The following is a 72,089-nucleotide window of genomic DNA, read 5'->3' as shown; positions in this document are numbered from 1 at the left end:
ATATATATATATATATATATATATACATATATATATATATATATATATATATATATATATATATATATATATACATATACATATATATATATATATATATATATATATATATATATATATATATAATTATTTACTATGAACTTTTCCACTAGGCTTTTTTATAAAAAAAAAGAAATTTAAATATATATATATATAAAATAAACAAAGTAATTTTAATAATAGTAAAATTATTTTAAATAATTGTATTAACTCTTTAATGTGAACAAAATAATTGTTATATATGCGGATAAGGATTGAAAATAATAATTATATATATATGGCGGAGAAATCATCTTTATTATTTTATTATTTCACACGTTCTTCTTCCTCGTGTTAACATACGTTTTTGTAAATCTTGTTTACAACCTCTCTCAGTCAACAGAAGGCCGACTGAAGACACACACACACACACTCTATTCACACACACACGTGTTAGTGTGTGTGTGAATAGAGAGTGTGTGTGTGTGTGTGTGCGTGTGTGTGTGTGTGTGTGTGTGTGTGTGTGTGTGCTCTGGTTCACACTGTTGGCACTAAGCTGCTCCACTTGAGCTGTTGGCAGTCGAGCTGATTAAAGCCCGGAGAAAAGGATCTGTTGAGAGAGGAGGACGAGGAAGAAGAGGAAGAGGAGGAGGAGGAAGAGGAGGTGTTACCCATTAACTCACTACACTTACCATTTACCAGCTGGTCCCTTGCAGCCTGCTCCTCAGGGGTCTTCATGTTCATGGCTGGAAGCTCCTGAAGAGAGAGAGGGTTGAGGTTCTAACCCGGGCTTGAGAGAGAGAGACAGAGAGAGAGAGAGAGAGAGAGAGAGAGAGAGAGAGAGACAGAGAGAGAGAGAGAGACAGAGAGAGAGAGAGAGAGAGAGAGAGAGAGAGAGAGAGAGAGAGAGAGAGAGAGAGGGTTGTAGTTCTAATCCGGCCTCAAAATAGAGAGAGAGAGAGAGAGAGAGAGAGAGAGAGAGAGAGAGAGAGAGAGAGAGAGAGAGAGAGAGAGAGAGAGAGAGAGAGAGACAGAGAGAGAGAGAGAGAGAGAGAGAGACAGAGACAGAGAGAGAGAGAGGGTTGTAGTTCTAATCCGGCCTCAAGAGGTCTCAAACAAATCAGCATTCAGAAATAAGACAGCAGCAAAGGTCAGAGGTCAAAGTGCAACGAGATGCACTGAAACAGCTGAAGAGGGAACAAATATAACAAATATGAACCCTCCAGATGGACGAATGCAGCCTGTGAGACTGAAGGGATGTGTAGTGTAGTGTAGTGCAGTGTAGTGTAGTGCAGTGTAGTGCAGTGTCGTGCAGTGTCGTGTAGTGCAGTGTAGTGTAGTGCAGTGCAGTGTAGTGCAGTGTAGTGCAGTGTCGTGCAGTGTAGTGCAGTGCAGTGCAGTATCGTGCAGTGTCGTGCAGTGTAGTGTAGTGCAGTGTAGTGTAGTGCAGTGCAGTGTAGTGCAGTGTAGTGTAGTGTAGTGCAGTATCGTGCAGTGTCGTGCAGTGTCGTGTAGTGCAGTGTAGTGTAGTGTAGTGCAGTGTAGTGCAGTGTAGTGCAGTGTCGTGCAGTGTAGTGCAGTGCAGTGCAGTATCGTGCAGTGTCGTGCAGTGTAGTGTAGTGCAGTGTAGTGTAGTGCAGTGCAGTGTAGTGCAGTGTCGTGCAGTGTAGTGCAGTGTAGTGCAGTGCAGTGTAGTGCAGTGCAGTGTAGTGCAGTGCAGTGCAGTGTAGTGCAGTGTAGTGCAGTGAGTGTGTAGTGCAGTGGGTGTGTAGTGCAGTGTAGTGCAGTGTAGTGTAGTGCAGTGAGTGTGTAGTGCAGTGTAGTGCAGTGCGTGTGTAGTGCAGTGAGTGTGTAGTGCAGTGTAGTGCAGTGTAGTGTAGTGCAGTGAGTGTGTAGTGTAGTGCAGTGAGTGTGTAGTGCAGTGTAGTGCAGTGTAGTGTAGTGCAGTGAGCGTGTAGTGCAGTGTAGTGCAGTGAGTGTGTAGTGCAGTGTAGTGTAGTGCAGTGTAGTGCAGTGTAGTGCAGTGGGGATTAAACTGATGTGAGGTGGAGGAAGAGAAAGAGTCCCATCCATCAATCCAGTTTACACCACTTATCTGATGCTGGGTGGTGGTGCAGGAGGCGAGCAAGGCAGCCAGACACATTGATCACACCCTGCCTGCTCTTCCCTCCTACACACACTATATATATATATATTACATCGATGTACTTTTGAGGAAGGTCAGCAGCCATCTTCTCTCTGTCCACTCGCTGCCTCTTTACGCTGCTCCTCCTCTGGGCTCGAGGAGCGCTGAACAAAGAAAGTGTTTAACTGGAGGAAGAGGAATCAAAGGGAATGAAGTCACGCAGTCGTATCAGAATCACACGCGGCTGCTGGAGCCTTTACGCGAGGACAGTTAGCACAGCGTTAGCATCAATCAGCAGGAGTTTATAAAGTCACATCAAGGAAGTTGGTTTTCAACTCGATTTGTCCGAAATGACTTTTGCTCTTTGAGGATTTGAACTGCAACAACGTTCCCCATCGTATGAAATCATGTCGCATCACAATCAGCACATTTACTTCAGTGATATTTAAATTCAGGGATGGATGAACAATTGATTTTAGCGTGTGCTAAAAGAAATAGCAAAGGCTCAGCTGAGCAGCAGCCACAGACGCATCAGCAGAAAAACTAACTTTACACTCTGGGGTTTAACAAATGAAAATGATTTTTTTGGTCATGACTGTTTTTTTTTCTTGTCATAATTTTTTTTTTTTGGCGACTTTTTTTTCTTGACCTATTTTTTTGTCAATGACTTTAAAAAAATGTTGTCATACATTTTTTTTGTTGACTTTTTTTTCGTAATTTTTTTTTTGTCGACTTTTTTTTCTTGTCCAATTTTTTTGTCATGACTAAAAAAAATTGTGATACATTTTTTTGTCATGACATTTTTTCCATGACTTTTAAAAAAAAAAAAATGTCGACTTTTTTTTCTTGTCATATTTTTTTGTCATGACTTTAAAAAAAAGTTGTCATACATTTTTTTGTAATTTTTTTGTCGACTTTTTTTGTCAACTTTTTTTTTCTTGTCATAAGTTTTTTTTCTCAATTTTTTAAAATTGTTATAATTTCTTTTGTCATGACTTCAAAAAAAAATTGCCATAAATTTTTTTGTCATGACTTTTTTCTACTGCTGTTTTTTTGCTGGTGTCTGTTCTGCTTCAGGCTGTAAGATGGAAACAAACTATTTCCTGGACAAATGCTATTTGAATAAAACAACAGTGATATTGAGACGACTTCCTCTCCGTCTGTCTCTCTGCCTCCTCCCATTCGGTTTTCCATCATTAATTATATCTCTCCTCCCTTCTGCCACTAATTATTGTTCATTAGTTGTAGCCGCTTCTATTTTTAGATCTGATAATTACACGGTTACTAATGAGGTCCTAAAACATATGCAGATGTTTTTAACTGCATGTGAGTCAGATGTTTGCATCAGCTGCAGCCATGCAAACCTCTGCTAATGATGGTTGAATATAAAGGTTTGTGTGTGTTCATAATGACGACGATAGTGTGTGTGTGTGTGTGTGTGTGTGTGTGCAGGGTCAGATGAATGAGTGCCCCTCCCCCCTCCGTTGCCTGGAAATGATTTTAGTGTAATTGTATTGCTGTAATTGTGTCATGGCGTCAACTCGGCTTTATCATTACCGTTCTCAAACAGAGCCGAGGTCACGTGACGTGGGCGGCGACGCGTGTGCACCGCTGCTGTGTTTGCTGTGTGGACGCCAACATGCACGGAGACAGTGAACGCACCCGTCCTGCAGAGGATGAACAGTTCCTGTGGTGCCAACACGAAGGTTTACGGACGCGTCGCTGTCTCGTCACGAAGACACAACGGCAACTGTTCCCTGATATAACGCTGTCACACCGTGGCTGTGAACACATGTCCTGCTGTGTGATTAAATAATATCATGAAGAGGACCCGATGTCATTCATAGGTGGACAAAATTTGAAACTTAATACTCGGCACGCAAGAACATTATCTATGTTTTTCAAAAGGTGGAGATGGATATATTTATGAGGTTAAAGCAGAGTTGTGAGGCTTAAAAAAAAATAAAAATAAAATCGGGGAAAACTTAGCGAATCGTCAATAAAAAAGATTAAACATATAAATAAAGAAGCTATGAGCGTGTTATTTGGTCCACACGTTCCTCGGACATGTGAGTCTTGATCAATGAAGGAAAAGTCTCGGGTGAAAATCACTCAGAAGGAAGACACGCCCACCGTCAATAAGACACGCCCACCGTCAATAAGACACGCCCACCTTCAATAAGACACGCCCACCTCAGATAAGACACGCCCACCTTCAAGACCGCCTGCCAGCAGCATGAAGCTACAGAAGGACCCGCACAACTGCAACACAATGAACATAGCGTAACAATTAGGGTTAAGTGTGTTTGTTGCTTCATTCAAGCGACAACATTCTGTGGGTTTCTATACACAACATGTATAGAAACCCACAGCGGACCGGAGATAACAACAAAACAACACAGGTTTTCTTTCATCCAGTAGGTTCTGTGTAGAAGTGAGAGCGATGACACTCGACCAGCTGAAACCTTCCTTTGTGCGGCTTCGCTGAAGAGGATGCTGCTCTTCATCCTCCAGCTCTTTGTTACGCCGCCTGAAGCCGATGAGGAAGATAATCAATTAGAGAGCACGAAGTCTCATTTAGCTCTCAGGTTGAAAAACATGAACCGTCTGCAGTGAACCGGCCGGGACTCTTTTCTCAAAATGTCCCTGGATGTGCTCGACATGACTGAGCAGCGTTTGAGGATAACAAAGTGTTTGTATAGCGTAGAGTCAGAAGAATCCAATATTCATAAAGCATAACCTGAAAATAAACCCTTTTGATGAGATTGGATGCTGAATGCAGGCACAAGGAGATGAAACGCAGAGTGGGAAGTTAAAAACGGGCTTGAGAGTCAAAAGTGCACACAAATGTTGTCATTTAATGAAAAGAGTAAAAAAAAACAAGGAGTCAAAATCACTAACAGGTAAGAGGAGCAGATGAAAAACCCAAAGACAAGATAAAGAAATGCAAAGAGAAGAAGTTGGTGGTCGTTTGCATGGCGCTGGGTTTAGAGACGTTAAAACGCAGTTTATTATGTAATAAATCGAAGGAGAGGACACAGAATAAGAGACAGATGCTGAAGAAAAGGGGAGATTAATGAATGCAAAACCTTTTCCTGGTGAATTGAGGAAGCAGGACACTCCAACGAGCCAGTTTTAGCTTATTTGTCGCCCAAAATGAATTTCCATTTCCTAATAATGACGTCAGATATCAGAGGAAACGTTAGGATCTAAACGTAGGACAAATCTGACCGTCAGCGTATTGTAAAGCACCAAAGTGTTTGTCAAGATGAGGATATAGCGCCGTGCCGAAGGACAGGCGCTCACCGTCATAATTAGGATTCGTCCTTTCGGAAACCATAAATATCTATAACAAATCTCGTGTTGATCTTGTACGTCTTTGACCCGTGTTCGTTGGAGCGACAAAGCGACCACGATGACGATGACCTTTTTAGAAATGCGAGTCAAAAATATGAGACACTGGAAACTCATTACAGTGTCCACGGTGCCACACACACACACACACACACACACACACACACACACACACACGGAGCTAAAGGCTGAGAACAGACGACCCTCAGGGCTGGAAGGGCGGCGTTGGGAAATTGCTTTAACCTTTTTCCTCTCAGGAGTACTTTGAAACCCGCGATCAGGAGCTCTGGAAAACTATTTCAAAAGGTCAACTGGTTGTTCATGAAAAACTCTGTTGGTAATTGTTCATATTCTCCTCCTGGAGATGCTTCTCCGCCTTCAGTGGCCGAAGATTGTGTCTTTAATGTGTTCATGTATGTCCTCCATCGAGTGCGCCTGGTCAGTTTACATTAAAACTTCCTGTAATGGCGGCTCAGCATCCGTCGCCCTGCGTGCTGCTCACTGTGAAACGTCACAAAATGCAAATTACAAAAATCAAGATATCTGTTGTTTGCAGGAATATACGAGGCCACATCTTGGAAAGTTCTGACTCTAGAGAACCAGGGGTGTGAAGCTGGACTTTGAAAAATTGAGTTTGAAGCTTTAAGATCTGGTTTTAGAATACCAGGGGCGCGAGGCTCCGGGGCGGGCGGACAAGGGTTTTAACCCAGAGATGAGGGCTTAAGTGTGGGTGCACGAGGTCGGAGGGTGGGCCGGGTCCAGAGGTGGGCTGGAGGAAGGAGGAAGGGTCGAGTCGGACTTTGTCCTACCCGGGTTCGGGTGCTCGAAAGCCGGGTAAAGTTGGCCGTAGTGGCGGTCTGCCTTTGCCCGTTAGCTGTACTGGCTTTATTTAGTGAAATATAGAAGAATAAATCCTCCATTTTCTTTTGTTTGCACTCAGTAGACAATGTGCGACACTAAAGGTCCTGACTGGACTTCAGTGTGTGACGTGTTGAGTACACAACTCGACTACTTAGAGAGGGAGGAAGCAAACTAGCTTAGCTTTAGGTTTGTGGCTAAATAAAATGGAGACTTTTGTCAAATAAGCTCTTTACGCATTTGCTCTCCGATGAATTTGTACACTTTTTCTTCTTTAAAATACTTTTTAAAAACGTCAGCTTGTTGATTAGGGGAGGTGTTTCTCACAAAAACTATACAAAATATATGTCATGATTGGGTGCATTGGGATCTGACCCCATTTGGAGTCATTCAGGCGAACAGTTAAAATAATGAGTCACGCGTGGCCATCATTTATTTATTCATTTCATATGCAGAGAAAAATATACAATTCAAAATTCAAGCTTCAGCAAAAAGTCTACGCTTCAACGACAAGCCAGCGAGCGCGTTCAGTCTGCCGTCCGCAGAACAGGAACGTTGCGTTTATGTCGCCACAGCCGGAGTGATGCCATGTAAACAGCTCTGTCACCTGAATCCAACCAATCACAGCGCTCGAATCCCACTATTAGCCAATTGTGGACGGAGAGCGCGAGCCAATATTTAAACCAATATAATGATATCGCATGTTAACGTTTGGCCGATGCTCTGACCGAACAGGAGATAAGAACCTTAAAAACAACTTTACTGATTAAAGTGAAATTGTGTGAGCAGATTAGAGGTTGAAAAAAGGTGAAGAGTGGGGCCTCGACAGCAAAAATGTCTCATTTTTGAGCCCTAAGAACTGTTTTAATTTCATAACTCAGGCAGTGAGCAAAATGCAGTCCACAAGTAATACACAGAGACATACTGGACAGTCTCCCGCACAGCAAAATAACACTAAGGCGACACTGTTTTTCTCTTTTGATAGCAATAATAGTAATAACAACAACATCAACATTGTATGTTTTTGTCTTCCTCCATTTGGATTTTCAACAGTTTTTTTTTTCATTTGACATTCATGTGGTCTGTAAGATGTAAACGAATGAAAGGAAACTCCCTGCGTTCGGATGCACGGAGGTAACAATACGTACCATTACAGTCAGCAAGAAATAGTTTGTATTTATACACCAAGAATAACGAGGGAAAGAGGTCAGACGTCAAACCATTTTCATATTTTTACACAAGTGTAATATTAAAACAGGATGTTTATACAGAGCTAACAGACAGTATAAGTAGGCTCACTCTGCATTGCTAAACAGAAGGATTTTTGCCCTATTTCAGGCCTTTTTATGTCATTTTGTGCTACAAAAAACACCAAACAGTAATACAAAATATTGTAGCGCCTTCAGTTTGAACATAAACGGTTAAGCACAAAGAGCCTAACAGCTAGCTTACAGCTTCGCCTCGATAAAGGTGGATCGTGTCGAAGCGAGAGTCCTTGGTGCTCTGGACTTTTTTTACTACACAAAGTCTGCTAGGTTGTACAAAAGACGACCGGTATTCATACAACGATCTCAAGAAAAGACTTGATCATCCAGGATACCAGGGGTGTGGAAATACTGAAGAGAATTTATGAAACTTTACGTGTCAAAGATGAGCCTCACAAAGCCAGACTATCTAGAAATGACTCTTTGAAACGAAGCTTCAGAGCTGGGTGCATTATTTTCTATATCCGAACCCCTTGCAGTGTATTATCGTGCTCATGGCAGGGCAACTTAAATACAGTAAAAAGGAACTGTTATAGAAATAAATATAATACTTTTCACTGTGATTACACTCTGAGCACAGACAGAGAACGATGCTTAAGCGCTTGACTCCAACTCCTTTTGAAGTTTCACATGAACCACATTTCGAAATAGCCAAATGTTTTGCTATTTCGAAGACAGGAATATAATAATGAAGCAAATTTGTCTTTTTCTAAAGCCTATTTTAGATTTTTCTTTTAAGAAATGCATTCAGATGGTTATTTTTGGAGGTTTGACAACCAACAACAGTAAGTGGTGTGTTGATAGATTATACCAGTGTGTAATTAAATGCATCTAATGGGGAATCTATTTAAAATAATGGCATATAATAAATATTTGACTAGTTTTGTGCCACGAGAAAAAGATTGCGTTTAATATGTATGTAACCTTTACATGATGAAGTGAGACTAATACCATAAAATTCAGTGGGAAGCAATTCGTGGTATAATTAAATATATGCAGCAATATATTCAGTTTCTGTAATACTCTGAGCGGGAGCTGAACCGCATCAACATATTCAACGACAGCCAATGTGAGGGGCACGTCAGAAAATGACATAATCGCGACCTCGTGGCGTGATCTTGACTTGGTCATGCGACCTCGAAATCTTTGCTGACAGAACAGAAAGCATTTTGTTTGTGCGCCCTCTGGAGTTTGACAGAATACTGCAACAGACGACGCAGTGAGCATGAATAAAAACACGTTTAACTTGTTGTAGGTGTGCGCTGCTTCACACACAGGAACCAAAAGTGACAGCATGCAGTTTTATTTTAATACGTTTGAGGAAAAAGAATTAACTTTCCTCAAATTCCAAGAGGGTTATTTACCACTGACATTTTAGCAGTGGGTATAGTTAGGTTTAGGGTGTACATGTATGGATACCCAGAGTACGGGTAAAAACAGCTATTTTAAGAAATACAAATGGAATTGTTCCCCGGCTTGATGGCTCTTGTCTTCAGAGGCTTTATGAATACAGGTCCTGACTAGTATAAACTAACAGCGAAGCACCAGTAAAAACTAGAACACGTCATCCAGCCAGAGAGCGAGCTTCAGTTTGCAGACTTCACTTGATATTTAAGGCAATGTACGTTCATAGAATGGTTCCTCTCAAACAAAATACTACTAAGATTTATATATGCTGCAAAGAGTAACTGCAGAACATACATTGGTTTGCACAGACATAACTTAAACAATACAATTGACAGCAAATCCACAATCCTTCATGACAGCAAAGTGTCAACTTGCTGTATTGAAATTCATTAGAATATTTAAAACGTTTAGAAAAAAATCATGTTTTGAAATCAAAGTGAACACATCTTAACCAATCAAAAATACCAAATTATATGAAGACATACACATTTAAAGTTAAAGGGGACACCAACACTAAAACAGAATCCACATGTCAGTTCTTTAGGCCGGAGCACTTCAACCATCTGGTTTTGAGAAAGAAAACTGCAGCCAGAAATTTGAATATCCAAAGTGTGTAACTCTTCAAATGAATACCAACATTGGCCAGTTTTAAATATACAGCAGATTCTGATATTGAAAAATAACCCGTTTGTGGATTTGAACTAATGACTTTGATTTTATTTAAGGCCCGATAAGAAAAACTGAATTTTAAACGTTGAGATTAAGCTATGAGTAAAAACATGCAACAGCATTTTAAATCAGTTTTCATCTCAATGTAAAAGTCTAACAGTGAGATCATTCTACCATCAACAGCAACATGTGAAAAGACTTTGTCCGAACGTTTTGAAAACATTTAGTACAAAATTTAAGGTAGGAAGGTTTTTGTTCGTCACAATAGAAAAACTGCTACAAATAGAACTACGAAAAAGATTTGAAATTGTCACAAACTTATGTGAGAGACACATTTCCAGAGAAGAACAGAAGTTTATCTTTTTAATTTTTTTTTTCAGAATGGTTAATATTTTTTATAATTGTCTATTTCTGTCAGTAAGTAACCGGTCAGTGTCCCAGAAGATGTCCAACAGTTTGAATACTGTATCTCGTCTACTGCAGTCACTATTGTTTCCAAATCTGCACATGATAATAAAGTAATTACATAACTTGTGTTACAGCTTTTTCACACAGTTATGAACTTCTGGCTCAATTCATGATGCATTTAAAGACACCCGGACATCTGAACGTTGATGTATAAAAAGGTAGGGAATCATCAGGAGTCCAACGATACAATATCATCACATACTTAAGTCCCAATACGATATTATCGCGATACAATGAGTATCGCGATGTAATGCTATTTATTACATTTTTTTCAACTTCAAATATCCCCAAAGAAAAACTTTGTCAACAAAAAATAACTTGATTTTATTATTCTAGGATCAAAACGTTTAGAATTGATTAAATAAAAGATTGATACTCGGCTTCTGTGTATCGATACAATATCGCGATACTGCGCTGTATCGCGATATTTTTTCCCCCACCCCTAGGAAACAATAATAAGACCTTATGTGGTTTCTGTTTCAGAGTGGATTTCCACTTTAAGACACGCAGAAGAGAGAGCCCCTTTGTCCCTGGAGGTCAAAGCGATGTGACCTTGATAGTCTGCTTTGCCACGGTGGTGCCGGGAGTCAACATGACGAAATCATAGCACTCCGTCCCAACGCCCAATGTAATCGCCCCCACCTCAAAACATCTCAAAGAGTTCAACACCAACGCTCCCGATCCCACCAGTTTCACCTCTTATTCCCCAAAACCTCACAGCAGCTACAGACCTGGGAAAAAAAACAGCATACACACATTTATGATTTTCTAAAGAAAGATGATCATATCGCCTTTGTATGTTCAGTTTGCTGAAATAACATCGTCGGCGTTATGGGAAATTAAAACGTGAGCTGCAAGCATTGTTGTAGTAATTAAACAGGATGTTAAAATTGTACCATAAGAGTTTTACAGAAATAAAGACATGTTCTTTCTACAGTGGGTCTGGTTACCAACTATGGAATTTTAACTATACACACATTTAAAAGAACTAGCTCTTCCATAAAGCAATATCCCAACAATTCCTCTTTCCTAAAAGCAAACTTTGGTTTCTTTATGCTAATAAACTTCTATATATCTCGTCAGTTTTGAATGCATCAATGCTTATGTATAGTTATTACAGTATGGCAGGTCAGAGGTAGTGCTAAAAAGTGTGACTGAGCTTTGCAGAAGACAGTTATGATACAGACACATGTAATCAATGCAGGGGAGAAGGAAAGTGGTATTTTTCTGCAGCAGATAGAAGAAGACAATGTTTTTCCATGAACACATCCACAGTCATAACGTTTCAGAATCAGCTAACGTTACAGTTGCAAGTTCCAGCTCTGAATTTTTTATTTTATTTCAGCTATTAATCAGAAAGAAATATATATAAATTCTCAAAAACAACCTCATAATGAATGAAAACACACTCTTTGAAGCCAATATTGTGAAAAAGTGGCAATTTTTCATCTTTAGCGATATATATATATTAATATTTGAAGATGAAGAGCTGTAGGCGATAGCTTGCAGAGTGAGGTAACTACTTTCACTTTTGCTGTCAGAATCATGCCTGTGCAGCATAAAAAATCGGATCATGGTTGCTCACAGAACAATGGAAAAGACCAATTATTGCCTGACTTCTATTTTTAAAACAGAGAAGGTTTGTTTTGGAGCCCGTGATCTTCTGGGATTGTTGTATTGAACAGCGTTTGCTGTTACCTCCAGTACGCAGCGGGTGGCCAAAGCATCAGGCAATTAAATGTTAAAGTTGGTTTCTGTTTGTGCTCAAACTAAATACAGTAATAAAGATTCAAAATTAGGAGCTAGAATCAGAAAGCAGAATCCAAGCATATGAAGTATGAATGACAGGCAGACCTACTCATCATTATTACTATCAAACGTTCATGTTTTCTTTTTTAAACTGACTGTTGTCTCAACTGGCCGACTGCAGTGCAGTGTGTGACTCCGGTCATGTGCTTTCAGCTAAAGTTGATTTCCTTGTATTCATTTTTTAATGTTACTACCTTGAAAAGCGTGTGTTTAAAAATATGAGGATTGTTTTTTCAATTTTCATTGCAATTAAGAAAAACTAATTCAGGACCACAAATCTCTTCATAGTTGTTCGACAATTTCTGCATTTCACATGTGATTCAAACTAATATTTAAAACAGCTTTTGAATATTATAATAGCTATAATAGACTTAAAACACATTTTTTTTGCCCAGGTCATGTAGATAAAACAATGAAGGTGATGTTTGTGGTGAGAAATTCTCAAGTTCTTGATGCTAAATTGATCGACAGGCGAATTGACCTTTAAAGTGTGGACACGCCACAAAGAGGATGTGTCAATCATCTCGTGGAGCAAGAACAACAAAATAACACCCAGATATAGATTCTGTCATTCACCTTTTGCTGTTCTTTTCAGACTCTTACATACCTCTCCTCCCCCAAGTTCATCATAGAATTTTTCATAAAACACAACTCTCAAACACTTGTTTGACAGCGTTTCTCAGGCTTCATTTTCTCTAGAACACATTGAGAAATGTTGCCCTGATAAGAAATAACATTCATGTGACCCATTCAGGGTCCAGAGACACAGTTTCGGAAATATTGTTCAAGAGCAGCTTGCAGCACATTGTTCTTTTCCTTATGCCAGCTATTGTTTTACATCCAACTTCATGTCTAAAGGCTGAAATATCACATTATACTTTGATTGCCCAGTCCTCACAAGGGCTCATGTTACAGCAGCATAATACCATCATGTCCCCCTTTAGAGACACTGATATAGACCCCATACCGGGATGAGTGTGGCACAGGAAGTTGTTAATTCGTAAACATCAACTGATAAAGATACAATAAAAGGTAATGAAAGTGTGTATTCTCCATTTCACACTTCCAGAAAGCTTAACTATTTATTGGCAGGTCTTCAGTCTGTGGTCCGTCCTGCCAGAAAGCCACCATCCATGCTACCGATATTGTTTGTATTATTTCTACAAGCACCAAGTAGTGCATGGTATTTTTTGATTTTGGTATATGTGCCCACTCTATTAAATCTATTATATGGTCTGTACAAATGTCTCTCCCCAACCCCCGCCTTCTCATGCTCAAGTATACCGAGCTAGGCGTCTTTCTGGAGATGCAGCAACTGATAGCAGGTTCAGTTGATGCATGCCGTTTCTGTTACTGAGGCTTTTGTTTTGGGAGCTCAAGTGTCAAATAATGCCGTTACCTCTTTTGTGTTTACGCCCACCAAGATGGTCGGATGAAAGTTTTGCATTCCGAAATATCTGAGTTAGGAACAAAGTCATTCCTTGATCCAGGATCCAGAATGGTTTCCGCTGCTCCCACATCTGGCGCCATCTTCTCCCTCGCTGTCCACACCACATCCCATTCAAGCTTTCAACACATTCCATTTCCCTCCACCCGCACACTTTACGTACCCTTTCGTTTGTCATCCTTCTCCGTTTTCCTAAATTCTTTTTTTCTCAACCCCCTCCTCCTCATCTCCCTCCCCCCCACCCCAAGCCAGTCTTCTCGTTGGGGGGCGGGGGGGCTCGTGCCGCTAGAGCGCCGTAATCTGAGTCAATTCTGTATTGGAGGTCCCCGTCCCCTGGTTCTCCTCCCTCTGTTTGGGGTCTACCCCCACCAAGGGGAGCTCCACGCCTAGTCATGCCGGATTAGGCGTCCCTCCACCCGACCCCCTGCCGTCGGCCTTGTAGCTGTAAGCGGCCGCCACCTCCCTCGCGATGCTCCTCATCCTGCCCGACTGCTGGGTGTCGAGGCGGAACGGCGAGGGTTTGCAGAACTCCCGGAAGCAGCGCTTGAAGTTCTCGTCCAGGAAGGCGTAGAGCACCGGATTCAAGCTGCTGTTGACGTAGCCCAGCGCGATGCAGAAGTGCATCAGGACCAGCGTGAAGAAACTGGTCATGATGAAGCCCAGAAACTGAGCCAGGACCATTATCTGGATGGGCGTCCAACAGACGACAAACGCCGCCACCACCACCAGGACCATCCTGGTGATGCGCCGCAGGTTGCGGTCTTTTTCCTTGGAGCCGGATAAGATGCGAACGTTGCGCAGGCGCTTGACCATCAGGCTGTAGCAGATGCTGATGATGGCGACGGGGATGAGAAAGGAGAAGAGGAAGATACAGGTGCCGAAGACAGAATCCCAGCGACTCTTTTGTCCAGGTAAAACCATCATGCACTCAACGGCTAGGTGGATTGGAGAAAAGGAAGAGAAGAAAAGAGATTAAAGACAGAGTAAGTCCAGGATGTCTTTACTCTTAAGACGGCATGAAGAGTGGAAGAAGGGAAACACCGATTATATTGATCTACTGAAAGTTAAACAAATACTATCAATCATATAATCCTTTCTGATGTAGCCATTTCTTGGTGGGAATCACCACAAGTCCCACGATACAATATCGTCCCGATACGATATTATCGCGATACATTGAGTATCGCGATATAATGCGATTTATCAATTTTCTTTTAACTGCAAATTGTTCTCAAAGGAAAACTTTGTCAACAAAAAATAAATACATTTTAGTATTTTAGGACCAAAACTGATTAAAAATGTATTAAATAAAATATTGATACTTGGCTTCAGTGTATCGATACAATATCGCCACGCAAAATATCGCGATACTGTGCTGTATTGATTTTTCCCCTGACCCCTACTATTCAATAAAGCTGTGGTGACTTCCTGGATCGTCTGGTGAGTTGCTAGTTATTAAACAGCTGTAACAAATGTGTTCCCTTCTTGTCTTTGTGCTAAACTAGACAAAGTCCTAAATGCAGACAGACACGATTAATATCTGTTTACTAATATGATTGACGTGTATTTCCAAAATTAATCAATTATTCACACACTATGCAATTAAACCAGGATTAAAGCCTGCTTTGTTTACTGCAAGGAACAATGTGGATGACGTCTGAATAATAATTGTTTATTTAAATACAAATTGCTAATGTAGATTAGGCAGTGGTACTAATAATAGAAGACAGGCACCCATAATCGAGGAAAGAACAAAAACACATTTGCATCTTTCGTAGGTTATGATTATACAGGTACATGGAAGCAAATGTGTGGCAGGAGGAATTAACTGAGATAGGAGTCAGTTTAATCACCATCATCATCATCAATTCAGTTCATGATGATGGGAGAATACATTTTACATCATTTGTAGAAAAATCCATCTGTGCTTTCAGCCTAAATCACAACAGAGAACAGCGACCCAGTCGTCCTGATAAGACTGAATACATTTACCTTGTTTACTCGGATTAAACTCAGCTGTTGTGTTTGGACACTGGATGCAGGAAGCAACGGATCACACAAACAGAGAATAGAAAAGTTGACTCTGCAGCGAGCGAAAGCTAAAACATTAGCAGTAAGCCCTTTTCACCTCCAACTAATAACAAGAGATTTGCTGCAGATCCGAAGGGAGGTAGTGTTTACCGATTAGCTCATTAGCTCTCAGGGACACATGAACCTGAAAAATACACTTATGCTCACGACTGGAAAGTCTGTCAGATGTATTTCATTTAGCTCACTGGCCCATGTCCATGTGTCCTTGAGCAAGACACTTAACCCTAAATGCTCCCGTAGCTGCGCCTACGGAGTGTTAATGGTTGATGACACCGATGTGGCTCCTTTATGGTGTGAACGGGTGAATGATGTCATGTAGTTAAGGCGCTTTGAGTGGTCAGAAGACTAGAAAAGCGCTAAACAAGTGAAGGTCCATTTACAACACACCGAGGGAAATGGACTTCATTCTCTGCTCAAGATGCAATGATTAAATATGCATTTGCTGCTTTATTAATGCTCTGAATTTAGCGTATTTCATAAACCAATGAATCAATACGTTAAGTGGTATTTTGGTATTTTTCGTCTCCACCAAACCGTGTTAGCACCGTTAACACCGACACACTCACACTGCAGGACAGACTGCATGAATACTTGATGCCGCTCGATTAAACAAATAGGAACTGTGGAAATAAAAAGCTGATATATTATTCCAATTGGTGGATGCTTTTATCCACGGCGCCTCACGGGGCCATGAGTGTGCATGATTTACAGTGTGTGGGTGTTCCTACCCTGCGCTCCATTACCGCCACGCTCCAGCCATTGATCAACAGCACAGTAAAAGTCGGTGTGAAAGGACAGGAATAGTAATAACTTGCTTGGCGGGAGAGTTTATGTGTTTTCAAAAAAAAAAAAAAAAATGCTGTAAATGGTTATCTCATCTTAAAACGTAAAAGAAAGCAGCGCCGACAAATGTAATAAAAGGTATTGATCCCTGTGGGTCAATAATTCTTCCTCCTGGAGGTCAGAGGGCACGTCGACATGTTATGAATAGAATATAATAAGAAAAGTTGCCGTATTGCTGCATTTTCAATCCCTTTATCTGTTTTCTTTTCCTGGAGAGTATTGAACTTGGGTCTGCTATCGTGACCAGAGCATCTTCTTATTTCTACCTTCATTTAATTTCCTCCTCTCACCTGTCTTCATCTTCAGGAAGCTGCTTCCTCTCTGCCTCCATCCTTCAGACTCGGGCGGCCTTTTTGACAGCGAACCTTTGCGGATATTTTTTGATTTATTCTCTATAATTTCATTCTCATTCTGCTGGAGAGACAGGCTGACAGCTTGTCAGTACACTGATACACACAATAACATGAAGACCTTCATAACTACAGATTCAGTGGTAAGTGTGTTACCACACTTCAAACCACACAGAAACATGCTATTCATGAACATATGTTGATAAATCCACACCACATACATGCACTTTGCAGTAGTTTGACAGGAGACATCCAATATCTCAGCCCTCATCTCTCTCGGGAGCTGCTACAGTGAAAATAAATCTCATGGATTTATTGCTGTCCCATTAAAGCTTCTCTGTAGCGCTGATGGTTAATGGTTAGTAGTCACATGACTGCAGCGACTTACACCTCATGTGACTCACCTGCGTTTTCATTTAATAACAATACAATTTTATATGAAATTTGTTCCATGTATTCTCTTTCTTAAATATTTTCCCTTCATCTTTTGGACTTTTTTTCTTGCTTTCTCTTCTTTTCTTTATCATTTTTCTTTCTTTCCTTACCTTTATTCTCTGTAGAAAACATCTTTATCCAATTTTCTGATCTCTCGCTTTTTCTTATCTCTCTTTTTTTGCAAAATCCACTTTTCCCTCTTTCATTTTTAATCACAGTTTAGAAACATTATCTGATCTTTTTTCTCACTCTCTCCCTCATGTCTTCCTTTCCTCTACATCTCCTTTATCTTCCATGTTTTATCTGAGGACAACAGCTTTTGGATCCTGCTGCCTCAGTGAAGCTGCTCAGTAACTCTTCCTTCTCATATTCTCATGCAATTTTCTATATTTTATCACAAGAAAATGTCTTCATAGCCCAGTTTCCACAAAGAAACAAACTTTCAGGATGAGAAATGATGAAGAAAATACAATATGGCCATGATTATACAATCCTACTGCTAATCTACTGTATAAACACTAAAAGCTAAGTCTTTACAACAGCTTAACCAAAAATAACAAGCATATAAAACTTCTTAATTCTGCTTTCTTCTTGAGATATTTCTCAAAATTGTTATCTTAATTGCTGAATTGTATTAAGAGTCAGGGGATTATCATCATGACTGGTAATCCCTATTGGAAGCGAGAGGGAGCCGAGACGTTTGTGATACAAATAGATTTGTGCAGTTAAACACAATTAAAATACACGTGAAGCATTAAAACATGAGGTTTATTATAGAATGAAAAATGTAAATATGTATGGAATTGTTCCACGAGAACACGAAGACGTCTAAAACGCTTTTAAACGCGCCTCATTTACGGGTTGACTCAAAGTCATTAGTGTTCATACTCTGGGGACCATGAATGTCTGAATCAGATGCCCGACATTGACAAAATGTTTTATACAAACAAATATCGCCTCGGCATCAATTCAGACTGTGGAAATGTGTCTGAAGTATTTCCTGGGCGACTGTGTCAGGTATTTGGAGTGTGTTGTTCTCATGTCCTCCTCCTCCTCTCCTGCTTTTAAAGTCAAAGTCTTTTTTTATTATCAATTTTGTGCAATGTGCAAACTTGCAGAAGATCGAAAGTACGTCCAACATATAGTGAATTGTGCAATAGTAATAATAATAAAGTGCAAAAAACTGTTTAAACATTTAAAAAAAGAACATATTGACAACATAAATTAGGAACTATTAAGACTTTGAAGGACTAAACTATAAATAAATGACTAACTCCTTAGCAGCATTCAGACATGTGAGTCTAAAAGAGGATGAGTTAGACGATTTGAGGACGGATTAAGACTATAAAAGACTATAAATGACTAATTCTCAGCAGCATTCAGACATATGAGTCTGAAGAGGACCCTAAAAGAGAAGAACGCATCATGTCTCCATGAGTTATGCTCAGAGCGACAATAACTGAAGCTGCTTTTCAGACAAGAGACGCAATGAAAGTTGTTCAGGGCCAAATCAAAAAGAAACGGCCAAGCACTGAGAAAAATGGGACAAATGTGTGTTTACGCTGTGTTCATACGTCTCAGGCGTGTACACAATACAGCCAGAGGCCAGTCGATTACATGTGAACTCATCCACACATGAAGTGCATCTCTGAGGCTTCCAGCATGTCAGCGTCTTCAGCTCCCGGCTGACAAACGGCTCCTTGTTGACCTGCTGCCTGCAGACCTCACCGCTCCAGAGGGATCTCTGCATCCTTTCAGGGATGATTCACACAGCCACATATTTATAGTTAACCCAGGTTTCATGGAGGCGCATCGGTCATGTCACCTGGACTTCAGCCCGCAGCATCAGCTAGCAGAGAGCTAGCTCTGAGCTCAGTTCACAGGTAGAAACATGAAGAAGAAGAAGAAGAAGAAGAAGAAGAAGAAGAAGAAGAAGAGTGTTGAGTGTTACTGGTCTTTGACACTGATCCAGATAGAAACTTATATTTTCTATGATTTAACATGTAGAGGTTCATGCGGCTATTTTTCCTTTGATTTCTAGTTCATTGATAACTTTGACAATCAATAATAATCCTGAGCAACAACTTGTGGTGAAGTTAACGAGACAATTTGAGAATAAAAGCTGTGTTGGTGTTGATGTGGACCCGTTAATGAGCGTGGCAGCAGTCTGTTATGTTGTGTCCTGTGTGTACAGGTCATCACACCGTGTGTGTGTGTGTGTGTTTGTGTAGGTATGTGTGTGTGTGTGTGAGTCAGTTTGTTTCAGCCAATTCTAAAAGTTGGCGTGTCGGTTTTTCCCCCATGTGTGTATCCATGTTGAATGAAAGTGTAGGCATGTGTGTGTGTGTGTGTGTCTGTGTAGGCATGTGTGCGTATGTGTGTGTGTGTGTGTATCCTTGGGCGATACAGCGCTAGTCATGAAAGTTTTATCAGGTTATGTCAGCAGTGGAGGGGGCATATAACTCTATTACGCACACACACACACACACACACACACACACACACACACACACACACACACACACACACACACCAAATGGTATTTCTCAATTACTCTTTCGTTACAGTTCTCTTCCATCACACTTTATTGCTGGATTTTCTATTTGGACAATTTATCTTCAGCGTCTCATCTCCCTTCACACAGAACCAGGAGACACAGAACCAGGAGACACAGAACCAGGAGACACAGAACCAGGAGACACAGAACCACGAGACACAGAACCAGGAGACACAGAACCAGGAGACACAGAACCACGAGACACAGAACCAGGAGACACAGAACCAGGAGACACAGAACCACGAGACACAGAACCACGAGACACAGAACCACGAGACACAGAACCAGGAGACACAGAACCACGAGACACAGAACCAGGAGACACAGAACCAGGAGACACAGAACCAGGAGACACAGAACCATGAGACACAGAACCAGGAGACACAGAACCAGGAGACACAGAACCAGGAGACACAGAACCACGAGACACAGAACCAGGAGACACAGAACCAGGAGACACAGAACCACGAGACACAGAACCACGAGACACAGAACCAGGAGACACAGAACCAGGAGACACAGAACCAGGAGACACAGAACCAGGAGACACAGAACCACGAGACACAGAACCAGGAGACACAGAACCACGAGACACAGAACCAGGAGACACAGAACCAGGAGACACAGAACCAGGAGACACAGAACCACGAGACACAGAACCACGAGACACAGAACCACGAGACACAGAACCACGAGACAGAGAACCACGAGACACAGAACCAGGAGACACAGAACCACGAGACACAGAACCAGGAGACACAGAACCACGAGACACAGAACCTGGAGACACAGAACCAGGAGACACAGAACCAGGAGACAGAGAACCAGGAGACAGAGAACCAGGAGACACAGAACCAGGAGACACAGAACCATGAGACAGAACCACGAGACACAGAACCTGGAGACACAGAACCAGGAGACACAGAACCAGGAGACACAGAACCAGGAGACAGAGAACCAGGAGACACAGAACCACGAGACACAGAACCACGAGACACAGAACCAGGAGACAGAGAACCAGGAGACAGAGAACCAGGAGACACAGAACCAGGAGACACAGAACCATGAGACAGAACCACGAGACACAGAACCTGGAGACACAGAACCAGGAGACACAGAACCAGGAGACACAGAACCAGGAGACAGAGAACCAGGAGACAGAGAACCACGAGACACAGAACCAGGAGACACAGAACCAGGAGACACAGAACCAAGAGACACAGAACCAGGAGACACAGAACCAAGAGACACAGAACCAGGAGACACAGAACCATGAAACAGAACTGAACTCTGGTTACTTTCACTCTTATTCATGAAGGAAAGAGACAAAATCTGGAGTTTTGTATTTTAGTTTCCAGACTTCTGATTGAATGATGTCATTGGGCGAAGGCTGAGTTCAGTGCGGACAGGTCGACAGTTTATCGCACAAATAGAGACACACAATCACACCAACGCTACTTAAACGGTTTATTTTATGTGCGCCTCAAAACTGCAGCACATGTCTGTGCTAGCAGGAAACACACTTTGACATATTCCCTACAAATCCTTTGGATGGATTACAAAGAGCATCTTTTAGTGACAGCAGGGCGGCTGCTGATTATAGCCTCCTTCCTGCCACCGTGTCCTTGGGCAAGGCTTTTGACCTCAATTACTGAGGGAATCACGCGGTGACTTTTCCCTCAGCTGTCAGGTTATGAAGCCGCTCGCTTTGTTGAGAGGAGACGAGCCAGATTAGGAGAGGATTAGAAGTGGAGGAGGGATGTTTTATTGGTCCCTGAACGCATCGCCCACATCGCTTGTACAGGTAGAAGTCACAAAGCAATATAGACGACAAACAAACAGCGACAGGGCAAGACCAACAACCTGTGGTCTACAAAGGAAGCAAAGGAGAATGAAGGCAGGAGGAAAACGTAGAGGAGATGATCGCCGTGATGCAGAGATGAGAAGAATGGCGGCAAGATGCAAGAGAGGAGAGGTGAAGAGATGAGGACAAAACAAGGGAGAGGAGGAGGAGACGTGAATGTAACGACAGGAATTACAAAGAGGATGAGAATAAAGTAAAAGTCGTGACACAAGAGACTGATGTGAGAATATCATTTAGAGGATGAGAATGAAATGAGAAAGAAAAGCCGGTGATGACTTTAATATTAATGAAATTGGACCGAAGCAGACGAGACTGAAATAGATGCATTTCATAAAAATAAGATAATGGCAGACATAAGATCACAGAGGTCAGAATGACATGAATTTGATGACATTAAGATGTGAATTGAAATGAGGAGAAGGGAATACAACGAGTAGATGAGACGAATGAGCCACAACAGGAGATGCATGAAGTCAACAGGAGAGCGGCGACGTCGCTCGGCTGTCGAGCAGACTAATAAAAATGATTACAGGATTAGGGTGTAGCTGCAGGCTTACGCTGGATCAATATCTAACCGCTCGGCCTCCCGGTCCCCTGCCAGCTGCAGCATATTACTCGATTTAACGGCAAAATAGCCCCGATTATAGACGTGGCATGTGTGGGCGTGTGGAAGATCACTTCTTTAGGTTTAGTGATAACGAGCAAAGAACCTCGTGGAGGCTTTTTTATTGCTCTTCTCCCGATTGGCTTCGGTAAGAGATTGACAGACGGTTCATCCAATCACCTGCCAGATATATTTATTTTGTTCCTGGTTGTTATAAAATAGTTTTCAATGACTACTTCTTAATACTTTAAACTGTACTAGGTGAACTACGTGTTGACATGATGTTAGCAGCTGGACCTGCTCTACAATTTGGCCCAGTCATTCATAAAAAGCTGCTGTTTAAACTTCAACATGGATGTATTTACCCTTCAAATTAAAAGTCATACATATTAGGACCTCGCTCTGGACCATCGCCATCTTTTAGCCATTGAAAGCAAGACATAAAACATGTTTGTATTAATAAAACATAATGCTTTATGATATCCTCAGAAGTACAACGACAGTAATCTAAATTACAACGTTACATTAATCCTCTCCATTCTAACTTTAAGTAAACACGTTATAAACAGTTACGTCCCTCTGTCATAACACACATGAGTGATCAAGCTAAACAGGCTGAGTTTCCTTTGCTCCAGAACAGAATAGAAGCAGAAAAGTAGTTTTAAAAGCCACAAATCTCAGCAGCTGCTGAAGAGATGTCGAGTTCCCGGCTATCAATTAACAACCCTGTTTAACAACTGACAACATGTGTTCACTTTCTGCTTTGGCTTTTTATAAACCCAATATATTTATAAACCCGATATATTTATAAACCCGATATATATTGCGCCTGTGAGGTCATACGGCTTTCTCTGTGCACCTGTTACCAAATAAACTGAGGAGAATAAGTGGAATTGTTTGGCCTTTTTAGGAGAAGAGCTGCTGCCATCTGTGAGCTGCAAACTCCAGCAGAGCGTCATGATATCCAGAGCTGCCAGCGCCATCAGATCACACACACATCGTCACTCTCACACAACCCTACAAGGCAAATGCCCTGCTTTGAAACACACACACACACACACACACACACACACACACACACACACACGCACACACACACACACACACACACACAGCAGATCGTGTGAATAGAAGAAAGCTGAGCAGAAGAGATGAGCAGCTATAAGGAGACATTAAAGATGCCAAACTCTCAAACTGAGAATGAACCTCCTGCTATGCATCAGGTGTTAGGAGACGTTCAATATTCATATCACGAGCCTCTTATGCAGAAACACACAATGCCACATGGTTGTGAAACAATTAAGGCAACAAAACTACTTGTTTTGTGTTCAAATAGCAATGCAATATGGAAGCCCATTTCCACAACAAAAAAAAAAATTTGGACCAAAAAAAAAAAATGTACAATTTTTTTTTTAATTCATTGAATGAAACGGGAAACTTTTTTTTTTTTAGTAAAAAAAAAAAAAATTCAGACCAAAAAAAAAAATCGGACCCCAAAAAAAATTGCCTTTTTTTTTTTGGTGACTTAAAAAAAAGCAACAAGAAAAAAAAAGTCAATACATTTCTTTTTCTTTTTTTTTGGGGTCCTAATTTTTTTTTTTTTTTGTGGCGGAAATGGGCTTCCATAATGCAACAACCATAACAATGTACCTAATTTAAATAAGTAACAACCATCTTTACAAACATTCTTCTGTTACGGTGAAAGCGTAAAGTCAAGTTTTCTTTTGGCTTCACGCGGGACAGCAGCACCACATAACTTTTAATACACTTTACTCGTTCGTTATAATACATAACTGGCTCTGACCGAATGCAAAAACATCTTCATTCAACACATCTATGGTTTGCAGAAATATGCAATGCCAACATTTTCTTCTGTGCTGGTGGTGAGAAGTCAAACTTTCAACACAAACTCATTTTAACTGTAGTATTTTGCTAAGAATGCTGCAGAAAGTTGAACGAAAAACTTGTAGCTTTTTGTTAGTTCAAAGGCATAAATGTATGAAATATGAATCAAATTCCAACAATACAATATTATGCTTTAATTCAGACTTGGCAAGACATTAATAGAAGGAGCCTCAATGTGCGCAGAGGACAGTGTTCAAACGTATGGAAGCAGAATAATGTCCTCAGTTCACTCACAAGTTTAAAAAATAGTTTCTTTAATGAATATTAGTTGATTAATGCTATTTTTTTTAGCTAATATTTTTTTTTTTCTGTGAGTGTTTTGTGTGTTAATCTTCTTAAGGAGATTGTATCTCACTGTGATTATTCTGCTGAAATAAAGGTTAAATAAATGTAAATCAAATGTAAATGCGTGACACATTTTCCACATTTCCATGTTCTCTCGCCACCTTTGAGGCCGTGTTTTTCACCCTTCAACAATCAGAAGAAGAAGGATGAACCAATGAAAAGCAGACTTCATTCGGGCTTTTCACAGTTAAACTGAGCGCACGGTTGATTTCCTGAAACACGAGCAGCTCCTCTTGAAACAGATAAACGAGCAGAAGCTCGTCCAGCGTGAGACGATGTGGCGCTGCCATGAGGGCTTGGTGTGACGGTGGCAGAAGAAGTGGTGGATTTAATACAATACGTTCAATCATCAGTATACACAACACAGAGCAGCAACACGTCTTTCATTTTGCAGGAGCTGCAGGTTCACAACATCCTTCTTTCTGCTTTTAAAAGGTGGAAACAAAGACGTGCATAATGCAAACATTAAAACCCAGAGACCGGTGAGAGTAAATCATCTATAAGATAAGTAAATACTCAAATAGTGTTGCTCCTTATCCATTTTATGAGGTTGCATGCTCTGACGCTAATCTGTAGGGAGGTGTATACACTGCCTGTTTCAGGCTAAATTCCCACTTCATTGTATTATGGTAATTCTTCATTAGTATGATAATGAATGTGGAAATGAGGATAATTTTAGGTTTCTGCTGATTTCTGAATCCAGTTGTATTTCTGTCTTTCACTTCATCTCAGTCCTGCGTGTGTATACCATGTAAAAGACGATGTTACCAAGGTGCACGTGTTGTTTTACTTCCACTAAACGTTATCTCCAAGTGGAGCCGCTCAAAGTCATCAAGCGTTTATTAATCAGAACACAGACGTGACTCATGTTGTTTTCTCTTCGGTCCGTCAACGTCACCTCTGCTCAATGTTTTCAACCAGAGACATCAGGCGCTGGAAACCTCTCCGGTTCCTGTCGACATGAACGCGCACCCGCTGTGTTGCAGTTCATAACAGGAAGCGCCGTGTGGAGAATCATTTTGTCACATCGCAGGGACGCGGTTTGATATCTCTGTACGCGTTTGATATGAAATGAAGAGAAGAAAAGACGCATCGAGCAACAATGTGTGTTGAGCCCATTAATCAGATAGTGTGCGATTAAAAACTATAAAAACTGGGACGACAAGCCGTGGAAATGGGTTCACTCACACCTTCTGAAACAATCTCTGGAAATGCAGCTTTGATATAAATATACATGCAGAAACTGTGTTTCACTGTTCGGCAGCTGTGCATGAGTTTGCACTTAAACATTCAAATGAACAATCGCAGAACAAATGCACGCAAGGTACAGCTTGTCAGGTGATGTACGGATGTTTGTTCCAATGCACATGTGTGTGTGTGTGTGTGTGTGTACACTGTGCATTACTTACTGTTATAATCTTGATCCTCCTCAACGTTTCCCAGCACCATGGCCGGCACGCCAAAGGCTGAAGCCAACACCCACACACAGATATTCACCACCTTGGGGACAAAGATAACATTTTAATAAAAAAAACCTTTTTTCTTTTTTTTTTTTTACTTGAGCTTAAACATTTCAAAAGTAGTATCTTTGTGTTTATTTTGTTCTTTACTGAGTAATTAAAATCAGTGTTTGAATGTCATCAGTGAGCCATCACAGCAGGAAACGCTCAGTCACAACTTCAACAATTCCTCTGTTACACTAATATTTAATACGCAATACCGGGACTATTTTTTAGTTTTATTACACACAATTATGACATTGTCAGACTCCTGTTGAATAAGAACAACATGGCTTTACATTTCCCCCAATTTCCCTCCGACTGTGCAGATTTAACTCAACACTTCCAGATGTGTTTTATTTTCCAGCCCTAATAGAAGTCACATTATGCTATTAGGCCCAAAAATACTTTTATCACAACACACTAAAGAGACTTTGTTATGTAAACACAATTGAGTTATCCATTATTTTATATTTATATATCTGAAATGATTAAATCTGCAATCTGCTGTTGAGTTTGAGTGTTTTCACGTCTTCACCAGCACTTGAAAAGGAACAATTATTGCGTTTGAAGCCGCTCATATCGCTTACACTCTTTCTTTCTTCACGCCATTATCACATACAGAGAAATCCACACACGGCAATAGATAGATGTATAAATAGACCACAGACTTGTGGGTCATGTAACACAGAGCAACTCCAGATTTGCAGTCTTCATTAACACAATTAATTGTTTGATATGCAGTAATTGCACCAGACAATGCTGAAAATATTCTTACTGGTGAAGTTTGAATGTGTTAAAACACATGCAACATAAAACAAAATGAAAAAGGCCCTGTATCAGTTTATCTTCTTCCAGTTTCCCATGATGACACCAGCACACAGTCGGGTTAAAGGATCGCTGAGCTGCACAGACTGAACTCTGCCTGCACGTCAGCGGTCATGAAGGTAAAGATCACACGTTGACATGAAAAGGCTGTTACCTTGGCCTTGTGCGGCGTCCTCATGTCCAGCGCTTTGACCGGGTGGCAGACCGCCACGTAGCGGTCCATACTCATCACCGTCAGGGTGAAGGTGCTGGTGAACATGTTGTAGTAGTCGATGGATATCACCGCCTTGCACAGAGCGTTCCCGAATGGCCAGAAGTCCAGGAACACGTCGGCGCCCTGGAAATACCCGGATATCAAAGAATGAATGTATGAATACAGCTAGAAGATAGAACAACTCCTCTGCCTTGTGACTTTTTTATATATTGTATTTATATTTAATAGTAGTATTTCCTCATACAGGAGGTATCTCCATGACCACATTTTGCCATGTTGACTGAAGATGAAAATAATAAAATAAGTGTCGTGACTATGAATAAATAAATATAAGGGTCTTATGAACATGTCGATGCTCTGAGGTGATATATTACCAGACATTAAACTGAGCTATGACACTGCATGACAATACAAAAAGCAACAAATCCCTCAGATGACGATGATGCAAACACAGAAGATTTTAGAGTGTCACACGCTAAGCTAACCTCACTTGAGTTGGAAAGAACAGTTTTCTGTCTCAGAGCACAGAAAGTATAGCTTCGTATTAATTAAAATATATTCTATGTCATGACTTGGAGCTGGAGATTTGAGCAAGACGCATAATAACAAATACGACATCGCTATTTAGACACGAAAATGTGAAAAAATGTATCCTAGGTTGGAAATTTACAGACATTGAGGCAAAAATGATAGTTCAGGAAACCGTGTACATAGTCAGGGGTGATCGTTAGATCTCCTCGTGTTATAGGTGTGACAGTTAGTAAGTCATACCTGGAAAGGTAAAGTCGCCAGGTACAAAGAGTCCGCTAGAGCCAGGTTGAAGATGTAGATGTTAGTGGCCGTTTTCATCTTTGTGTATCTGAGGAGAGAAGAAGCACAGCAACACAGGAGCTCAGTCAAATGATGAAGCTCATTTCACTGCAGGTCACACACACACACACACACACACACACACACACACACACACACACACACACACACACACACACACACACACACACACACACACACACACACACACACCTATCACATGAAAGTCCACCTGCTTAACAGACAGACTGAGTACCATCAGATGTCTTTGCTGCTAACATTGACACTTTTGAGACTTGAATGAATAACGTAGCATTAAAACAGACGTCGAGTGTGTTAGCTTGACATATTGGACTAATTTTGACAATGCTGGTTGAGCTTTGGTCGCCCTCTCTTGAGCTCTTTGTGGCTTTTGTATTTAATAAGTCTTTCCCCCTCAAAGTGAGGAGGTGTTTCTGTGGTCTTGTTACTGAGGGTTGTCATATCTTTTGGGAGTTTTCTCCAGGTCTGATGGTTCCTGTATGTCTGATTTTCAATTTCATCTCGCAGGCTTGTCTCGCTCCATAACTTTTTTTAACAGATACATACAAGTGGTTTCTTTCTGTTAAGAATTGGACCCAGGTAATGTCAGGATTCAGTCTCTGAAGCCTGAACATCCTCATAACATTGTACGTGAATCTTAAATAAACGTATACATTAAAATGACAATTGATTTACAGTCCACTGCACACAAAACAGTTCATACATAAGTCACTCATTTTATGAATTTGTCTGTTGCTGAAAATCTGCTGATTTTTGCTTCTGCTGCTCTGGATAAAACTTCTACAAAAGCGCATTGCAGTCAATGCGTTCCTCCTCCCTTCTTTCAGTTTGGCCTGAAGCTCTTTTGCACTTTCCCTTTTCTCCTCACAACATCTACTTCTTTCATCCTCTCTCCGCCTCCTCTGCGTCGTTTCTTTCCTCCTCATAACCCCCCTAACATTTCCAATTTTAGATAACATTGTACACAACACCCCACTCTTTATTTAGATCTTTCACTCATGTATTCCCTTGCATCTCAACATCTGTGCCTTTCAGTCTTCTTTCCTTTCATCCTTCTCATTACCTTCCTCTAACTTTCAGGCCTCTGTATCTTTCCTCCTCTTCACTTGTAATCCATCTACAACTCCTCGGCTCTGATTCCTTCCGTTCTTCCTGCTTCGGTCTTTGTTGCATCTCAAGTTTCCAGGATGCTGAATTTAAGGCAGCCTCAATACTTGTATGATACTGTAAGCCTAAAAACAAATATGGCCGCTGTTGCATCTTCAGGTTGTTAATATTGTCGTACAGATGAATGTTTTTGCTCATCCTGTACTTCTGGACAGTGGTTTGTAAAAGCATTACACCAATGAAAAGTATTAAAAAAGAGTGTCACTAAATCTCAATTATCCACCTTCTTGTACATGTAATGTCAGATAAGCGCTGCATCAAATGAAACACTTAACTCACGTTAGCCGCTTGGCGGAAGTGACGGAAAGCAAATCTGCTCGCGGCACCCGCGAAATTAAGCCGGGAGTGACGTAACGTTACGCGAATCTGCTCGCGATACCCGCGAAACTAAAACTGACAAAATGAACGCACTTCCTGCCCTCTTTTTGTCCCTTGCTTACCTCTTTCTCCACCCCGTGTAGAAACTACAACACCTCCACAATCGCGGCAGGAGCCTCCGCCTTCTGGCTGAACGCAACGTGATGTGTACATTTCATTGGGCTCCTCCTATTACGCTACGTAGCCAAGATGGCGCCCGTTTAGGCGGAGTAGTGTCCATCGTTTTACGCTGTATTTGTTGACCGTTTGCGGTGCGCCATCCGGGTACTTTCAGTGCTCTGAACGCTGCTGGTTTTGTCAGTGTGGCGCTCGAAGTGCTCAAGTGTCCTAGCTAGCTAGCTAGTGGCTAGTGTCCTAGCTAGCTAGCTAGTGGCTGCTCGTGGTGGAGCATTATGCTAGCTAGCTAGCTAGCATAATGCTCCACCACGAGCAGCCGTTTGACAGAAAACATGTTTATCGACATTCGTTGGTCAAAAATCTTTTAACTCAATTTGAGCTTGATTTTATTAATTTATTAATTTATTTTTAAATAGTACTTATGCAAGCATCTGTTCACATATAAGTGTTAAATTATTATTTTTTTATACAGGCTTTTCTCATTTGCTGAAAACGTACAATGAACACAACTAAGGGACAAGACTACACAACAGCTGCAAATTAAACTCTGGTAGTCAAAGTTGTAAAATGAGCAGCAAAGAAAAAAGGACAAAAGAAAATCAGTAGCTGAAGGGCTGCGAATTAAAAGCATTTTCCATAATATTAAACCAGATACATCTTAATATATGTATTTAACATTGCATGTGGGCCAATCAGCTAAACATAATGTAATGAATAAATCACGAAAGGTTCATTGTTTTTTAGTTTAGAAAATTACTCGAGGAGACAATATTTCGTTAGTCTCTAGATTCAGTCTATTGTCTCTTCATGTCTTTATCAAGCATTTTTTTGTATTCCTCCCTTTGTCTCCTTTCTATGCATCTTTCCATCCTGTCTTCCAGACGCATGTATCTTCCATCATTCTTCCTTGTTTTCCATCCACCTTCCCACCATGTGAAATCATCTCCTTTCAGTCTCTCTGTTCATCTTGCATCCTGTTCTCCCCCTTTCTTCCTCCCATTCCTCCCTTTTCACTCCTTTTCTCCCTACATCACCATCCATATTCTCTCCTTCATCCATTCTTTTTCTCACCTTGTCTCCTAATCCTACTTTTCTCTCTCTGCCTGTTTATCCTCCTTGTTTACATTCAGTCTTTCTTCCATTCATCCCTTACTTCTCTCTGCGTACTGAATAATTGCTGGCAAGTGAGTCTTCAGAGAGAATATTTTATGACTGTATATATATATATATATATATATATATATATATATATATATATATATATATAACATATTTTCCCCTCTCTCTCGGTTTTACTTGTCTTGTGGCCTTCTGTCTCTCTGGGTCAAGATATCTATTTTTTTATTTCAATAATAACTGTCTCCTGATATTCAACCCTTGACTATCTCACTTTCTCATTCTTCCTTTCTTTCTCTCTCCCTCTCTTTCTCTCTCTCTATCAGTCAGTAAAAGTATAATTGCATTAGTTATGAGTGGAAAGGCTTCAGGCAGCAACAGAGAAGAGAGAGAGTTAAATAAAGAAATAAAGAGAGAAAAGAGAAGGTCAAAGAGGTGAGCCCCCGAGCAAAGAGAAGTTAAATCCTGTAACATACGAGGTGTAGATTAATACAGAGATACAGAAGACCAGTATTTCTGCCTTCGGGCAGTTCACACTGTAAAGACTTGTTTCACCGATACGCTCTTGATGAGAGAAACGTTGAGTTTTGTTTCTTTACTGGAGAAGTAAGAAAATGAAGTGTTAAAAATATGTTTATATTGTATACAATTACTATGTTAGCCATCAGGACAGTTTGCAGATAACATTTGCAGATTCTGTGGCTCTTATCGGCCTTTTTTTTTTACTGTTTTAGAGGTCGGATCAACCACTTCTACAACCAGTGATCAGATAACTCATTGACTTTAAACATAACAAACACATTTTAGGAGAAACTTCTCTCTGTCCCTGTACTTCTGAACGAAATAACCATTGAAAGTGTAAAATAGTACAAGTATCTGGGCACTAGTATTCAGAAAAAATGATGAATAATTGAGAATTATAACATACTGATTTGCTCGTATTTTAACCGACGCAGCTCGAGCCGGAGAAGTTATTTCTCGTGTCGTTCTCCAAAAAGATGAACGTGGACGACTTAACCAGAGCCTTCTGAGAATAGACACTCATGTTAATTCTTCCCAAAGGAAGTGAAGAAGCAGTGTGCCTCGTATGTTCATGGACTGTGAGGGTTATTAAAAGCAGCGATGCGAAGCACCATTACGAGACAAAGCACACGTCTTCTGAGCAAATGAACCCACTCACGTCTGAAATAAAAGCACAGAAAAATAAACCCACCGGCCCGTTATGATCAGAATCCTAACGGATAAATTCACTGTCCAGCAATGACGTTAACAGAGAAGAATAAAGCTGGAAAAAGTGATTTTAATAACAGATAAAGTGCATATAAATTCAGAATATAACATAAAGGCTTTTTTGGGTGACATCACATTACGTTCGGTGGACAATCCTTGATTTTAACAATCAATAATTGCTTGATGTCACCCAATAAATCATGATGTATAGCCTGTTTTGGTTTAAATATCACCCTGATAATACGGTCAATAAAAAATAGTGCTTTAAATCAATCTCAGTGTGCTTGAATAAATCCCCATAAGCACACATCTGACAGAAGATTGGAGCGGTATCTCGGCAATAGTCTCATAAAGGATAAATAACAACAACATAAATCTACTGTTCCAATATCCAAAAACTATCAGAGCGATGAATGTATTTTGAATTTCTGAACGATTGTTTGAAATCAGCAGGGGGAGGCGCATTAAAACAGCTGTTCACGTACTAGAAACAGCTGTTTGTCACTTCCTGGTGTTGTCGCTTCTGTCTGTGGATCGCTTTCATGGGGAAGAGGAAGTCCCACTAAGAAGCAAGCAGGCTAGAAACCTGTTAAGTTGTTTTTAAAATTGTTCCTTATGAGGCTTAAACTGAGAGAAAAGAAACACAACTCGACAATCGGTAAACAAATATGACTCGAGGAAAACATTAAGAAACACCACAAATGACACCAGAAAGAGTTTTTGGTCTTCAACTGTCTCGTTTTCCTGCAAGAGACTGACTCGCAGTTATTTTCTCTTCGCCAGAAGTTTTTGATGTGATGATTTGTCCTCAAACGTTTCTCTTTAAATATGTTCATACGGAGTATAAAAATGGGGGAAATGTTGGAAAAACCTCCTCACGCTTAATCAGTGACTGTTTTCACTGTTAAGAATAAATGTTCCCGTTTTAATGATTTTACTCCGAGGTGTCGAGTGAATTTTTCTAACAGCCGTGATTTTTCTTTTAATGTGCTTTGTTCTCACGGTAAATTAATTCATCAAATGCACATCTGGTTGAATCAACAGCTGGGCGAGGAGCAGAGAGCTCTTCTGCTAGCTTATGGCGAGACGCTGCACACACCCGACACGTCTGAACGTTAGCGAGCCCGACGCACATCGAGGAAGGCGATGTCTTTAAAATGTAGAATGAACAAGGTCGCTCACTTATATATTCATAACTCCTAACATTAGTTATTACTAATAATCTGTCACAAATATACAGCCACATGCCATCACTCATACATGCAATATTAATATTGATGATCACATTTAAGGCAATACCAGCGTAATTGGTTTCTTTTTTTTAAATGCTGCTGCATGTGACTTCACATTGAAATCCTTGTTTTGGCTCATTTCATGCGTTTGACGGACATTTCTTTGTTCACACAATAACAAAGGAACTCAAGAATCTCATTCCTCGCTGGAGACGGAGAACTCAAACTACCAACCACAGAGGGAAACACTCACTTCACTCATTCTGTTTCTGACTGACTCTAACCTCATCGCTCTCTCGTGCAGTGAAACAAACACATGCCTCTTTATTTAGACAACTAAATGATATGAATACAAATACTTTAAACATCATGCGTCCTCCTCACCTTGCTGTTTTCATCCTTTCTGTCTCTTGAGCAATAACACAGCAGCTCGCGTTCTGCTCAGATCACACTATTAATATTTAGTTTGATGTCAAAGTTAAACCAATTTATTCTATTTCTCTTTTTTTTGCAGCTGTTTTTTTGCCACAACCTCGGCTCTTTTTTCTCTGTCCCCTTTGATCCCATTTCATTTTTTTCATCTCCAGCTTTAAACTTTCTCTGCATGCAACTATGATTGTTTAATTAATATATGCAGTTAATGGATTTACATGCCTGTGAACCTTTCAGTAAAGACATTTGTAGCAGATAATGAATTTTGCTGAATTTGTGGGCGCCTCATGAATAATTAAGAGCTATAAGGTCAACATTGCAATTAATCAAACAGTAATTCCATTTTTGATCTCAGGAAGGAGATTAACATTGGACGTCTACAAGAAGGATCAGAAGCTGGGTGAAAAAAAACTAATTATGGTTGAAAATGATCAGTTACAAGACTCAGCATGGACGTTAGTGGTACACAACTTCAAGTCCAAATCAGTCGTTGACTTGTAACCCAAAAAACTCTTGATTGGACCACAGCAGGCAGAAGAGAATATCGGTGGGGAAAAAGTCGATACCGTACAGTATCGCGATATTTTGTGTGGTGATATTGTATCGATACCCGGAAGCCAAGTATCGATCTTTTATTTAAACGCTTTGGTTCTAGGATTATGAAATCAAGTTATTTTTTGTTAAGTTTTCCTTTGGGGACAATTTGCGGTTGAAAAAAATTAAATTAAATCGCATTATATCGCAATACTCGATGTATCGCGATAAAAAAAAAAAGCTGTCCAAAAAAAAAAAAAAAACAACTCCAAAAATTGCTCTCCAAAAAAAAAACGCTTTCTAAAAGAAACCGCTCTAAAAAAAAAAAAAAATCAATTAAAAAAAAAAACGCTTTCCATAAGAAACCGCTCTAAAAAAAAAAAAAATCAATTAAAAAAAAAAACGCTTTCCATAAGAAACCGGTCTAAAAAAAAAAAAAATCAATTAAAAAAAAAAACGCTTTCCATAAGAAACCGGTCTAAAAAAAAAAAAAAACGCTCTCCAAAAAAATTAATTAATTAATTAATTAATTAATTAATTAATTAATTAATTTAAAAAAAGCTCCCAAAAAAAAAAAATGCCTTCCAAAATAAACGCTTTCCAAAATGAACGCAGCAGAAGAAACGCTGCAGTAATTATTGTCTCAGATTCAGTGCCTCGTGCCTTGAAGTCTGTTTCTCAAGCTACGCAGCTGTTGTGCTCGTCGAGCCATTCATCGTATATATGTGGCAACGGCTTCACTTTTTGTATTCCTGTACTCAGACCTTAAGTTTTCTTTTCAAGGTTCCATGTGAAACTTGCAGTAGGTCATGTTTCCATCAGTGTTATTCAAAACTCCAGTTGTTGCATCTTCATGCTCGTGGATTGTCAACACCAATTCTCCTTCGAGTACCTGGAAGGCCTCGCTCGTCAAGCTGGATGACTTCCTTTCAGTGTTTGGATGGATCATTCACGCTACTTAATGAATAAATGCGACATGGAACTCGTGTGGATCATTATTTGCAGATGATGTTGTACCTTTTGACTATCAACAGTCGGTCCCACGCAAGGTTGAAGCTCTGGCTTCACCGTCCTTGAGCACAAGCTCTTCTTCTTCATCTCTGTTCATTTGTATCTCAAGCTGCTTCTCTCCGTGCACAGAGGGAGATGAAATGAGTCCGTCGAATGACTCTTTCATCTGCCACGCTGTTCCGTTTCAAATATTAATAATCACTTTGAATTATTCACAAACTGCCAGTCTGCAGTGTGTCGACGTCAATGAGCGCGGCACCTGTTCTTGACTCGGTGTGGAGTAGGCACTTGTGTGTGTTGTGTGTGTCTTTTTCTACTTCACAGATCGCTTAATGGAAAATGTGGAGGACAGTGTCAAACTACCACAATATAAAGTACACAATTAAGTAATCATCCGTGACATTTGAAATGTAATAAGTGCTGTATGGATTTTTCTTTCCCAATGGCAAAAATTCTGTTCATTAATTATTCTACATTTCCTGTTATGGTCCACAGAAGGATGCTACATTTAGATATTAAATAGCTATTTCTTTTTAAACATAACCAAACTATTCAGAAGTACCTCAGTGACCCTCAAGTGGCGGCGAACAGCTGGCCAAGAGCACAATCCCAGCGGTCTAATTTTTCATCCATTTGTTTTGTGATCATCCCGTATTCCAAACTGTGTTGCAATCACCTGGCAAAGCCTTATCCTCCAATAGAAAGGTGTACGCTGATAGAGGATAGCTTTCCACCAGGTGTGTTTGCAGCCGGCTAACCCGCCGTCGAGGCCGCAAGAGTATCAGACGTGTTTTCCGCTCTCACGCCTGCCAAAACAGATCCACTCAGCTGAACGTGTGGTTGTAGTTCTGTTAGCTGTTAGACAAACACACACAGCAGCAACTGGAGGTCGACAATGCACAGAGGTGTGGAGGCGGTCAGTCACTCGCTCACGGACGTGCACACACACACACACACACACACACACACATCGTTCTGCTGCCGCAGATAAAAATCAGGCATCTTTGTAATTTTGACTGAAAGTGTTTTTTGCTGGGAGACTAAGTGAACTCTTATCAGAAGCCATTTAGGATAATGACGTCTGCAAGAAGTCTGGCCTGTTTCTGAAAGGTAATGAAGGATGAAAGCTTCGGAGTCAGTTTTGTAATTTTAATGACAACAACGCACGGATGGATTGATTTTTAGCGATGCAACAATCTCCGATGAAAAAATATGGAATTTGTGCACAAAGGCTTTTAAACCTTTAAAAAAATATATAAATTTTACATTAAGTGCACATGAGCAGCAGACGGGTCATATTCAACCACAATGTGCGACTTGCAAACTCTAAACATTGCTAAATTCAACAGCTCGGCTCTATTTGCATCCCAGAAACTGGACTTCTGTGCACACAGATTACATCTTGAATGGCCTGCCAGGGACAACAACCTTGAGAAGTTTGCTACCTTGACGTGTCTTCAAAATGGCGGCTGGGGTTAGCGCTCTCGCTTTCCATCGAGGCTCATGGGGCAGAAAGAAGACGTCAAAAGAAAAGTAAATGCTCACTGCAGAGCATCTTTACTGCGAGGGTATTGCTCGTCCATTGTGCAGTGTTTCTTTGTTGAAGACCAAAAGTTAAAACTATTGTTCTACTCTGAGGGTCTGTAACCCTTTGCCGCCGGTACGCCTGTGGATCTAAACCCAAAGGATCACAATAAGTCACTAAATGAATGTGTTACTCCACACAAGAGCACACACACGTATAACAGATGGAACATGGCCTGAAGAGCTTCATGCAGAGTCTTTCAGGCTTTTCATTGTAGATGAATGCGTCTTCACAACAGGATTAACACTGAAGGCTGAATCTTAAGCATGAAGGCTGGTCATGTGCAGCAGACCTGACCTCACACACACATAGCGACACAAAGATGAGTTTAATGGGATCAGAGTGAAAGGACACAACACTGACCTTGATAGATGAAGTAGCTTTTAGAGTTACAGAAACACAGCTGTGCATGTTTGTGAGGTATTAATGAAGTTATGTATGTATGTATGTATGTATGTATGTATGTATGTATGTATGTATGTATGTATGTATGTATGTATGATTCATACTTGGGTATCAGATTGAGTAAGAAGTAGTCTTTGGTAGTTTCCACTGTCATGGCTGTTAGCTCAGTAAGCTAGCTGCTAGCCGCTGGTTCAGCCGTCACCGTGCTGTTGGCTGTTGAGAAGCAATCACAATGCTCCCGGTTGTGTATTTAACATCTCCAAGGGCAGTTGAAGAAGCAGCAGGTAACACATCCTCCCAAAAGCTTAACGAGAGAGAAGAACCTTGAATTTGCTAAATAAACAGCTCTTTGACGAAGCGTTTCTCTTTCTCCTTTGTGTCTCATCCGCTGCCTCCCTCTATGTCTCGACGGCACAGATTCATGAGGAACTTTTTATCTGTATCCTTCAACAGTATATGTGTCTTCAGGGGGAAGAGGAGGGAAGCTTTTCTTCATGACATGCAACCCAACGCCCGGCCGCCAGCTGCTGCAGAGACGCTGGAGCTGTTATTATCACAGCTCTTCTCTGGCGCCATCAGCTCTATTCTTTAAGGTCTATTCACGTCTACAAGCAATCCAACGAATGTATGATTATCTCCGACTCGCCGAGAGATGATTCAAGTGTGCAGCGAGGGGGGATTTGAAACATGCATGCCGGTGCATTAGAGTCAGGTGTTGGCTCTTGTTATTGTGAAGATTACAATGATTACAGTATAAACACTTTAGGAATTGATTTATGAATACTTACAGAGCTGCTAACGCATACCTGTTGTCATATAAAATCTCTTCACTCACGGTCGCGTGCTTGAAACCGGTTTCATGCTTCTTCGTGGTCGGCGTGGTGTGGATGGCGTGCGTCGTCCCCACGCATGAAGAAGCATGAAACTGGTTTAATGTAGATAACGAGCAATAAGTTACTTCAGCTCGGCGCTTTCCGGTGAGTAAACACGGACTGGAACAGAAAAAAAAAACCCTCTAATGATCATATTTGTACGAACAGAGAGACGAAACATCATGTCCCATCTGATGCATTTAGTATTGCACGTCCAATCATGTGAATAATAATTGTCAAAGGAAATGTAACAGCAGCCGGTGTGAGCGCTTCCTTCAGTATAAACCGGTAATATCCAACGTCTCCAACACCGGCAGAGCCACAGAAGTCAGTATGCAAATGTTCAAAAGCTGAACACTTCTCATCATGACCAGGAAATTGACGAGGAAGCAATTTCCTGAGAATCTCCGGGAAATTAACTTCTTTCTAAGGTACAACTTAAAATATATGTAACCAATCAGTAATATTTGTATTAATTTACCCGCCAAATAACTGAACCAGTGCATCTCTGGTGTTGAACATCGTCTAATTTCATGTGAAAAATCGATTGATTGAGCCTCATGGAATCGACCTTCACGCCTTATTTCCCGAGGTTTTTACAACGTGCGATGTTCAGAGGAGTCCTGGCAGCATGAACCTTTCTGACCTTTGTCATTGTGTGTCAAGCAGCTGCATTGTGTTGGCTTAAGTCCTTCACACTAACAGTCGACAGATGTACAAGTGTACACTTGTGAAGACGTCGACGAACAATAAAACGCTTTAATAAATGCCAACACACACCCCTCAGACTCTGCCGTTTCAAAATGCTCGACGCAGAAGCGGTGAAATAAAGAGCTGAATTCCAAAAGGCGAGGAAAGAAAAGAGTTATTTTTCATCTTCTGACAAGAGCACAAGTGGAGGGAGTTGATATTGAACAGTAGAAAGTCAGAGGGATAAAGCTTCGGGCTTTACAAGCTATTCACTCCTGAAATAATACTGACAAGTACTGATCCAGCCGGGTCTGAGTGCCTGTAAAGCACTTTGGAAATCCAAACAAAGACTCAGAAGACCTGGTAAAAGGGCTGCAGACCCGTTTCCCTGGTTCTCTCATATCATATTCATATCTCACTGATACTGATGCAAGATCACATCAAGAAAAGCCTTCAATCATGACCTTTAGTGGTTAGCAGTCAATGCTTTATCGCCCCGTTATCTTTGACGATGCAAACATCCTTCTACCTTCCACTCTGACTCCCAATGAGCCTCGTTTCTGATTGGTCTAAAGCCATGGAGGTCATTTTAGTGAGCAACATGGGGAAGTCACCCAGTGAGGGTCAACTCCCATACTTTACTTATTATTCCATTAGTCCATTATGAATGGACACACACACTCATGCATGCATGCAAACATACACTCACTCACTCACTCAGGTGCTTTTTATTCAGATGTCCACTTCATTTAGACAATAATAATTCAATCTGGAGAAAAAGAGACTTGAGGAGCCGTGAAGAGCACACGAGTGGACACTACAAACACACAAGCAGTCTGACATCAACACAAACGCCACAACGCCACAACACCACAACACCAGGGGGATTCATCTTCAGAGATGATCGCAGCTTGAATTTATTATTTTGACACTTCAATTGTTTTTGTTGCTTGACGAATCAATTTCGTTGTTATTACAAGTTTTTCCACTTCAACCAAGCGTAAAAACGTATATAATATAAAATATAGTCTCAACCCAACACGTTACGCACAAAACAGCTGGTGCCTTAATTTGCGGCGTGAAAAATAGAATTTTTCTGGAATTACGTTGCTTTTTTGCCACAAAATGTTATCTTTCTGTGACAGAAACATTTTATTTATGTACAAATTAGTAATTTAGGCCTTAAAGTTCCAGCAATTCTGAAGTTAATCTGGACTAAACCAAACACTGCTTTATGATTGTTGTTAAACCAACTAAACTTTACTGCTGCTTTGAAATACTTGAATGAATATTGTGTCTGTAACAAACGTTAAATAAGCCTGAGAGAGGCCGAGGTTTGCCAAACACTTAAATATGTGTATAACCAATTAACTTGTACTGTAATTCTGCTCCTAAAAAGGATCTTTTGGTCCTGAATTTAGACGTAATTATACAAAAACTGTGTACTTGTTTGTACATGTGTAAGCCCGTTGCCATTACATTTATGTTTAATAAAACTGGGCATTTGTGCTGCATTAACGTCATTTAAGAATAAAAGCAAAACATCACATTTTGAAAGCTGCAGGATCCGACCGGCACGAGGAATCAACTACATGTACCTGACATATTAACGCATAAAAGTAACGCATCAAAAACACAACAGAGTCTGAAGATGTTTTAATGCATACTTTCTTTCATCCATACCGCAGATACATGTTTTCTATGTGGCACAAATCTGCTCACACCGACTGTGTTTAATCAGCATTAAACCCGATGTTTAGGTGCTCTAACATATAGCTGTGTGTTACACTGTTTGTATTTGTGTATAAATTGGTGCTAAGATTACCACACACACTTTCTCCTCAAACATACAGTAGCCTTGTGGCTTTGTGTTTGCATTTTATGCCTCACAATTGATTGTAACCCCTCCAAAAGGACTCTTTCTGCCTGTAGCCCACAGTACAACGTCAGGTTACTGGTTTCCTTTGTGTTTATTTCTTTAATACACACAGACATTGAATATCAATGCCAACCGGTAGCTGGTTATAATAAACTGACAGCCAGAGAGACATATTTTTCTCTCAGTACATTTCATAAAAGCAGCTGCTGAAAGTAATTTCCCCCGATGCCGTCGGCCGAGAGAAGACCTGAGAGCAAAGAGGACGCCTCCTCTCTGCTGCTGGACAACAAACAAGTACTGAAAAACACAATCGCACGGTATTCAAATCAGGGTCACAGGATGGTGAACACACACACACACACACACACACAGACACACACACACACACACGAGCAAACTAAAGGAATATGCCAACTATAGTAAAAAAAAAAAATGCTTTCAAGGGAATTTACCAAATGTCTCAGATCTTGTTTGTTTGCTCTGGTCTTACTGGAACGTTTCCTGGATTTCGGCCTTGGAAAATAAACACACACACTGCAAATGTGTGTTGACGTTGTCTAACTGATGGATTTGGCTGCAGCTCCGCGGAGCCGACAGTCATTAAGAGCAGTTTGCTCTCAGCCTCAGCCACCGACTTCTGTCCTTCAGTTATTTCCTTGCCGCCAACATTTGGAGTCGTTCCACGACTAAATCAAGCTGCTTAAAACCTTGATACGACTTCTCTTTTAGCCTTTTGTTCTGAAGGTGAACGTCGCTGGAGAGAACCACAACCGCACAAAGAAAAGAAGAAACACTTCTGATCGTATCGGTTTCAATCACCGAGATGTCCGAGAGGAGAGGAGCGAGCGCTCATCCTCAGACTGAGATGTGGAGATTAGCCCTGCCGCCGGGTAAGGACACCGATCAGACATTTGTATATTTATATGAGCCCTTCAAGAAGATATATTCACCAGTATAAAAATCAACTGATTGTTTAAACTGCAAACATAAAAGGTTGTTAACCTGCAGAATGATCACAGCTGTCAATGTGTGTCTGGTTCGAGACGTTGAGTCTCTTCTCCTGAATCCGTCCTCTCGTCTCAAAACATGGACACAACCGCTCTCTCTCCTGGGAATTCATCTTCCAAAATGACCGATTCAAAATGACCAATCAATAAAAGGTACTCGATAAACGAGAGCTCCACAGCTGCGTCATTGAAGAAGCCCTTCTCCGAATGTGAACGGCTGCTTTGAAGGACTTCCAAAGAAAATATTCACTGTGTTGAACAATAACCAAATATGTTCAACCTTCAAATTAAATCACACAATATTTGAGCTAATCCGTAGTTCAGCTCATAATGCTGAGTGGATATTACGTTGGAATGGATGCGCCTGCTTTTGTAAAAGGTTGTTGATCTGCAATCATCAGCAGAGTAATTCAGCGGCGCATCCTCCACACGGCTTTTCAAACCATTTGCTCAAAGAAGATTGGCATCTTTTGATCTGAATATGTCTCCCATGCTCATATAAATGTCCTTTTGTGAACGCTGCCACTTCATTTCATCGCTGCCCTTCATCCACAATCCACGCCTCCTTAATGCAAGTTAAACTCTGAGCCTCTGCAACGTTCAGCAGCCTCGAGGACCAAAGAAATTCAGACTCGATTACTACTCGTATCATTTTGTCGACTGATCGATAAGTTCATTAAATCGACATATCGTACCTACTAACGATGCGTCACACAAAAGCACATTTAATCTTTTTGGGAAATAAATAATTTTGAATGAAAAAAAATGCAGTTTCTCTTCATTTCAAGTTTCCCACAGCGGTGTAGCATGCATGAAGCCGACCCTTAGCAGCTGCTGAATAATAAATGCTTTTTCCATGAATCGTGATGCGGGTGCTGGAAGCACCGGGCGAGCTCGGTCAGCCCGCATATCCTCATTCGACAGGCTTTCGTCAGCCAGCTTTGCTCGCTTCCCTGCCAGACGCATTACAGGCCGCTGGCTTCACGACGGCCGACGGCCGCCTCGTGGCAAATATTGCGCATTATCACGAAAACCTTTCAACTCCTGTGAACCTCACAGCCGAGGCTTTTGGGAAGCCCAGAGGGGGTGAAGGGCGTCATCGGGGTGGTGGATGGAGACCCGGCAGAAGCAGGGGAGAAAAAAAACCTCCGACCTTTTTGTTTTACGATGCAACATGAAGCCGCTAACAGCCTCTCACCTCACGCCTTCACGCTCAGCATTGGAAAGCATATCGGTCCGCTTGCATGAGAGATGTGCAGTAAATAAATCAATGTGCCTTATAAAAAAACATATAGGATAATCCTTTATAAGTCCCTCAGTGTGGATTCAGGATTACAGCAGCACTGCTCACAAGCTAATACAAGTAAAAAATCAAGTAATATAAATAAACAGTAATAAAACTAAATTAAACAGTAAGAAGAATACTAAATATACAAATGTGTATAAAAGTACTGCACGATAGTAACCATATTAATTTGCATCGGACAACAAAAGGTTGTGAATACTTTATGGTATTTTGATCCCATCAAGTCTCGTAACGTCATCCTTCTTGATGTGCTTGTGAACACAAAGTTAAATGAGACGTTCCAGCAGACTTCTGCAGAGGTTGCAAGGTGTGCTACGACGCTGGCATCCTAATAATAAATACTTATAGAAGAGAACAAGAGGCGACTAAATGCTTCTTGTGGTGTCAGCTGGCTGGAGAGGTGAGATGTGGCATCACGTGTCAGTCGCATATTGATTGTACAAATCCTGCGTCCATAAAACAGCTCATGGAAACACAACATGGCCCCGATGAACCGAGTTCAACAGTTTCACACAGTTGAACAGTGGTGCACGTCTGTAAATAATGACTGAAAAGATTCAGAGGAAGAAGATTAATTCTTAAATGGGTTAAAATATCACACACTTTATGAACCACTGACAACAAATGCAAGAATAATAGCGTACATTTATGAAAGGAGCATGTATTATTAAAGCTGTCAGTGATGAATGCAGCAACTATTATGACAGACATAAAGTATATATTAACTACCAGTAATACATGATATAACCTTTCTCATCACAATAAAGTAGATAATATTAATCAGTAAAAACTTTTTTTTTAAGTTTTAATGTTTCTGACATACCATTAGTTTACATTAAACGTGTAAAAGGCATTAACATTTATGTCAGAACTATAATAGACACCATTAGCCAACGTTAATAAATAAATGGACCTTTGTGACAGAAATACACTAATAGTTCAGATTAATTAGTGAAAAACAACATTCAACCTCAAGTGTCCACTCCGTGAGCACGACCCTTCAGTCCTCTATGTTCTCTCCATCTCATCTCTTTGTTCTCTCTCTGGTTTCTCCTTCCTCCCCTCTTCAGCTTTACATCCTACAGCTTGTTGTTCCACCTGCCTCCTCCTCCTCCTCCTCCTCCTCCTCCTCCTCCTCCTCTTTCTTCTTCACGGCTATGCTTTTTTCTACACATGAAGTGCATGTGTTGCAACCCTCCTGCGTAACACTGAGATGATTCAATTAGTTTAAGCTTTTGAAAAGGTTTTTTTTTGGTAGCACTGCGTCACACCCTCTCTGTCGTTCACACTCTCTCTATGTTTTTAATGATTTTCGGTCTCCTGCCTCTATTGGAAGCCTTTTCCTCTCTCACAGTAAAGACCTCGCTGTTGCAGGTCGGGTCTAGGAGACCCGTGTCTGTCTTTAGCTCGCCCGTTAGCATCAACAAGTAGCCAATTAAACCATTGGCCCACTCATCTGTCTCTCTGATGTCCCTCCTCTCCGGTCATCTCTTGGTTCCAAGACCTTTTGTCATGGTATAGGTTTTAAAAGTGTTTACATTTATAGTGGCAATCGATGCGTTTCTTGGGAAACCCAATGGCTTCACCGATTTGTTCCCAGCCGATGGCTACGACATCGCACTACTGCGACTTTTACTCCTTGAACATTTTTGCTGCCGAGGATTATAACAATTATCTGCCATATATCTTTATTGTAACATTCCAAGGTAACCAAATTCGGCGGTAGCAGCAGCAGTCGCGGTAGCGGTTGCGGTTGCAGCAGTCGCGGTTGCAGCAGTAGCGGCGGCGTTAGCAGTGGCAGTAGCAGCAGTAGCGGCGTTAGCAGTGGCTGTAGCAGCAGTAGCAGCAGCGGCGGCGTTAGCAGTGGCTGTAGCAGCAGTAGCAGCAGTAGCGGCGTTAGCAGTGGCTGTAGCGGCGGCGGCGGCGTTAGCAGTGGCTGTAGCAGCAGTAGCAGCAGCGGCGGTAGCAAACAGCTTACAGCTCTCATGCACATTTTCTTGTGAAGAAGCCTCCTCTACAGAACCCTGTTGCCTTTGTGTTCCCTTCATGCTTTAATTTCTTCTCCCTCTCTTTGTGTCCTCCAGAATTGGACCATGTGTTTGTTTGTCCTCCCTTTTAATGACGAGCAGCCACTCGAACGCCACTGATGAGATTTTAATGAATTCCAATATTGCCAATGTAAGACTTAGAGAGGAGGTACAGAAACATCAACACATAACAACAAAGTCTGTTTGTGTATTCGTTCTGCCTTTAGAATATACAAACAGGTTTATTCTAAAGGCAAAAAGATCATCAACAAAATATCTATTTGTGTTGCTTTTCTGTTTAACAGTAATTATGAATCTAGATTTTATTTTTGGAAGTATGCTCATCTTTTTCTATCAGAGGGATCTAAAAGGAGTTGGTTGTATCGCTGTAACCAACTACAGCTGGTTTTCATCTCATCACAAGGTTGTGTTTCCACAGCCTCTGAAGAGCGAGGCGTGAACATAAAAATGTGATTGCTTCACAGCAGACCACTGCGCCTCAATGCAGAGGTCAAATTCATGGATGTGTATGTATGTAATGCAAGTTATGAGTCATCACTGTTGAGCTCGACAGTGTATTATTGACCTTGTGATATGATCCTCATCAAGCATAGAAAAACAACCTGTACCGACGCCATCACTGCATATAATCCTACTTGTGTCACATGTGTAATAAGTATTGATAATTGTCCAACACTGACTGAAATTGCTGAGTATAGACCGATCTGGTACCGGACGCCACTGCCTTCATAATGAACAATTAACTACATTTATATCAATGTACTTATTTATTCCATGTTGTTTGATGTTGTTTGAGTTAAGAAGATGCCATATCTGTTGACGGATCCTATTAGTCGTCTTTGGGGAGCTGCGAGGTGAGCTGGTAGACCATTTGCCATAAGTTGCATACAGTCAAGACTGGACCTCACCTTTTTGCCAATTAGATCTGTCCATCTCAAGCAGCGGCTCAGATCAGACTGTCAAACTAGGAAGTGTTTACACAAAATGAAGTGTTACCCTGCTACCGTATCATATTTTCCTCCAAATGTTTTCACACACACCTTTCAGTTTACTGTGTAGCCGTAAAATGACAACATTTGTGATCCGGCCGCCATATTTAAAAAAGAGCCAGAACCAAGCCTTGCCAACATGCCAGAGCATGTGGCGGACTTCTGTGGATCTCCACCATAACACATACAATAACTCCACACATAAATGCCCAGGTGTACGGGTCACTGTAGCTTTGTGATTATAAACCGCTGATGTTGGATCTGTACTTTACTATCGGCCTGGTATCGGAGCCGAGTTATCAGTATTGGAGCAAAATCGGGATACTGCATCCCTTAAACATAATATTATATTGTATAATTCATATAATATAGTGGTTGTTTCTAAACTAACAAATGCAACCACTGGTATCTGACAGTGCGCAACATCCTGCCGAGCTGGGGCTGGATATGAAGGAGATCACGTTTCAGTAGAGGAGGACTGTTTGCTTACTAATGATGATATGAGACGGTGTATTGCAAGCCCGGCAGCCCATAATGTTAGCAAGATTATGGCGGAGAGAGAGAGAGGTTGAGCTTCATCTTAAACCTGTACAATCATCTTTTCTTCTATGTCCCATACGCAGCAGTCCCACAAATCAGACTTCTGTCCACGATTGGAAATCAAGGGGTCTTCAGGAGCTGGCTGGTAAAAGGTCGCGATCAGGGGCAGAAGAAGTGGCGCCGTGATGATGCGATATGGTTTGGCTCCGTTTCACCACGTGAGGCCCTCGTTAAAGGGAAAAGGCTCAGAGAGGCCCGGAGCAGGGATGATTGCACAAGAGCTAACCTCACCACGGCCGGTACCGAGTGTGTCTGAGACAAATCAGCCTCCCGGAGAAGTCCGATGTATTGCCGGGCTGAAGAAAACGATACGCCTCTGTCAAAATGTTGCTCCGTCATATATATATATGGTATTCTACGGGGGTAGATTTGTGTATTTTTTACCCAAGCAAATTTCTTGTTTGTAAGTAAATTATCTCCAAATGTTTGCTCTCAATTAAAAAATATTTTCTGTCTCAAAAAAAAATACTCTAAAAAAAAAAAAAAAAAAAAAGAACGCTCTCAAAAAAACAACAAAAAATATTTTTTTGAGAGCAATTTTTTTTTGGGAGGAAATATTTTTTCATTGAGAACAAAGATTTGGAGATAATTTACTTACAAGAAATTTGCTCAGGTAAAAAAGACACAAATCTACCTTCATAGTATTCATGCCGATATGTATTACACAGATTCATTCAAATGAAGGTGACTTGTAAAGTATTAGTGTATAAGCCCTGGTTATGTCCTACAGATGTCCGTAGTCCATACAGTTTATCTTACAGTGAAAGAAAGAGAAGCAGAGAACAAGAACAAAGAGATGGAAAATGAAGGTGACGGTGAAGATCAAAGTGTAAAAAGGGATAATGAGGGATTGAAGAAGCCTCTTCTCATTTTCCTATCTGCCATCTGATGTCTTCTTTTCTTCATCTTCTCTCGTCTCTAATATGTCACAGGTCCTCTGATGGTGTCTTAACGAGCAATCAGCTGCACGGAGAGAAAAGGCGAGGTACAAAAACAGGCGTGCAGAGCACATGGACCAGACACGTTTTCTGGGATTTAAAGCAAGTGTTTGCGTAGCATTTATAAATCCACATTCATGTGGAATAAGCTGAACCTTTTCCTGAAAAACAATCAAGTTGAGCTTTTCTCTTCAAATATTGTTCTGTATTTTGTCTCTAGCTCCAGACGTAAACGAAGAAAAACCGAAATGTATTGACGTTAAAGTATTAACCTCACAAAGTTATGTTATTTAGCACAAACCATGAGCCGTTGCTTTCAACAATGTTAACGTCGTGGCATTGTGCATTTCTGCAAGCATGACCCGAGGCTGATATGAAAACTATTTATGAAACATACTTCTGATTCAGAAACAGACATTCAACGTATCGCATGGTTTGCACGAACACTATACATATACAGGAAGGCAGGTGAGTAATCAATGCCTCTTGAGGCGATGATCACGTTGTATGTTGTAGGGGTGGGAATCACCGGAAGGCCCACGATACAATATCGTCACGATACGATATTATCGCGATACATTGAGTATTGCGATATAATGCGATTTATAAAAAAAAATTCAAGCAGAAATTGTCCACAAAGGAAAACTTTGTCAACAAAAAAATACATTGATTTTATTATTCTAGGACCAAAACATTCAGAATTGATTAAATAAAAGATTGATACTCGGATTCTGCGTATCAATAAAATATCACGATACTGTGCTGTATCGATATTGGTGAGGATTTACTTCGCCAGCGGCACAACAAGTATGTTTTCACCCATCGTGTGGAGGCAGTAAAGACAAATATGAGTTTCCTGTCTGATCGTGCCTTGAGGCTAGACAACTGATGGATTTACTAAGCCTGTGATTTTTGTCATCAAAACATCTTTTTTTCAGAATTCTGTTTAAATTTTAATAAGGTAACAAACATGGGCTGAAGGAAAAAAAAAAGTGCTATTAAGGGTAAGAGCTAGGGGGGTTTAGGGTTAAGGTTCAAATCTCTTACGCTGCCTGACTGTGTAGAACCACTTAGATGAAATGTAAAAGTAGAAATTCACTTGACGACAGATTCAGGTAATGGACCCCATCTGATTATATTACACTGTTAAACCAGCCGGAGATAAACATATGGTGAGCGAGGAGAGGCAGAGAGAGGGGCAGGGGTGACCTCAAAGAATAAAGGACAAAAAAAAAGATTATGGCAATTATGGAAAATCACTCCTCCCTCCACTTAATGCATGTTGGAGACCAAGAAGACAGATAAAATGAAATATATTTCCAGAATAAAAGATAGTGAGCCATTCAAGCTAATGTTTTCACTTTGAATCAAATGACTTGCTTTCAGACCATATGTCAATCATAAATCTACAACTATAACGCACAAGATGAAAAGGAGACGGAGAAAAAAAGAAGCAATTTACGTTGAATGTGAAGCATTACTGTACTTCTCCTCACAGCTGCCTCCTCATTAGCATCAGTTATAGTTAAATGCTCATTAACTGCACCCTCACTGAGGATGAGCAAATGTTTTATTTATTGTTGCTTTTATGACATTTCAATTCAGGAAGACGCAGTTTAGAACCAAACTCACAGACACGCCCACGCATTGCAGGGAAAAGGCTCGACAACAACATGTTTAGTGGGAAGCTGTACTTAAAGATAAATGGTTAGCAGCGTGCTAACATGCTCACATTGTTAAATGTGAAGCTTTAACCAAGTTCACCAAGATCTTTGCAGCCAAACCGTGGAAACACAACTGCCTTGTCTGTTGCGTGGTTACATTACATTGAGCTGATGCAATTTGCTCAAGGGCACGTCGTCATGGACTAGCGGGGCCGGGCTCGTACCACTGAACCTCTGATTGATTGCATTGGGCTGCACTTTTTTTTCTTTTTCCTCCATGGACTTAAATTGGGAAATAGGAGTCTGTAAATCAAAGTATATTTTATTTTAGATGAATCAATTTCTCAGTACAAACAGTTAAATATCCCCTATTTAAATGCAAAAAAATAGCATATCATGTAAAAGAGACAGGTAAAAGTTAGCGCTCTGGCTCTATGAGCGCTGAGTGGCATGTAGAAGTTAAAGTCATGTGGCGTCCTCGTCTGTCTTACAAGTCAATACAGATAATCCGCCGCTTGTTTAGCCTATGATTCATAAAACCTTAATCTGAATGATTTAGAATTGAAGTATTACACCAAAGGTAACAAATGAAATGTGTAAGAGTAGTTTTTTAAAACGTATTTCAGGTCCGTGGTCTCTCACTCTGTGGCCGACGGTGTGACATCTCCTGCTGAGGGCTGTAACATCATCTTGTCTCATACATCTCCTTCGCCGTGGCGTTGCTTCAGAGGGCAATGTCAGAACACTCGCTCTTTACGTCTGTCACAGGACTCACAGCACCGACCCGGTGACACAGCGGTGACGGTTGTATTCATATTTTATACCACGTGGGTCAGTCCAGACGTTGCAGAGTTCTGCATCTTTTTGTCGGCTGATTTCTGTCGACAGGGTTTGAAGCTCGACTGTGAAAATGATTCTTTTTGCTCTTTTAAAACAAACCTTGAAACTTCAAAAGGTTGCCTTATACGGCAATTATTTTATTGCAATTCAGGACAGGTCTGTGAAGTTAAGTTACGTAACAAGTCCGAGTGACATGTCAGTGAGGATGAGATCTTATCGGCAGGTTTTCTTTCTATTTGACACCAGCGTCTCGGACTCTGCTGGTTCCCAACGCAGACAAATTGTGGGTCATCTTCACTGCTCATGAGGTGACACTTTTTGGCTTCAATTGGTGTCAAAGTCCATCTCACTTTGGAATCTTTCATCATCAAGTAACGGTTAAGGATAAATGGGAGAATAGTTAACGACGTGGTGCGTTCAGGAGCTCATAGGACAGAAACGGATCGAGGTGAGTCTTCGATTGAGCAACATCTTGCTTTGGCCAAATCTGCAAGACCTTCACTTTTATTTCAACTACACAGTGGGTTATTATGATTGGGAAGTGGTCCACATATCATATGCCATGGGCTCAGACTTTATCACCAACCATCTATGACTGTGTTACCCGTCTCAGACGTTATTACTAGATTACCAAATAGCATATACATGACCATGTTTAAGCAAAGCTATGCTTGTGTTGGGCGAATGGGGATTAGGAGATGGATGAGACTAACTAACAGGCTTTGTAAACACAATAAATTGTTCTTTTTTTAAGTTACGTTCGTGGCTTCATGCTTTAAGCTATTGTCATGTGTTGAATAATTTACCTTGCACAATTTCATTAGTGTCAGATATGTAATGTATACATATAATGGCCATAAAATGTCTGTAGGCACTTTGATGAGGTTCATTTGAACATTAACTACAATGAAGTGGGTTGAAATTAAATATGAATAAAGAGGGAGAAATGGAAAAAAAAGACAGAAGGAAGAGCTGCAGGGAAAAGAGCTAAAGAGTGTGCATGCCCTCACAATATGCAGATGAGTGTGTGTCATAAAGACAGAGAAGTCGTGTGAAAAGCCGCTATATTGGGGTGTTTATCACACACACACACACACACACACACACACACACACACTCACAACAGATTAATTTGCTGTGCAGAGTAATAGCCTCATAATTCACTGTGGTCATTATGAAGGAGGAAGGCACAGTCATTAGCCTATTGCACACCCACACACACACACACACACACACACACACAAGGTCTACCCTGAACCTTAAAACCAAGACTAAAACCCTCAAACAAGCCTCTGACAGCCTGAATTGGCCCACTTTCCATATTAAGTTCTCCCTCTTAAGGTCTGATTGGTTCTCACAAAGATGGGCTGTGTATTCAAGTACACACAAACACACACACACACACACACACACACACACACACACACACACACAGTATCAATCCAGCTGCAGAGTTTTCAGGTCACAGGATCAAGGACGAGCAGATAATACAACATAATGGGCGTCCCTATCGCTCTCTGCTGGTTCGCTCTGTGTCAAAGATCCCATACAGATGAGATGACAGCTCTTCTTTCTTTTTGTGATATCTTTCTGACACACCTGCACAATCTAGCCAGCAGTGACACGGACGCTGTGCATTTGTACATAAAAAGGGCACACTGCATTAGCACTGCATGTTGCCATCGGATTTAAATAACTAGTCGTGGAATTGCAAAATATGGACATAATTGCATGTGTCTGCATTGGAGTGTTTGGTAGCTTAACGGCACTAAACAGTCTTTATACTACGGCCACTGGTTTGAATTATTTAGATTTTTCTCTCTCCAAGAAATCAGTCCCAGTCGTTGTTGCTATGGAGATGAAGCAGGCCATAATATCAGAGCTGGAAGAAGTAGAAAACGCTGCATAGCCGCTGAAATCACACAGACATACACAAGCCTGCAGTCCCCGTCCAACCCCTCTGGCTCTAACTAACGCTAACGTGAACCCATCTTGCAGCTTTCATTTCATTTTGTTTGTTTGTTCACGAAGAGCAATTGTCTTGACAGCGACGCATACAAAACAAAAATGAACATATAGACCTGCAGAAGAGGAAGAGGAAGGAAAGGAGACCTGAATACGAGCGAGAAGTCGGCCAGAAGTCCAACAATACTCATCGGTGATGACTCTCAGATAAAATAAATAATACTCGTAAGAATACACATGAAAATAAAGTGCGCAGTGACCTGACATGTTTAATAAATCAATTAACAAAGTTTACGTTGTGTTTACTCCCCAGTATGACGCTCCACCAAAGTCAAAGTCATTTTTATTATCAATTTTGTGCAATGTGCAAACTCACAGAAGATCGAAAGTATGTTTCTCTAGTAATAATAATAATAAAGTGCAAAAAACTGTTTAAAATGTTTTAAAAAGAACATATAGACAACATAAATTAGGAACTATTAAGACTATGAAGGACTAAACTATAAATAAATGGCTGTAACTCCTTAGCAGCATTCAGACATGCGAGTCTAAAAGAGGACGATTAAGACTATGAAAGACTATAAACTATAAATGACTAATTCTTAGCATGTCCATGTCCCCAATATTGGTGGGAATCACCAGAAGTCCCACGAGACAATATTGTCCTGATACAATATTATCGCGATACTCAATGTATCGCGATGTATTGCGATTTATTACATTTATTTCAACCGCAAATTGTCTCCAAAGGAAAACTTAGTCAACAAAAACTAACTTGATTTTATTATTGTAGGACCAAAACGTTTAGAATTGGTCACATAAAAGATTGATACTTGGCTTTCGTGTATCAATACAATATATCGCCACGCAAAAAATCGCGATACTGTGCTGTATTGATTTTCCCCCCAACCCCTCGTCCCCGATGTGAAAGTGTTGTTATGCAGACGTGTGTGTTTGCAGGACTGCGGGCAGCAGCTGCTCGTCAAAACCCACAACCAACAACGTGTCGAGATCGCATCTCAAACAAGAAAACCTCGTGAAAATAAAGCTCATGAACACGCCAGAGTCGGAAGAACGACTTCCCGACGCTGGAGTTGAGCCCATCGGAGGTGGACACCAACGCACCATTGTCTGCATCTGCGAGTGCAAATTGCTTCATTGTTGTTCCGAGCACAAACCGGCAGGTTTTTATGCGCCAGCTGCTTTTCCAAAAATATTTCGTCAGCCTGCTGCCAGGAACAGCTTCCACTTCTGCTGCAGCTGACTCGGCTGCTGCGTGTTCTTGGCATTCGCTTCTTGCAAAAACCTCCCAAAGTAAATAATACAATTAGATGATGATGTTCATGATATTCAGAGACAGCAGGTGGTCCAAGAAGCTGCGTAACGTAATTATCTTTAACTTCCTAAACACACACACAAACACACACACACACAGCGCTCGTAGACGATGTCGACACATTTAGTTCAAGTTGTCTTCTGATTTCAAACAAAACATGTGGGACATTTAGTAAATATTTGCAAATGATTCTGTGACACTTTAACATTTCAATGAATAGTGATGTGTTATTTATTTCTACACCATCCAGGCTTCTAAAAATGTAACGCGTGACGCTGGTTACAGTCACAGGGTGGACAAGAACTTTCTATATCTTCACCCCCAAGACAATGTTGACTAACATACAATTTACCTTATTTACTTTATTCATAATTTGTGTTAGCTACACCTGAAAATATATCACCAACATTTACTAATAAAGAAGTGATGTTTATTTCCTCTGCAGTGAAAGAAAGAAACTAATGAATAAAAGATTTCATCAGAAGGATCATAATGGCTCTCAGTGAATGCAGATTACACACACATACACACACACACACACACACACACACACACACACACACAAACACACACACACACACAGATTTGTAAAGGAAACTATAGAAGAGATAAAAAATATGAGAGGATATCAGATACGCTGTTTCAGATCTATTTATCTTTGACCTTTATTTGTCTCTTCTCTGTTTATTCACCTCTGTTCCCATCTGCATCATTATATTTTGACATTAAGAAACTCCAAATAAAACCCCCGAGCTCAACCGTCACCTCCACAGACACACACACGCGCACACACACACACAGTAATTGGATTGAAGTCTGAAGAGATAACTGGTGAGAGGTTTAAAATCCACACTTTGTCTGTGCGTGTGGTTTTTTTGTGATTCCTCACACACTCTCACCATCTGAGAGTAATTGGCTGTTTCATTCAGCTTCATGTCTCTGAGCCTGATGAATGTTTGATGGCGTTGCAAAGGGTTGCTGAAGGAGAGCCTGGGAAATTTTACAAACTTATTTTTGTGAACTTATTTTTGAGGTAATGCACAATCCAGGTCTTGTTTGTTAAAAAGCATGATTATTTATCCCAGCACGCCTCATTCAGACAATCTTTAGGCAAGAAATACATAATTTTTTCATTTTTGAACACAGTTTTTTGACTGAAACTCCTTCCTCACAGGCCAAGACTTTGATTTTATTGATTTTTGTTGCAGATTTTGATTCTTTAGGTCCTAATCTTTCCATAAAGGTGTCTTATTGACGCTCCAAGAGGCTTTTTTGGGGAATCTGGCTCATATCATGCTGAATGTTCATAGTTACGATCACAATATCTTTTAAAATTGATTTTTTTTTGTGCAGATATACATTTCTTTTTAGCAAGACTTTGCTGAACAGAATGATGTTGATTTAGTAAATATGGTTGATTTTCTAAATTGTACGACTACCATAGCAGCTGATGTTTGAATCAAAACTCTCCCCCTTCCTCGACTAGCACTGTCAAATTAAGATAAGATATATATAAGAAAAAAATATCAATAATTTGATAACTAAACCACTCGATGCAGCTGAGAGCTGACGACCTCGCGGTGGTACCACAAACTCACTCTGACAGCAACCATACAACCACAAATACACACACACACACCAAAGGTGCATGTAAACCATGTATTAAGACTATTTAAATGTACGATATTATCTGATCATCATCAAGCCAGGAAGGAAAGGAAACATCTACATTGTACCTTGAATCCTTTCCTTCTGTCTCTCCTTTCTACTCTTCTCTTTTCCTGAAAACAATTCACTGTTTGTTCACTTCCTTTGCAGCAAATTATACTTTGTTCATGTTCTGGGTATTCAAAGGGAAAAAAACACAGCAACATTCTGATTGGTTTGGACAACTTAGCCAATCAGGACGCAGCCTTTAATTGCGTATGTGTGCTGCACATTGCTCTCCAGGGACAGGACTCATTTACTTGACATCCTTTTTTCTGCTGCCTCGCTCTGTGCAGTCGTTCCAGCCGCTGCTTCCCTCTTTCTTTTATCTTTTCACCACATTCAAAGTCGGATCAATCAAGAAGCAACGCGGCACTCTTATTACATGTTGTGTCACAATGTGTGTGACGGACATGACGGACACGACGGACCCGTTTGACATCCAGTGTCCCCCTGATTTTGGATGTTGTCCTCACACCCACTAAATGAAATCCCACTGAACTCATCCGCTCAGAGCGCTGTCATCGTTAGACACGTTTCAATTGTAAAAGCACAACACGCTTGTCGAAACACTCCTCCGCAGCTCGGAGGCAATATTCAAACAAGTCTCCTTGACAATTTAACAATACTATCAAAAAGGAGGTGTATGTTATGGCCAGGTTTTAATTATTTTACTGGGTTTTCTAAGAAAATATCGGCCAGCAGCTGTTTCTATGGAGACAAAGCTGCACAACATCAGGACGGTTCAGCTTCATCCTCCTGTCGCTCCGCATCGCTCGCCTCAGACGCTGCCAGCTGTTCAAAGTCAGACCCACTAAAGTCTTCGTTAGATCAGATTGAAAACGGAGGTTTAAAGTCAATTTAATTCATTGCGTGTCTATTACTTGATAAAATAGTGTGTAAATAGTGGTTAAATACTGATGTCAGCGAGGCAAACAATATCATGTTTCATTCTGGGACGGTTTCTAGTTTTTGGGATTTGTAGTGAGATAAAATAAGATAATCTTTTATTAGTCCCTCAGTGGAGAAATTACAGGATTACAGTAGCACTGCTCACAAGCAATAAGATAAAAGAAACGAGTAATGTAAATAAACAGATTTAAGAAAAAATAACATTAGCAGTAAAAAAGAAGAATATTAAATACACAGATGGAATAAAAAATTGTTATAGTTGCCTTATTTACTAGTTTATACTTGACTTGTAGTTTGGCTATTTGCTCATAGTTTGTACGGATGAGTCAACAGGAAGTGTTTGTCCTTCAACAGGAAGTGTTTGTCCTTCAACAGGAAGTGTTTGTCCTTCAACAGGAAGTGTTTGTCCTTCAACAGGAAGTGTTTGTCCTTCAACAGGAAGTGTTTGTCCTTCAACAGGAAGTGTTTATCCTTCAACAGGAAGTGTTTGTCTTTCAACAGGAAGTGTTTGTCCTTCAACAGGAAGTGTTTGTCCTTCAACAGGAAGTGTTTGTCCTTCAACAGGAAGTGTTTGCTTTCCCCTCTCGTCGGGTCCAAAGCTCCTGAGCCAGCTGGTTCAGTTCTACGGCACCTTAGATTTCACCGTTTGTGTTATTTTATTCCCTCTGCCTTTTATCTATTTAATTTTCTGTTCGCTCCCAGGAATGATGACATCATCAGGCCTTAGCGTGTCCTAAAATGTACCATGTGGCTCGGCCTGTTGTTATGGAAACAGACCCTTACAAAAATCCATCCAGGCAGTTTTTGTTTTTTTTCCTCACCAAAATAAATAAAAAAGCCGCCCTTGCTCCGTGTGAAAACAGCTTTGTCCTGCCACACTCGCTCCTCTGTCTCCGGGCGGCTCTGTGCTTCAGCGTGATGTTTATCTCTCCCTGTGGTCCACCTGCTCTTTTTTTTTGTTTTTTAGTCCTGTAGCACTAAACAGATGCTTGGAGGAATCCCTGCTCTTGTTGCTAAGAGCCAAACTGCTGCTGGAAGTTCAAACTCTTCTTCCTGTCGTGTCCTCTGACGGCTGGAAACACACTCAGCTCGCAGCGCCGTCAGGGAAAGCACGAGGCCTCGTCCGGGAAAACAAAAAGCAAAAAGACGCAGAGAGAGAAGTTTCCCGACAGACACGCAACCTCAGTTAATGCCGCCTCGACGGCTTTTCCCTCCGTGCCTTTTATCGCTCGTGCTGTTTACAAGTGAGAGGTGGAGTGGACAGCTGCTGTCAGCCGCAGTTGGTTCCCATCTGTCGCCAACGCTGCTGTTTAAACAATGATTTGTGGCTGCACTTTGTCCTCCTTCTCTTACTAAAGTCACTGTAACTTTGATTTTCAAGTTTTTGGCTGAAGAAAAACTGCAGCCTCACAGTTTGTGTGTACTCCATCTGCGTATCTTGGTTGAAAATGTTTTTTTTTTACTGGGTTTCGTTGCGCAACTGCTGCTGAATTTGTTCTTTATTTTAATGAGTTACCTGATTTAAACCATTGTGTTACCGTGCATCACAGAGGACGGTGTTCAGCTCATTTTACAGTAAACAAGATCCTCTGATGTAACTATTAACATTCCCAATGATAGAAAGTGAGGAGATTTTTTTGGGAGAAAATGCAAAATATCTGCTGACAATGCTGTATGGATGATCTAGCGTCTCTTGGCGAAATAAAGATGGATGTTCAACCCCCAAGACAAATGTTCCTTGAGAGTTATCGGCTGCTGATATTATTCATCTCATCCGTTCTGTCTCTGGACTCATCCCTTCTTCACATGACTATCGTGTAAAATGTCTTCAAAAGTTTCTAAACATTAAGGCACCCTTGATAAGTGTAAGCTTTCAAGGGCGGCCATCTTTACTGTGGTCAATGGCTGAGAGCGGATATTGTAAAGGAAAGCCAGTTGACCACAGCATTAAGTTAACACCTGTGAGTGTGTGTGAGCTTTCAGAAGTGTTTTAATGTTTTTGTTCGTTAGTTCTGGTTTGAAGATGATTTTTTTTAGGGCTTTTACTGCCTTAATGCAAAGCAGCTAGAGGATGGAGCTGGACAGAAATGGAAGAGGAGAAAGAGAAAGAAAAAGATGATGCGCAGCAAAGGGTTGGAGTTGAACCACGGCCGCTGCTTGAGGTTGCTCTGGTGAGTGACATGGTGTATGTGAGTATGTGGGTGAAAATGCCAAAGAGGTGGAATAATTCCTATTATGTGCGTGTTTGTGTGTCGTTTGACTTGTTCGTCTCGACAGAACTCCACGCAGATGTCCGAGAGAGAACAGGTCTAACGAGACAGTAATTATCGACAACAACTGAAGTAATATGAAGACAGCGTTCTAACACACACACGTTCAAATTTCCAACGTATAATTATTTTCTATTTCAGGTCCCTGTGCTTGCTGCTGCTGCTTCTTAGGCGCAAAACACACACTTTGATGGTGAATAAAAAGCTAAACATTTTCAGGAAGACGATTTACAAAATCTCTATAGCGATGCTATTATTCTCCAGTTTGAAAACAAGAAGCAAGGACAAAGCTGTCAACTGTCTGTCTCACACAAACAAATATTGAGCTTAAAAACAGAGCAACGGTACCCCAACAACAACAACATCAACAACAACTTCACACACACAAACACACACACACAATCAGTGTGCGCTTTGTTTTGGTCTAACATGATGTACGTCAGCAGACGGCAGCTGTCCACCATGCGACACTACTGCACACAAATACTCATACATCACACAGATGTTCACCTTCGCTTGTTTCAAATGAAATACACAGAATATGTGCAAACCCACACACACACAACACTTTCCTAAAGAAGATCTACGCAATAAGATGTGCGTACACACATGCTAAGGGTGGCTTGTGGGTTTTAATACGTCACCTTGAGTGGTTGCAAGCTGACTTTGTAGGAGCCAGATAGCTTCTGATAATAAACCAATGTGTTGCCTTAATCAATGGTTTTGGCTATAAGCCAAAAAATGGAAGTCAATATTCCTAACCATGTATTCAATAATGTGTATTAACTTTAGCTTTTTGTTAGTTTAAAATGAGCTTTTCATATTTACAGACAGATCAGGTTCGCAGTTTTGCACCACCATGTTTTTTTAAGATAATGTTTTTCGGGTTACAAATGCTTTTACTAGAATAAATAAAGAAACACAAGAAAGGGGGGTGAATCAGTTGCTATATGGAACCACAAGATGCCTTTAAATCCTACACACAGTCCCTTTGAAACAAAGCAAGGCTTCAGAAGGCAATCCTTATGCAATCCTTTTTTTTGTGCATGTTAAAATTGCATGTGCTCGCATTCATATAAGTGCAGGATGATGTTTATCATCAGTGCCCCTGCTTCCAGCATGGATCGCTACAGCGACATTGATAATATCATCATCAGGTTGAATGTCTGTGTCTGTAAATGCACGTTCTTCCTACCTTATGATGACGTACATGACCAGGAAGTTTCCCACCAGGCCGATGACGCAGACGATCATGTAGACGACCACGATGGTGACCTTCACCCCTGTTGGCAGGAAGGCCTCGGTCTCATTGTAGTTACCGTTGGAGTTGTTTTGGGACAGCGAGTAGTTGTCTTCTGGGAACTCCATCTCTGACCGAGTTTTAAACCCACCTGGTGGAAGGGAGAAGTGCGGTGTCACATGTGATATCATAATAAAACATCTGTAAACAATGTAAGACCACGATAACTCACTTTGTTTTGTAATGTATAGCTTTTTGGTTCTAGCTTGAAGCTAGAAGTTAGCCTTTCCTGAAACGTCCTCCATGAGAAAAGCGTTGCCAGTAAATCCACCACCAAGTCTACTCCTTCAGCCATAGAATGTAAAAAAAAATACACCAACAAAACTATAAAACGTAATTGCTTCTCTGAATATGTTTCAAAAACGTACTCCTTCCTTCCTGCGGAGTTCAGCTAGCTAGTTTTCTGGTAGCCAGAAGTCACGGTGTCCCACTGACCAATCACAGCGCAAGATAATGGTCACGCGGGCCCTGTGACCAATCACAGTGCATGGTAATGGTCACGCGGGTCCTGTGACCAATCACAGCGCATGCTAATGGTCACATGGGCCCTGTGACCAATCACAGGGCTAGGGTCTCCAGAAGGCTCTCTTATGTATTTAAACCAGGCTGCTCTACAGAGAGGAAGACAGCTGACATGTTGGATTGAATAAAAAATGCTGTTAAACAGGAAGAAGCCATCAGGAGGCCTGAAGGAGCAGAGGAGCACATGAAGGCAGCTGTTTAATGAGAGAATAAACTAATAGGGACAAATAATTATAATACATGTAGTGTAAAAAAAAATCTTTTTATTTTTTTAATTATAAAATGTTTGTAACTTTGTGATTCTGTTTAGGACTTCAGACAAGGCTTAGAAGGCCCTGACGGCCCACCACTGATGTGTATATAATCTAATCCTGTTCTCAATTTTTTTAATATATATATATATATATATATATATATATATATATATATATATATATATATATATATATATGTATATATATATATATATATATATATATATATATATATATATATATATATAGCAATGATTTACGAATGAAGACTCATAGACTCATAAGGAGTCTCGATAAGAGGACTAGTATCTATAAAAACCTAAAGACACCCATGGTGAGACAGAAGCTTTCATTGGAACTGGTGAGCTTTTTCCCACCAATTGAACGGGCTCTTTATTCACAATAATGGCCAACACATTATATTGTGAATGTATCTCTCAAATGCATACAGTAGTCCTTTCTGTCTACTTCTCTTTGATATTTCAGAACTATGATTTATTTGGAAAACATCCCACAGATATCGTTAAAAACGCCAAACAGACGAGACAGATGTGAAGGTCTGACGGGCCTCACAACAGTATCCTTGGGGGCGAGGCTTAGTAAGGATCAATTGTTATGGTTGCTTGAACTTCTGACCTTTCTGCAGCGACGTGCAGTAAACTACACGACCCTGTGACATCACCAGTGAGAGTGCTGCTTCCTTTAAAAACATGCAGTGGAGGAAACTAACGAGCCGTGAATCAAAGTGGTATTTAGATGACACACCAGATTTATTGATGAAGCTAAATCTCCAATATTGTATTATTTGTTTGTAATGTTCTTTTGGTTAATTAGTTTAGGTCATATAAATATCATCTTCATGATTTAGAGAAACCAATGTTAACTTCACTGCTTCCTGCTTTGCTAAATGTAAATAAAGGTTGTTTCATTCAGTGCTAAGGTGGATGAATGAAAGGAAAAGAACAGACAAAGGGGAGAGGAGGAGATAGAGAGAATACATTAAAGAAGAGAGGGTAAAAGTGTTATGAAATATAAAAAGGAAGAAAAGAAATGGATTATGTAGGAAAGCACAAAGAATAGAGGACCAACAGACAGGAAGGGAGGAAAGAAGAAGCATGAAGTAAAAGAGATGATAAAGAGTGAATGGATGGTTGATGGTGAGGTGGAGAAGAAGTCAAGAGATTTAGGAAACAAATAAAATGAGGAGAGGAGCTGCAGTATCATATTTGCTCTGCCCCTTGAGAAATATGTTAAGATGTAAGAGAGAGAGACTTAAGGAAAGAATGAAGGAGCGAGAGGGGGGTGACATTAATATTTATGGGTGTTTATAGGGCGAGAGAAAGAGAGATATTTTTACCAGCAATTATTCTAAAGTAGAACAAAAGATGATCTGCGAGCATTTAAAGGAGGTGTTTGTGTTTTACGTGTTTCTTACACAACCAACAACCAACAACACTGTTCAGATGTCTGACCTGTGTGTGCAGCCTGAGGCCCACGAGCCCGCTGGGTCCTAAAACTGGAGACAAACACATGTAATATTCAAGGTTTGATGAGAGATTCACTCCTAAAAGGCTCTGATTGGTCGACTGTTTCAACCAATCAGAGTGAATTGGGAGTTTTCCATCGATGGGCACAACATCTGTTCAAATTGCTGAACAAATCTAATCTGTGAGCGGCGACTCCTGTGATCTGGAACACGTCGTGCGCGTCAGTGTTCAGGGTTTGGAGTGAGTTGCTGCCTCGTATGAAGGAGTTGCAGCATCTCGAGGTCTGGCTGAGTGAAGAGGCCTGAAGGTGAAGCTCGGGCGTCTCTAAAGATTTCTTTTCAGCGTGTCCAGAAGCGTCGCAACGATCACAAAGCGGAAAAAAAAGATATGATTGGATCTCGATTTTGAGTCAGAGAACGCATCAGCAGAAAAATGGGAACAGATATAACTTTGTTGCCCCAATCATGTTGTTTTATGTCAATACCGATGTTAGATCGTCAAACCAATACAGATAAACTGTGTTACAGCAGCCGGTCCACAAGCTTTATGTTCATGGAAAATCCTCCAAACCGTCCCAAAGTCAGCGTTACCCATGAACAATTCAAAATGTTAACATTTGACTTTGTTTATATGCAAATAACCGCTAAAGACGCTGTAACACAAAGATACACTGACAAGGAAATACAAGAGTGTGCTTTTATTGATGAAAAATAATTAATTATATTAAACATTGCTTAGTGTTACAAAGTAAAACAGTTCATAATTCCCGCTTGAGATTTTCATAAAAATCTCCTCTGAACTGTTTATTAGATTCCAGTCAAATACTTAAAAAATTGCATTTGAACACACCATGAAAACGTTGTAATTTACCTTTTCCCAATCCTAATTTTAGAGCTTGAACACGTCATAATGCAATTCAGTGGAGCCTCCGTTTGTTAGCTGTCAGCTGGTGACATCAACACGCTGCCTCCATCTCTCTGCATGATCATGAATATTCATCAAATCAAGACAGCAAAGTAACTCTGCTGTGTGGCTAAATTTCCCCGGGGTTGCTGCCTGGCTCAATACCCGAGGGTTACATAAGGTCTAATATCTCTTTCACTCCTTCCTCATCCTCCCATCTCTTCCTCATCCTCCCATCTTTCCCTCAGCGTTGACGGCTCTTTCCTCCTTTCCTCCTCACAGCCTCCCTCCACATCGAAGGCACAGTGTGCTTTGTTTTACGGGTGTCATCTCTGCGGCAGCAGCAGTGTGTGTGCGTGTGTGTGTGTGTGTGTGTGTGTGTGTGTGTGTGTGCGTGTGTGTGTTTTAGCTGTCTAAGCTTTGATGAATAAGCAGTTCAACTTGAGCCTGAAGTGTGCCCATGTAAGGCTGCAGTTGCAGTTTGGGTGGGCCGGCGTGTCACTTCTGAGAGGACAAAGACGCTCTAATGAGACGTGGAGTTGCTGCACGAGGTGCAGGAACGCAGCGCTGCAGCAGCGGGTTTGGAGCGTGTGGTTATGAAGTACTTTCATTCATTATTTGTACATGAAACGTTGAGTTGTAAAGGGTAAAACAAATGTCATGCAATCTTAAATTCTATCATTTCGATGTGCCTATTTGCACAAAGTTCTGGAACAGAAATGTGAACGTTGGATGAATCCAGCTTCAAAATCCTTCTGTTAGTTTGTCAAGTCAAGTTTGAACAGATACGTCTGGATATCTCTTTATTGATCCAACTCTTAACAAGCATTCAAACCCATTCAGTGGAAGGTTTGGTGTGAGATTAGACATCAGACATTATCTAGTCCAGTGCGACTCTGGTGAATTTAGGAGAAATCTAAAAAAGCAAACAGACAAACACACCTGTGTGTGTATGTTTTCTTTCCTTTGTGCATGTTATGGATGCCAACATTTCTGCAAAGCATAGCGCCTCTCCGCTGCCTGGGCGCTAAGCTAGCATGGCGCTAAGCTAGCAGGGGACTTCTGTTGTTGTAGACTCGAGCTGCTTTTCATCAGGTTGTCAAACAGCAATATATCGTGTTGTTAATTTGGCAGTCCGTTTAGAGTCCTAAAATACATCCACACTGATGTCACGAGAACCAAATGTCACGATACTCAGTTTTCTCCTGCGCCACAGGAAGGTAGGATTTGGACTCGAGTCCGACCTCAAACCATCGCTCAGAGAACAAGAGAAGCATTCCCAATAATCTGTAAACAACCAAAACATCTTGACATTGTCAGGACGAGGAGGCCTGACATTACCTCCAAGCTCTACTCAGTAAAAACATCTGGATGAAGTGAATCACATGATTACATCATCACAAAGTGTTCAAACGGCCGAGATGAGCTTCATCTGTAGGAACCTTAGAGATAGAGTAAGGAACCTTAGAGATAGAGTAAGGAACCTTAGAGATAGAGTAAAGAACCTTAGAGATAGAGTAAGGAACCTTAGAGACAGAGTAAGGAACCTTAGAGATAGAGTAAGGAACCTTAGAGATAGAGTAAGGAACCTTAGAGATAGAGTAAGGAACCTTAGAGATAGAGTAAGGAACCTTAGAGATAGAATAAGGAACCTTAGAGACAGAGTAAGGAACCTTAGAGATAGAGTAAGGAACCTTAGAGACAGAGTAAGGAACCTTAGAGATAGAGTAAGGAACCTTAGAGATAGAGTAAGGAACCTTAGAGACAGAGTAAGGAACCTTAGAGACAGAGTAAGGAACCTTAGAGATAGAGTAAGGAACCTTAGAGACAGAGTAAGGAACCTTAGAGACAGAGTAAGGAACCTTAGAGACAGAGTAAGGAACCTTAGAGACAGAGTAAGGAACCTTAGAGATAGAGTACGGAACCTTAGAGACAGAGTAAGGAACCTTAGAGACAGAGTAAGGAACCTTAGAGATAGAGTAAGGAACCTTAGAGACAGAGTAAGGAACCTTAGAGACAGAGTAAGGAACCTTAGAAACAGAGTAAGGAACCTTAGAGACAGAGTAAGGAACCTTAGAGATAGAGTAAGGAACCTTAGAGATAGAGTAAGGAACCTTAGAGATAGAGTAAGGAACCTTAGAGACAGAGTAAGGAACCTTAGAGATAGAGTAAGGAACCTTAGAGATAGAGTAAGGAACCTTAGAGACAGAGTAAGGAACCTTAGAGATAGAGTAAAGAACCTTAGAGACAGAGTAAGGAACCTTAGAGACAGAGTAAGGAACCTTAGAGATGGAGTAAGGAACCTTAGAGACAGAGTAAGGAACCTTAGAGATAGGGTAAGGAACCTTAGAGATAGGGTAAGGAACCTTAGAGACAGAGTAAGGAACCTTAGAGACAGAGTAAAGAACCTTAGAGACAGAGTAAGGAACCTTAGAGACAGAGTAAGGAACCTTAGAGACAGAGTAAGGAACCTTAGAGACAGAGTAAAGAACCTTAGAGACAGAGTAAGGAACCTTAGAGATAGAGTAAAGAACCTTAGAGACAGAGTAAGGAACCTTAGAGACAGAGTAAGGAACCTTAGAGATAGAGTAAGGAGATGAGTCGTGGGTTCAACTGTTCATCAGGATAACTGATGATGTTTTTCCATCCTGGTCTCTTCAAAATAAACGAGGAGGCTACTTGATGAGGAAGAATAACAACGATGAGGACGGAAGGAACAGAAAGCTGTAAATATCTTGTGAAAGTCCAGCCAGAGGGACCTAGAGGGACCTAGAGGGACCCAAAGGGACCTAGAGGGACCTAGAGGGACCCAAAGGGACCTAGAGGAACCCAGAGGGACCTAGAGGGACCTAGAGGGACCTAGAGGATGCGACGATTGTTACAATCATTAAATATGACTTAATAAACACAAACGCAAGCGACCACAGTGCTGAATAACCTGCAGGCCCCTCAAAGCCCTGCAGAAGGTAAACAGCTGTTAATAAGCTTCAGTTCAGGTAAACTGTGCAGGAACTCTGCTCGTTTTCAGCCTTCAGTGCAGGATTGGTTGTCTAAACATAAATAAGACTCAGTCTGATGGTGGGACGACACTGATGACGAATATGTACGACTCTGCTTCTGTTTGTGTTGTTTTGTGGTCGGCTGACCAACATCTGTACTGTACACACACTCACACTACATGACTTTAACGTGGACATCAGTCACAGGCTGTGTTCAACCTGTTTTCCTCGTTTCTAACATCTCAGCAGGCGTCTCCAAGCAGTTTGTGTTTTACGGGATTAGCAGCAAGTTGTCGGCCTCGACTGGAACATGTCACATCTCTGGATTCACAAATATGCTTTCATCTTCACGAAGCAGCGAGAGACCGAGCTTCCTGCATGAATTCATCGGCAGAGAGACGACAACATGCGAGGAAACGTGTGGAGCGGCTCAGTGACGAGTCGACTTTAAACATAACGATGAAGACAATTTAAAAAAGTGCAATATTGTGATTGATTAATAAATGTGGCGTGTTCTTTGGCATTGCACACCTCAGCTTATGAAAACACAAATCAACACAACCAAACTGAGCTATTTGCTGGCGAGAACTTTAGTTCTGTATTTTATTCCTCATCATGTCCTTGAAGTGTAAAAAGCTTAAAGAAGCTCAGAAATATGGAAAGTTGACCATCGACAGGTTCATGACGATGAGTAGAGGCTGAAGAAAGTTATTATGACGACCACAACAACACGGCTGCCATCTTCTCTACGGAGGGGATTTCTATCTCCATGGACACAAATCAAGTTTGATGAAGGTTAATAATTATTTTCTAGGTCAGTTTGTTTTAAAAAGGGGGGGTCATGTTTTTAATGTTGAGGTCTTATCGGCCTCGTTGGTAGTTTCTACAAGCAGGAAGGCCGAAGTCAACGCTGTAGACGATCCTGCTTCTCCAAAATGATTCAACTGATGATGAAAGCTGAGCCGAAAGCTCTGAAACACTGAGCTTTTGTAACGAGGAGAACATCAGACAACAAACACACATCGTGTTGTTGCATAGACAATCTTTCCTTCTACGTCTAAACTCAACTCGCTTTTACGCCACAAGCAGAACGCCAGCGTCATCAATCTGTTCAACGATCTGAGAGGATATGTTAACTACAAATAAATGAAACCTGTAGATCCCCCCCCCCCCCCCCTCACACACACACACACACACACACACACACACACACACACTATGCAGCTATGTGTTAAACACACAAACCTGTCTGAGCTGCATGGGTTTGCATTAGTTTTCTTCAGTTGTGTCATTAAAACACTTCAACATGATCTTCTGCAACATCTCTCAGCAGTAACACACACAGACACACACACGCACACACACACACACACACACACACAGTAACAAGATTCCACTCACATCAGACCCCACACACGCGCACGTACACGCCCACACGTGCACGCGTCTCAATCACAGCTCTTCTCGTCTTTCGGGAGGAAATTTAAACGAAACAAACTTCACGTTTTCCTCGCGGCGCGACGCGCTGCTACAAGTCCACGAGCACGTTGAAACGCAGCGCGTGCACGCGCAGCGGACACACGCAAACGTGCACCATGAATGCGCAGATCTAACACGCTTGGAAGAGGAAGAAAAAACACACGTCCGCCGTGTACACACAGCGTGTTGTGTTGAGGCAGCTTTGCAGCATAGACAGCGTGACGGAGCGCAGCGCAACACGCAGTGCGCACTGGGGTCCAGCACGGACGCGTGTGTACACGTATGTGTGCGTGCAGGCTGCGCGTGCACGTGCCTGCATCTTCGTGGAGGACCGTGCGTGTGCGTGTGCGTGATCTTACCTCTCTGGCGGAGCAGCTCCCCGCAGACCGACACAGGACGCGCGCGTCTGGAAGTTGTTTGCTTCCCCTCTGCGTTACTGGGCACAGTCTATCCAGCTCTCTCTCTCTCTCTCTCTCTCTCTCTCTCTCCCTCTCTCTCTCTCTCCTCTCTCACTCTCTCTCTCTCTCTCTCTCTCTCTCTCGCTAGTCAGTGTTCAAAATTCCCCCAAATCTCCGCCAAACCGTCCAGGTTTTCACCAGCGGGATGACGAAGGGAGAGAGGAACTGCTTCACCTCCAGTCAGCATCAGCTGGCAGGCAGAGAGAGAGAGAAGGGGGGGGGGGGGGGGGGGGGGGGGGGGTGAGGAGAGAGAGAGAGAGAGAGAGAGAGAGAGAGAGGAGGGGTCTGCTGGGATGAAGATGCAGCCCGGCACTGCGCTTTGCTTTCTTCTTTCCTTGACTGATCCCCCTCTCTCTCACACACACACACACACACACACACACACACACACACACACACACACACACACACACACACACACACACACACACACACACACACACACACACACACTGGCTCTCCTCTCCCTTTGGGCAGATCGATGAGATCTCAACACCCTTTTCTTTTCTCCATCTCTGCACTATAGTAACCATCTTGTCTGTGCATTCAGGTGGAGAAGGAAAACTGCTGTGTGTGTGTGTGTGTGTGTGTGTGTGTGTGTGTGTGTGTGTGTGTGTGTGTGTGTGTGTGTGTGTGTGTGTGTGTGTGTGTGTGTGTGTGTGTGTATGTTTGGCAACCATTTGTATGTAATAACACTGTTTCATTTCTACCTTTCAAGAGCATCAGAAAACATGAATGACTTCAGTCATCAGTGTGAATATATATATATATATATATATATATATATATATATATATATATATATATATATATATATATATATATATATATATATATAGTCTCACACTTTAACAGGACTACTTGTTGCGTTCTGCTGTACGTTTGGCATGAACATGGGATGACAACATGAAGTAATATTTTAGAGAATAAAGCTTTCACACCACATAAAGTCGTCATGGTGAAATATTAACTCATGTCATTTATTGTAACAAAGGAACACAAAACATTTTCTTTGCGTTGTCTCAATAAAACTCTACGAAGGAGCCTGAACATGAGTTAGCATCACATGCTAACTCGTAGCATACCTGTTGTGTTCTTCACCACTTCATCAGTGTGTTAACGCCGTCATATTGTCGTCCTGTTGTTTTCCTGACCTGAGCCGACCCAATCTCCAAATTGCTGGTAATTACCTATTGTGTGTGTGTGTGTGTGTGTGTGTGTGTGTGTGTGTGTGTGTGTCGTGTGTGTCAGGTCGAGCAGTAATCTCAGGGCTCCGTGCTGCGTTCACTTCCTGGCATCAGATTAAGTCGTTTGAGTCCTTCAGCTCAGAAAAACAAGCAGCTTCTGGCTGAGTAGAACTTGTCCCTTCGCTCAGTTCCTCCTCCTGAGCGCAAGCCTAGCGTAGCATGTGCTACGTAGCGTGTGGCTAGCTGCGCTCACAGCCATCTGCTTCAAGGACTGCAATGCAAATAGTTTATGACTTCATCCTGAGGGGAAAAGAAGAAGAGATTATCTCGGTCCTTGAAACATTTCTAAAACATTATTTGTCTGCAAAAAACCACAGTGGAGCTAACGGCAGCAAAAGACATTTGCACGCCATAATTAGCATTTTATGCAAACGACTGAAGGTATATGAATGTTTACACATGTTGTTTTTACTTTTTTAATGATTGTAACAGTTAATGGCTTCATAAAATATCGATTAAAAGTAACCAGCTCACACCTTGTTCTGTAGGTAAACATTGTTGGGTGTTCAGCTTCAGGAGCTTCTGCTGGTGCTCTACGACCCGAAGCAGAAGCAACAGAAGCAGCAGCCATTTTGTGACTTTACAGGTAGAAATATGAAGTTCATAAGCACATGATGACTCTGCTAGATTCACACGAGCCTCACGGTGACGTGGATGTGTTTGCTAGTAAAATCTGACTTAAAGTTAAGGGAACTTATCATAAGTTTAGTGAAACGTTACGTCGCTGCAGCAAGTTCATGGAGTTACATAAGTACTTCAATGTATTAACAGTTCCTTTATTTAGTTTTATTCATGTGTATTCTCACAAGGGTTGCGTAGATAATTAAGTTTATGTTTAAAAGGAGCCGACACTTCGTTCCCTCGTGATGCTGTGAAGCCTCTTTGGGTTCAGAGAGTTCACTTTTAGTTCAACTCCACAAATGTGAACACCAGAAACGTTCCTGAAGACAGATTGAATTCCTGCTCTGGTGTAACTCTGTGACCTCTGCAGGCTGCAGGTCACTGAAGACTCCGACAAACACTGGAATATTAATGTTAATGATAATAGTAATGTGGTTTATGCTGGTTGTTGCCGTACGGTGAGACCCTCCAGGACGCGAACATGAAGCTGCTTGTTGTGAGTCATTTACATGTTTCCTACATGAATGTGAGGGGGAGGAGCCTAACATGCTCGCTAAAGGAAGGAGGTCAAAGGTCAGCTAAACATTTATTTTAGTGAAGCCTGAGTTGACAAAATGAAAACTCACAGCCGTGCTCTTCTTAGCTGCAGATCAACAGGATGAAGGACGGAAAAAGCTTTTTGACAAGATGCAAAATGTCCAGAGAATTTACTGAACGTCACATTTCATAACCATCACACTGAGAACGGTGTGTTTGAGTAGTGGAGACACTAACCCTCTATTTATGAAGTATAGATGTAATAAATCATTGTTACCCATCAATAGAATACAACATGCAGGTACAAGGTGGAGTGAATTCATCCTAATGCTCCGATCAGCTGAATGATTATTGACTTCAATGACGAGGTCACGCTTTATTATCCGCTCAGCTTCCTCCACACTGCTGCTGGAAAACAACTCCGTTAATGTGTTGCAGTGACTTATGATTTCATAACTGAGTAAATTATTCATGACAGAGAAGGAAAGGAAGCCGGTGAACAAGCAGAGGCCGCAGGTGAGGAACTGATGACGAGTTTTAGACCCATTGAGTTGTTTTAACGTCTCATAAAGTGTCGACAAAGAAGAGATGACACAAAAACCAGAAACTGAGCCTGTGTTTGGTTTGTCCGCTGTGGGCTCCTGTAGAAACAATATGGCCGACCCAGGAGGAGGGGCCATCCCGACGTGAAGGGAAAACACTATTACAAGTCTATCACATAAATTATATTGAATTTATTTGAATATAGCCTCCAACATGGTACACACTGGCCTGCACATTAAAATGGACTTCTAGTTCCCAGATATGAACAATAATATATGAAGTAAATTCAGGGTAAAGACGACAAAACGATGGTTATAAATGTAATCACACAGAGTAACAGTGGAGAAAATCCATGAAAATATGGTCAAAACTCCAAGAAGCGCTGAAGCAGTTGAGTTGATAGATGGATGAAGGTAAAAAGACGCAGCTGCTCTTCCTCCTGCCAACAGGAAGACGTGAACACACCTGTATTTAATAGCTTATTAATTATGAAGCAGCAGTCCTCCCTGATGCTCTCAGTGTTGCATCAAACCTTCTCTTCATCACTAATGTGCTAAACGTCTTAATCCAGTGGATCAGAGACTTATTACAAGAGGCCCAGATGTTTCCAGAGCGGTTGGACGAGTGACAGTAAATGATAAACAGCATGAAGATATTTATACTCCTCCCACCGTCTTCCATCGCCTCTGTTGCAGCGTGAAGCAGCGTCTTCACCAGTGAGGTGCATTGTGGGACATGATGTCGTTAGCATGCCATGAGAGTAAGATAAAGATTACGACTGCTGGTTGGAAACACGCCGCGGGAAAAAGACTAGAGAGATGAAAGGAGGAAAAGAGGATGACAGGATGAGAGAAAGAAGGAAGAGTGATGATCAGACGGCTCGTGACCTCAGACGGAGTTTTGTTCAGACGTTAAAACAGATTGAAACAGACGTGTGAGCAGTTTGCCGTGTTGAAACCTTAGTTTACAGATTCCCTTCAAAAAGAAAATAGATTATTCAAGATAAAGGGGAATTAAATGTTTTCTAAATGTGGCTGGAAACTGTTTTTGTTGTTCAGAAATAAAACACGACGCTGCAGCGGGAAAAGAGTCAAGAGACGATCTGCCAGCGACACGGAGAGTAAACGACAAGAGCTTTTTATTGCCGAGTGGATAATGAAGAGGGGATGAGATAGCAGGAGTGTTCACTGAGGGAGGACGAGAGGACGACAAGAGAGTTATTTGTATTGCAGCGTGGATTTCTTTGAGAGAGAGAGAGAGAGAGAGAGAGAGAGAGAGAGAGAGAGAGAGAGAGAGAGAGAGAGAGAGAGAGAGGTTTGTGTGTTCTGCTGTGTTAAAAAAGGTTTCATGCTGATAAACCAGAGAAAAATAGTAAATAGAAAGGAAAGAAATGTTGTCTTGTAGCTATTTTCTCAATCAAAACTCTCTTTTAGACTCACGTGATTAATCTGAAGTGAAACACATGGAGTCCAGATGTTGAAGAGGTGTAAATGAATAATATTCTCCTCAGTCTGTCCCTTGAATTTAATCCCATTGAGTCACAATGGAGCTAATCTAAAAGTAGACTTTGTTCCGTCACAATAATAAGATAAATATGTGCAACAATGTTCATGATATCTTATGAAAAGTTACTCCTCATGTCTCGACGTCCGTGCATTACATGCATCCAGCCTTCAAAATAAACCTCCGTCTTATCAGGAAC

The 72,089-nt window shown here is 41.1% G+C and overlaps 1 protein-coding gene across 4 annotated transcripts; it reads right to left on the bottom strand.

Moving 5' to 3' along the window:
- Positions 1 to 12,582: 12,582 nt before the first annotated feature.
- oprl1 (opiate receptor-like 1) lies at positions 12,583 to 67,454 on the bottom strand. Of its 4 annotated transcripts, none has more exons than XM_068596630.1 (6): positions 67,341 to 67,454; positions 59,233 to 59,428; positions 27,727 to 27,814; positions 26,896 to 27,078; positions 25,824 to 25,914; positions 12,583 to 14,355 (listed from the first exon to the last, which is right to left on the bottom strand). In XM_068596630.1, the coding sequence occupies exons 2-6, from the start codon at positions 59,403 to 59,405 to the stop codon at positions 13,811 to 13,813; spliced, it is 1,080 nt and encodes a 359-aa protein (XP_068452731.1). In that variant the 5' UTR covers positions 59,406 to 59,428; positions 67,341 to 67,454; the 3' UTR covers positions 12,583 to 13,810. The 4 variants fall into 4 exon arrangements, with proteins under 4 accessions (XP_068452731.1, XP_068452729.1, XP_068452730.1 ...); XM_068596628.1 differs by lacking the exons at positions 59,233 to 59,428; positions 67,341 to 67,454 and adding exons at positions 28,871 to 29,039; positions 29,415 to 29,645; XM_068596629.1 differs by lacking the exons at positions 59,233 to 59,428; positions 67,341 to 67,454 and adding exons at positions 28,871 to 28,997; positions 29,415 to 29,645.
- Between the last annotated feature and the right edge of the window lie 4,635 nt (positions 67,455 to 72,089).

The sequence above is a fragment of the Clinocottus analis genome, unplaced genomic scaffold (assembly GCF_023055335.1).
Source record: "Clinocottus analis isolate CAN_PGR_092001 unplaced genomic scaffold, fCliAna1.0.p SCAF_39, whole genome shotgun sequence".
NCBI lineage: Eukaryota > Metazoa > Chordata > Actinopteri > Perciformes > Cottidae > Clinocottus > Clinocottus analis.
Note: the sequence above shows the minus strand (reverse complement) of the source record. Positions and strands in the feature narration are given on the sequence as shown.

Excerpts from the sequence above, each read along its gene's own strand:
- oprl1 (XM_068596628.1), bottom strand. The coding sequence starts at position 29,505 with ATGTACACATCACGTTGCGTTCAGCCAGAAGGCGGAGGCTCCTGCCGC. Across the intron at positions 29,040-29,414 it reads TACACGGGGTGGAGAAAGAG|GCTTACAGTATCATACAAGT; the intron begins GTAAGCAAGGGA and ends ATTTGTTTTTAG. Across the intron at positions 27,815-28,870 it reads GGCCTGAAAGTTAGAGGAAG|ATACACAAAGATGAAAACGG; the intron begins GTAATGAGAAGG and ends TTCTCTCCTCAG.